Source organism: Arachis hypogaea, chromosome 19 (assembly GCF_003086295.3).
Source record: "Arachis hypogaea cultivar Tifrunner chromosome 19, arahy.Tifrunner.gnm2.J5K5, whole genome shotgun sequence".
NCBI lineage: Eukaryota > Viridiplantae > Streptophyta > Magnoliopsida > Fabales > Fabaceae > Arachis > Arachis hypogaea.
Window position 1 is genome coordinate 133962417 of NC_092054.1, and position 72089 is coordinate 134034505.

General features: G+C 37.4%; 1 protein-coding gene and 3 non-coding genes across 8 annotated transcripts; all 4 read right to left on the minus strand.

Annotated features, from left to right (window-relative positions):
- Nucleotides 1–7616: 7616 nt before the first annotated feature.
- On the minus strand, nt 7617–7724 carry LOC112781115 (small nucleolar RNA R71). The gene has a single exon (XR_003191909.1). It is a non-coding gene; the product is annotated as a small nucleolar RNA R71 (small nucleolar RNA).
- Nucleotides 7725–18939: 11215 nt separating this feature from the next.
- LOC112781013 (small nucleolar RNA R71) lies at nt 18940–19047 on the minus strand. The gene has a single exon (XR_003191814.1). It is a non-coding gene; the product is annotated as a small nucleolar RNA R71 (small nucleolar RNA).
- A 14138-nt stretch (nt 19048–33185) lies between these two features.
- LOC112780354 (small nucleolar RNA R71) lies at nt 33186–33293 on the minus strand. The gene has a single exon (XR_003191197.1). It is a non-coding gene; the product is annotated as a small nucleolar RNA R71 (small nucleolar RNA).
- Nucleotides 33294–44901: 11608 nt separating this feature from the next.
- Nucleotides 44902–59744, minus strand: LOC112776558 (probable ribosome-binding factor A, chloroplastic). 5 transcript variants are annotated; one of them, XM_072226848.1, is made up of 6 exons: nt 59439–59706; nt 58057–58440; nt 57752–57925; nt 57243–57441; nt 56841–56958; nt 44902–45221 (listed from the first exon to the last, which is right to left on the minus strand). In XM_072226848.1, the coding sequence occupies exons 2-4, from the start codon at nt 58417–58419 to the stop codon at nt 57304–57306; spliced, it is 675 nt and encodes a 224-aa protein (XP_072082949.1). In that variant the 5' UTR covers nt 58420–58440; nt 59439–59706; the 3' UTR covers nt 44902–45221; nt 56841–56958; nt 57243–57303. The 5 variants fall into 5 exon arrangements, with proteins under 5 accessions (XP_072082949.1, XP_072082948.1, XP_072082951.1 ...); XM_072226847.1 differs by lacking the exon at nt 44902–45221 and adding an exon at nt 56394–56623; XM_072226850.1 differs by lacking the exon at nt 44902–45221 and adding an exon at nt 56394–56623 and having other exon boundaries at nt 56841–56963.
- Nucleotides 59745–72089: the final 12345 nt, after the last annotated feature.

Sequence of the window (72089 nt, forward strand, 5' to 3'; positions counted from 1 at the left end):
ATGGGTTGGATTGGGCCCAAAATGAGCTGCAAAATCGCTGGGGGCGATTTCATTAAAGTGGGCCACGGACAGCATCGGCGTGCGCGCCCCTGAACGTGAAGCAACATATGGAAAACTTTATACCATTTCGAAGCCCCCGGATGTTAGCTTTCCAACGCAACTAGAACCACCTCATTTGGACCTCTGTAGCTCAAGTTATGATCGTTTGAGTGCGAAGAGGTCAGGCTTGACAACTTTACGGTTCCTTCATTTCTTCATGAGTTCTCCCACTTTGCATGCTTTTATTCTCACTTCTTCCATCCAATACTTGCCTTATGAACCTAAAATCACTCAACAAACATATCAAGGCATCGAATGGAATCAAAGTGAATTAAAATCACCAATTTTAGGGCCTAAAAAGCATGTTTTCACATCTAAGCACAATTCAAGGGAGAATTACAAAACCATGCTAATTCATTGAATAAATGTGAGAAAAGTTGATAAAATCCCCCAAAATAAGCACAAGATAAACCACAAAATCGGGGTTTATCATTGGGCGTGTGACAGACGCAAAAGGATCAATGGATCCTATTCCAACATGATCGAGAACCGACAAATGATTAGCCGTGCGGTGACAGCGCATTTGGAACATTTTCACTGAGAGGACGGGAAGTAGCCATTGACAATGGTGATGCCCAACATAAAGCTTGCCATGGAAGGGAGTATGAATGATTGGAAGAAGGCAATAGGAAAGTAGAGGTTCAAGAGCAACAAAGCATCTTCATATGCTTATCTGAAATTCCTACCAATGAATTACATAAGTATCTCTATCTCTATCTCTATCTTTATTTTATGTTTATCTTTTAATTATCATTTCTCCATAACCATTGGATTCCGCCTGACTGAGATTTACAAGATGACCATAGCTTGCTTCAAGCCGACAGTCTTCGTGGGATCGACCCTTACTCACGTAAGGTATTACTTGGACGACCCAGTGCACTTGCTGGTTAGTTGTTCGGAATTGTTACAAAGTGTGATTCACGTTTGAGAGCTCCAAGTCTTTGGCGCCATTGTTGATGATCACAATTTCGTGCACCAAGAGACCATAGAGATTCCATTGAATTTACTTCTGTCATTCATGAGCTCTGATGAGTATTCTTCCTCTGAAGAGGATGAAGATATTATTGAAGAGCAAGTTGCTAAGTACCTTGGAGCAATCATGAAGCTAAATTCCAAGTTATTTGCTAATGAGACTTGGGAGGATGAACCCCCCTTGCTCACCAAAGAACTGGATGACTTGACTAGGCAGAGATTACCTCAGAAGAGACAGGATCCTGGAAAGTTCTCAATACCTTGTACCATGGGCACCATGACCTTTGAGAAGGCTCTGTGTGACCTGGGGTCAAGTATAAACCTCATGCCACTCTCTGTGATGGAGAAGCTAGGGATCCTTGAGGTACAAGCTGCCAAAATCTCACTAGAGATGGTAGACAATTCGAGAAAACAAGCTTATGGAGTTGTAGAGGATGTTCTGGCAAAGGTTGAAGGCCACTACATCCCTGCTGACTTCATAATCCTGGACAATGGGAAGAGTATGGATGAAACCCTCATCCTTGGCAAACCCTTCCTGGCCACAGCAAAAGCTGTGATTGATGTTGACAGAGGAGAGCTGGTCATTCAAGTGAATGAGTCCTGCCTTGTGTTTAAGGCTCAAGGATCTCCCTCTGTAACCATAGAGAGGAAGCATGAAAAGCTTCTCTCAATGCAGAGTCAAATAGAGCTCCCACATTCAAACTCTAAGTTTGGTGTTGGAAGGCCATCATCATGCTCTGAGTATCTGTGAGGCTCCATGAGAGCCCACTGTCAAGCTATTGACATTAAAGAAGTGCTTGTTAGGAGGCAACCCAATTTTATTTAATCATATCTATTTATTTTCCATTATTATTTTTTGTTTTCTGTAGGTTGATGATCATGTGAAGTCACAAAAACAACTGAAAAAGCAAAAATAGAATGAAAAATAGTATAAAAAATAGCACACCCTGAAGGAGAAGCTTACTGGCGTTTAAACGCCAGTAAGGGTAGTGATGATCGGATAATTTATACGCTTTTTGGCATTGTTTTTAAGTAGTTTTTAGTATGATTTAGTTAGTTTTTAGTATATTTTTATTAGTTTTTAAATAAAAATCACATTTCTGGACTTTACTATGAGTTTGTGTATTTTTCTGTGATTTCAGGTATTTTCTGGCTGAAATTGAGGGACTTGAGCAAAAATTTGATTCAGAGGCTAAAGAAGGACTGCAGATGCTGATGGATTCTGACCTCCCTGCACTCGAAATGGATTTTCTGGAGCTACAGAAGCCCAATTGGCACACTCTTAATTGCGTTGGAAAGTAGACATCCAGGGGTTTCCAGAAATATATAATAGTTCATACTTTACACGAGTTTTGACGACGCAAACTAGCGTTTAAACACCAACTTCCTGCCCTATTCTAGAGTTAAACGCCAGAAACAGGCTACAACCTGGTGTTTAACACCAAAAAGACTCTCTACACATGAAAGCTCAATGCTCAGCCCAAGCACACACCAAGTGGGCCCGAAAGTGGATTTTTGCATCATTTACTTATCTTTGTAAACCTTAGTAACTAGTTTAGTATAAATAGGACTTTTGACTATTGTATTTACATCTTTGGATTATTTTAGATCTTCGGATCATCTTTGGAACGTTTAGTCCTTAGACAATGGAGGCTGGCCTCACGGCCATGCCTGGACCATCATCACTTATGTATTTTCAACGGTAGAGTTTCTACACACCATAGATTAAGGTGTGGAGCTCTGCTGTTGGTGCACGAAATTGTGATCATCAATGGCGTCATCAACAAGGTATGCTCAATTATAATCTCAACTTTTTATTACAACTTTGCACAACTAACCAGCAAGTGCACTGGGTCGTCCAAGTAATAAACCATACGCGAGTAAGGGTCGATCCTACGGAGATTGTTGGTATGAAGCAAGCTATGGTCATCTTGTAAATCTCAGTCAGGCGGATATAGAATGGTTATGGAATTTTTGAAAATAAATAATAAAATAAGGATAGAAATACTTATGTAAATCATTGGTGAGAATTTCAGATAAAGGTATAGAGATGCTTTCGTTCCTCTGAACCTCTGCTTTCCTGCTGTCTTCATCCAATCAGTCTTACTCCTTTCCATGGCTGGCTTTATGTAAGGGCATCACCGTTGTCAATGGCTACATCCCATCCTCTTGTGAAAATGGTCCAAATGCTCTGTCACAGCACGGCTAATCATCTGAGGTTCTCGATCATACTGGAATAGGATTTACCCTCCTTTTGCGTCTGTCACTATGCCCAGCACTCGCGAGTTTGAAGCTCGTCACAGTCATTCAATCCCTGAATCATACTCGGAATACCACAGACAAGGTTTAGACTTTCCGGATTCTCATGAATGCCGCCATCAATCTAGCTTACACCATGAAGATTCTGATTAAGAGATCTAAGAGATACTCATTCAATCTAAGCTAGAACGGAAGTGGTTGTCAGGCACGCGTTCATAGGGAATGATGATGATTGTCACATTCATCACATTCATGTTGAAGTGCGAATGAATATCTTAGAAGCGGAATAAGTTGAATTGAATAGGAAACAGTAGTACTTTGCATTAATCTTTGAGGAACAGCAGAGCTCCACACCTTAATCTATGGAGTGTAGAAACTCTACCGTTGAAAATACATAAGTGAAAGGTCCAAGCATGGCCGAGAGGCCAGCCCCCATGATCTAAGAACCAGACGTCCCAAGATGTCTAATACAATAGTAAACAGTCCTATATATACTAAACTAGTTACTAGGGTTTACAGAAGTAAGTAATTGATGCATAAATCCACTTCCGGGGCCCACTTGGTGTGTGCTTGGGCTGAGTTTGAATGTTACACGTGCAGAGGCTCTTTCTGGAGTTGAACGTCAGGTTGTAACGTATTTCTGGCGTTCAACTCTGGTTTGTGACGTGTTTCTGGCGTTTAACTCCAGACAGCAGCGTAAAACTGGCGTTCAACGCCCTTTTACATAGTCTAACCTCGGCCACAGTATGGACTATTAAACATTTCTGAAAAGCCCTGGATGTCTACTTTCCAACGCAATTGGAATCGCGCCATTTTGAGTTCTGTAGCTCCAGAAAATCCACTTTGAGTGCAGGGAGATCAGAATCCAACAACATCAGCAGTCCTTCTTCTACCTCTGAATCTGATTTTTGCTCAAGTCCCTCAATTTCAGCCAGAAAATACCTGAAATAACAGAAAAACACACAAACTCATAGTAAAGTCCAAAAATGTGAATTTAACATAAAAACTAATGAAAACATCCCTAAAAGTAACCAGATTCTACTAAAAACATACTAAAAACAGTGCCAAAAAGCGTATAAATTATCCGCTCATCAGCTGTTCCTCATGAATTAATGCAAAGTACTATTGTTTTCTTATTCAATTCAAGCTTATTCATATTCTAAGATATTCGCTTGCACTTCAACATGATGAATATGATGATTCGTGATACTCATCACTATTCTCAACCTATGAACGCGTGCCTGACAACCACTTCCGTTCTACCTTGGATTGAGCGTTTATCTCCTAGCCTCCATTCCAAAAGATCGAAGTCTTTGTGGTATAAGCTAGAATTATTGGCAGCATTCTTGAGATCCGGAAAGTCTAAACCTTATCTGTAGTATTCCGAGTAGGATCTGGGATGGGATGACTGTGACGAGCTTCAAACTCGCGAGTGTTGGGCGTGTGATAGACGCAAAAGGATCAATGGATCCTATTCCAATATGATCGAGAACCGACAGATGATTAGCCGTGCGGTGACAGCGCATTTGTACCATTTTCACTGAGAGGATGGGAAGTAGCCATTGACAATGGTGATGCCCAACATACAACTTGCCATGGAAAGGAGTATGAATGATTGGATGAAAGCAGTAGGAAAGCAGAGGTTCAGAAGGAACAAAAGCATCTCCATACGCTTATCTGAAATTCTCACCAATGAATTACATAAGTATTTCTATCTTATTTTATATTTTAATTATATTTTAATTATCAAATCTCCATAACTATTTGAATCCGCCTGACAGAGATTTACAAGGTGACCATAGCTTGCTTCAAGCCAACAATCTCCGTGGGATCAACCCTTACTCACGTAAGGTTTATTACTTGGACGACCCAGTGCACTTGCTGGTTAGTTGTGCGAAGTTGTGAAAAAAAATTGAGATTATGAACGCGTACCAAGTTTTTGGCGCCGTTGCCGGGGATTGTTCGAGTTTGGACGACTGACGATTCATCTTGTTGCTCATATTAGGTAATTTTATTTTAATTTTAAGCTTTTTGTTTTTTTTATTTCTATTTTTGAAAAATCTTCAAAAAAAAATAAATTATTCTATGGCTTCAGAATTTTTAAGAATGAATTCTAGAGTTTCATGATGATCTGTTGAATTCTGGCTGGCTGTGAAGCCATGTCTAATCTTTTGGACCGAGGTTTCAACTTATCATCACAAGAGCTTGTTGATTTCTATCAATCTAGCTGTTGTATGTAATGATCTGCTAAAGTTTGGTTGGCCATTGGCCTTGTCTAGTGTTTTCGACCGAAACTTTCACTGAAAGCTTTGCTGGCTAGTAAGCCATGTCTAGTTCCTGGACTGGAGTTTTAGACTAACATTGCATGACTCCTGGAATTCTCATTAGAAATTTTGAAATCCTTATTTTTATTTTTCCAAACAATTTTCGAAAAATACAAAAAAAAATTTAAAAAATCATAAAACCAAAAATAATTTTGTGTTTCTTGTTTGAGTCTAGTGTCAATTTTTAAGTTTGGTGTCAATTGCATTTTTTTTTAATTTTCTAAAAATTTTCGAAAATTCATGCATGTGTCCTTCATAATCTTCAAGTTGTTCTTGATGATCTTCTTTGTTTGATCCTTGCATTTTTATGTTTTGTCTTTTCTTATTTTTCATATGCATTTTTAATTTGTTAGTGTCTAAAGTTTGAAAATTTCTAAGTTTGGTGTCTTGCATGTTTTTCTTTTCTTAAAAATTTTAAAAAATAAGTTTTGGTGTTCATCATGATCTTCAAAGTGTTCTTGGTGTTCATCTTGACATTCAAAGTGTTCTTACATGCATTGTGTGTTTTGATTCATAATTTTCATGTTTTGAATCTTTTTGTTGTTTTTCTCTCTCTTCTTAAAAATTCAAAAATAAAAAAATATCTTTCCTTTATTCTTCTCATAAATTTTGAAAATTTGAATTGATTTAGTTATAAAATTTTAAAATTTAATTGTTTCTTATGAATCAAATCATATTTTCAATTTAAAAATTCTATCTTTTTCAAATCTTTTTCAAAAATCAAACCTTTTTCATTTTTTCTTTCATATTTTCTAAAATTTCAAATTGATTTTCAAAAATCCTTTTCTTATTTTGTTTCATATTTTTGAATTCTTTGCTAGCATTTAATATTTTGGTTTAAAAATTTCAAATTGTTACTTGCCTATTAAGAAAAGATCAATCTTTAAATTTTAGAATCATATCTTTTAGTTTCTTATTAGTCAAGTAATCAACTTTATTTTCAAAATCAAATCTTTTTAATTTCCTTTTCAAATATTTTTCAAAATAATTTTCAATCACATCTTTTTCAAAATCAATTTCAAAATCTTTTCTAACTTCTTATCTCTTCAAAATTGATTTTCAAATCTTTTTCAATTAACCACTTAACTTTTTGTTTGTTTTGCTATTTCTTATCTTTTTCAAAACTACCTAACTAATTTTCTCTCTCTAATTTTCGAAAACTCCTCACTTTTTTTTTCAAAATTCTTTTTAATTAACCAATTGTTTTAAATTTTAATTTTAATTTTATTTCTCTTTTTAATTTTCGAATACTAACTAATATTTAAAATAAAAACAAAAATATTTTTATTTTCTTCTTAATTATGTTCGAATTCTTCATCTTCTCTTTCCTTCTTCTATTCTTCTCTTCTTCTACTCACATAAAGGAATCTCTATACTGTGACATAGAGGATTCTTCTTCTTTTATATTCTCTTCTTTTTCATATGAGCAGGAACAGGGATAAAGACATTCTTATTGAAGCTGATCCTGAACCGGAAAGGACTCTTAAGAGGAAGCTAAGAGAAGCTAAAGCACAACCCTCTGGAGAGGACCTAACAGAAATTTTTGAAAAAGAGGGAGACATGGCCGAACCCAATAACAATGGTGGAGATGCAAGGAAGTTGCTTGGTAACTTTATTGCACCCTCTTCTGACTTCTATGGAAGAAGCATCTCAATTCCTGCCATTGGAGCAAACAAATTTGAGCTTAAGTCTCAATTGGTTTCTCTAATGCAGCAGAATTGTAAGTTTCATAGACTTCCAATGGAAGATCCTCATCAGTTTTTAGCTGAATTCTTGCAAATCTGTGACACTGTCAAGACCAATGGAGTTGATCCAGAGGTCTACAGGCTTATTCTTCTCCCTTTTGCTGTAAGAGACAGAGCTAGAACATGGTTGGATTCACAACCTAAGGAAAGCCTGAACTCTTGGGAAAAGCTGGTCAGTGCTTTCCTGGCCAAATTCTATCCACCTTAAAAGATGAGCAAGCTTAGAGTGGAAATCCAAACCTTCAGACAGAAGGAAGTTGAGTCCATCTATGAAGCTTGGGAAAGATATAAGCAATTGATCAAAAGGTGTCCTACTGACATGCTTCCAGAATGGAGCATCATATGTATATTCTATGATGGTCTATCTGAGTTGTCAAAAATGTCATTGGACCATTCTGCAGGAGGATCTCTTCATCTGAAAACCCCTGCAGAAGCTCAGGAACTCATTGAAATGGTTGCAAATAACCAGTTCATGAACACCTCTGAGAGGAATTCTGTGAACAATGGGACGCCTCAGAAGAAGGGAGTTCTTGAAATTGATACTCTGAATGCCATATTGGCTCAGAACAAAATATTGACTCAGTAAGTCAATATGATTTCTCAGAGTCTGAATGGATTGCAAGCTGCATCCAACAGTACTAAAGAAGCATCTTCTGAAGAAGAAGCTTATGATCCTGAGAATTCTGCAATGGCAGAGGTGAATTACATGGGAGAACCCTATGGAAACACCTATAATCCTTCATAGAGAAATAATCCAAATTTCTCATGGAAGGACCAACAGAAGCCTCAACAAGGCTTCAATAATAATGGTGGAAGAAATAGATTTAGCAATAGCAAGCCTTTTCCATCATCTTCTCAGCAACAGAAAGAGAATTCTGAACAGAGCCATTCTGGCCTGGCAACCATAGTCTCTGATCTATCCAAGACCACACTAAGTTTCATGAATAAAACAAGGTCCTCCATTAGAAATTTGGAGGCACAGGTGGGTCAGCTGAGTAAGAAGATTACTGAAACTCCTCCCAGTACTCTCCCAAGCAATACAGAAGAGAATCCCAAGAGAGAGTGTAAGGTCATAACCATGACCACATGGCCGAACTTGGAGAGAGTGAGGAGGACATGAGTCCCAGTGAAAAAAGCCTCATGGGACGTCTTCTAGACAAAAAGGACTTTCCCTTTGAGGAACCAAAGGAATCTAAGGCTCATACAGAGACCATAGAGATTCCATTGAACTTTCTTCTGCCATTCATGAGCTCTGATGAATATTCTTCTTCTGAAGAGGATGAAGACATCACTGAAGAGCAAGTTGCTAAATATGTAGGAGCAATCATGAAGATGAATGCCAAGTTATTTGGTAATGAGACTTGGGAGGATGAACCCCCTTGCTCACCAATGAACTGAATGCATTAATGAGGCAGACATTACCTCAGAAGAAACCGGATCCCGGAAATTCTTCATACCTTGTACCATAGGCACCATGATCTTTGAGAAGGCTCTGTGTGACTTGGGGTCAGGGATAAACTTCAGGCCACTCTTTGTAATGGAAAAACTAGGAATCTTTGAGGTACAAGCTGCAAGAATCTCATTAGAGATGGCAGATAAATCCATGAAAAAGGCTTATGGACAGGTAGAAGACATGCTAGTAAAGGGCAAAGGCCTTTACATCCCTGCTGATTTCACAATCCTAGACACTGGAAAGGATGAGGATGAATCCATCATCCTTGGAAGACCCTTCCTAGCCACAGCAAAGGCTGTGATTGATGTTGACAGAGGAGAGTTGGTCCTTCAGTTGAATGAAGACTACCTTGTATTTAAGACTCAAGGTTCTCCTTCTGTAACCGAAGAGAGGAAGCATGAGAAGCTTCTCTCAGAACAGAGTCAACCAAAACCCCCACATTCAAACTCTAAGTTTGGTATTGAGAGGCCATAACCAAACTCTAAGTTTGGTGTTGAGAGGCCCCAACATTGCTCTGATTATCTGTGAGGCTCCATGAGAGCTCACTGTCAAGCTATTGACATCAAAGAAGCGCTTGTTGGGAGGCAACCCAATGTTATTTAATTATACCTATTTATTTTCCATTGCTATTTTATATTTTCTTTAGGTTGATGATCATGTGAAGTAACAAAAACAACTGAAAAATAAAAAAAGAATGAAAAAGAGCATTAAAAATAGCTCACCCTGGAGGAAGAGCTTACTGGCGTTTAAACGCCAGTAAGAAGCATCAAACTGGCGTTTAACGCCAGAACAGAGCCTGGAATTGGCGTTTAACACCAAGAATGGTAGAAAAGCTGGCGTTAAACGCCAGAAACAAGCAGCAAGCTGGTGTTTAACGCCAGACATGCATTCTAAGGGTGTTTTGCACGCCTAAATGGAGCAGGGATGCTAAGTCCTTGACCCCTCAGGATCTGTAGACCCCACAGGATCCCCACCTACCCCACCTCTTCTTCTCTCCTCTTCATACCTTTTCATTCACTCCTCCCCAAATATCCTTCACCAATCTCCTCTATCTCTCTTCCCCAAAATAACCTCCACCAATCACCTCCATTACTCCTCCAAAACCATCATACAAGCCACCTCCACCCACCCACTCAAATTCAAACCATCACTCTTTCCTTTTCACACATCATAACCACCAAAACCCCATGGCCGAACCATTCACACACCTCAATCTCCATCATCTCTTCTTTTTCTCATCCTTTCTTTCTTCTTTTGCTCGAGGACGAGCAAACCTTTTAAGTTTGGTGTGGTAAAAGTGTTGCTTTTTATTTTTCCATAACCATTAATGGTACCTAAGGCCAGAGAAACCTCAAGAAAGAGGAAAGGGAAGGCAATTGCTTCCACCTCTGAGTCATGGGAGATGGAGAGATTCATCTCAAATGTCCATCAAGACCACTTCTATGAAGTTGTGGCCGAGACATCCTCATTGATGAGGACAAGCCCATCACTAAGAAAAGGATGGAGCAAATAAGAGAGCCCACTCATGGACCTCAACAAGAGCATGAGGAAATTTCTCATCATGAAATCCCTGAGATGCCTCAAGGGATGCACTTTCCTCCACAAAACTATTGGGAGCAAATTAACACTCCCTAGGAGATAAGTTCCAACATGGGACAACTAAGGATGGAGCACCAAGAGCACTCCATCATTCTCCATGAAATTAGAGAAGATCAAAGAGCTATGAGGGAGGAGCAACAAAGGCAAGGAAGAGACATAGAGGAGCTCAAGAACACCATTGGTTCTTCATGAGGAAGAAGGCGCCACCCCCACTAAGGTGGACCCATTCCTTAATCTCCTTGTCTATTTATTTTTCTATTTTCATTCTCTATGCTTTATGTTTATGTTTGTGTCTTATTACATGATCATTAGTGTCTAGTGTCTATGCCTTAAAGCTATGAATGTCCTACGAATCCATCACCTTTCTTAAATGAAAAATGTTCTAAAAAAAAGAACAACAGGTACATGGATTTCAAATTCATCTTTAAAATTAGCTTAATTATTTTGATGTGGTGGCAACACTTTTGTTTTCTGAATGAATGCTTGAACAGTGCATATTTCTGAATTTGTTGTTTATGAATGTTAAATATGTTGGCTCTTGAAAGAATAAGGAAAAAGGAGAAATGTTATTGATAATCTGAAAAATCATAAAATTGATTCTTGAAGCAAGAAAAAGCAGTGAAAAACAAAGCTTGCGAAAAAAAATGGCGAAAATAAAAGAAAAAAAAAGAAAGAAAAAGAAAAAGCAAGCAGAAAAAGCCAAAAGCTCTTAAAACCAAAAGGCAAGAGCAAAAAAGCTAGTAACCCTTTAAACCAAAAGGCAAGGGTAAAAAGAATCCAAGGCTTTGAGCATCAGTGGATAGGAGGGCCTAAAGGAATAAAATCCTGGCATAAGCGGCTAAACCAAGTTGTCCCTAACCATGTGCTTGTGGCGTGAAGGTGTCAAGTGAAAAACTTTAGACTGAGCGGTTAAAGTCGAGATCCAAAGCAAAAGAGTGTGCTTAAGAACCCTGGACACCTCTAATTGGGGACTCTAGCAAAGCTGAGTCACAATCTGAAAAGGTTCACCCAGTTATGTGTCTGTGGCATGTATGTATCCGGAGGTAATACTGGAAAACAGAGTGCTTAGGGCCACGGCCAAGACTCATAAAGTAGCTGTGTTCAAGAATCAACATACTGAACTAGGAGAATCAATAACACTATCTAAACTTTAAGTTCCTATAGATGCCAATCATTCTGAACTTCAAAGGATAAAGTGAGATGCCAAAACTGTTCAGAGGCAAAAAGCTACTAATCCCGCTCATCTAATTGGAACTAAGTCTCATTGATATTTTGGAATTTATAGTTTCTTCATTTTATCCTATTTGATTTTTAGTTGCTTGGGGACAAGTAACAATTTAAGTTTGGTGTTGTGATGAGCGGATAATTTATACGCTTTTTGGCATTGTTTTTAAGTAGTTTTTAGTATGATTTAGTTAGTTTTTAGTATATTTTTATTAGTTTTTAAATAAAAATCACATTTCTGGACTTTACTATGAGTTTGTATGTTTTTCTGTGATTTCAGATATTTTCTGGCTGAAATTGAGGGACTTGAGCAAAAATCTGATTCAGAGGCTGAAGAAGGACTGCAGATGCTGTTGGATTCTGACCTCCCTGCACTCGAAATGAATTTTCTGGAGTTACAGAAGCCCAATTGGCGCGCTCTCAATTGCGTTGAAACGTAGACATCTAGGGCTTTCCAGCAATATATAATAGTCCATACTTTGCACGAGTTTTGACGACGCAAACTGGCGTTCAAACGCCAACTTCCTGCCCTATTCTGGAGTTAAACGCCAGAAACAGGTTGCAAATCAGAGTTAAATGCCAGAAATAGGCTACAACCTGGCGTTTAACTCCAAAAAGAGTCTCTACACATGAAAGCTCAATGCTCAGCCCAAGCACACACCAAGTGGGCCCGGAAGTGGATTTCTGTATCATTTACTTATCTCTATAAACCCTAGTAACTAGTTTATTATAAATAGGACTGCTGACTATTGTATTTACATCTTTGGATCATTTTAGATCTTCAGATCATCTTTGGAATGTTTATTCCTTAGACAATGGAGGCTGGCCTCACGGCCATGCCTGGACCATCATCACTTATGTATTTTCAACGGTAGAGTTTCTACACACCATAGATTAAGGTGTGGAGCTCTGCTGTTCCTCATGAATTAATGCAAAGTACCATTTTTTTTATTATTCAATTCAAGCTTATTCCTATTCTAAGATATTCGCTTGCACTTCAACATGATGAATATGATGGTTCGTGATACTCATCACTATTCTCAACCTATGAACGCGTGCCTGACAACCACTTCCGTTCTACCTTGGATTGAGCATTTATCTCCTAGCCTCCATTCCGAAAGATCAGAGTCTTTGTGGTATAAGCTAGAATTATTGGCAGCATTCCTGAGATCCGAAAAGTCTAAACCTTGCCTGTGGTTTTCCGAGTTGGATCTGGGAAGGGATGACTGTGACGAGCTTCAAACTCGCGAGTGTTGGGCGTGTGACAGACGCAAAAGGATCAATGGATCCTATTCCAACATGATCGAGAACCGACAAATGATTAGCCGTGCGGTGACAGCGCATTTGGAACATTTTCACTGAGAGGACGGAAAGTAGCCATTGACAACGGTGATGCCCAACATAAAGCTTGCCATGTAAGGGAGTATGAATGATTGGAAGAAGACAATAGGAAAGCAGAGGTTCAAGAGGAACAAAGCATCTTCATACGCTTATCTGAAATTTCTACCAACGAATTACATAAGTATCTCTATCTCTATCTCTATCTTTATTTTATGTTTATCTTTTAATTATCACATCTCCATAACCATTTGATTCCGCCTGACTGAGATTTACAAGATGACCATAGCTTGCTTCAAGCCGACAGTCTCCGTGGGATCGACCCTTACTCACGTAAGGTATTACTTGGACTACCCAGTGCACTTGCTGGTTAGTTGTGCGGAATTGTGACAAAGTGTGATTCACGTTTGAGAGCTCCAAGTCTTTGGCGCCATTGTTGATGATCACAATTTCGTGCACCAAGAGACCATAGAGATTCCATTGAATTTACTTCTGCCATTCATGAGCTCTGACGAGTATTCTTCCTCTGAAGAGGATGAAGATATTATTGAAGAGCAAGTTGTTAAGTACCTTGGAGCAATCATGAAGCTAAATTCCAAGTTATTTGCTAATGAGACTTGGGAGGATGAACCCCCCTTGCTCACCAAAGAACTAGATGACTTGACTAGGCAGAGATTACCTCAGAAGAGACAGGATCCTGGAAAGTTCTCAATACCTTGTACCATGGGCACCATGACCTTTGAGAAGGCTCTGTGTGACCTGGGGTCAAGTATAAACCTCATGCCACTCTCTGTGATGGAGAAGCTAGGGATCCTTGAGGTACAAGCTGCCAGAATCTCACTAGAGATGTCAGACAATTCGAGAAAACAAGCTTATGGACTTGTAGAGGATGTTCTGGCAAAGGTTGAAGGCCACTACATCCCTGCTGACTTCATAATCCTGGACAATGGGAAGAGTATGGATGAAACCCTCATCCTTGGCAAACCCTTCCTGGCCACAGCAAAAGCTGTGATTGATGTTGACAGAGGAGAGCTGGTCATTCAAGTGAATGAGTCCTGCCTTGTGTTTAAGGCTCAAGGATCTCCCTCTGTAACCATAGAGAGGAAGCATGAAAAGCTTCTCTCAATGCAGAGTCAAATAGAGCCCCCACATTCAAACTCTAAGTTTGGTGTTGGAAGGCCATCATCATGCTCTGAGTATCTGTGAGGCTCCATGAGAGCCCACTGTCAAGCTATTGACATTAAAGAAGCGCTTGTTGGGAGGCAACCCAATTTTATTTAATCATATCTATTTATTTTTCATTGTTATTTTATGTTTTCTGTACGTTGATGATCATGTGAAGCCACAAAAACAACTGAAAAAGAAAAAATAGAATGAAAAATAGTATAAAAAATAGCACACCCTGGAGGAGAAGCTTACTGGCGTTTAAACGCCAGTAAGGGTAGTGATGAGCGGGTAATTTATACGCTTTTTGGCATTGTTTTTAAGTAGTTTTTAGTATGATTTAGTTAGTTTTTAGTATATTTTTATTAGTTTTTAAATAAAAATCACATTTCTGGACTTTACTATGAGTTTGTGTATTTTTCTGTGATTTCAGGTATTTTCTGGCTGAAATTGAGGGACTTGAGCAAAAATCTGATTCAGAGGCTGAAGAAGGACTGCAGATGCTGATGGATTCTGACCTCCCTGCACTCGAAATGGATTTTCTGGAGCTACATAAGCCCAATTGGCGCGCTCTCAATTGCTTTGGAAAGTAGACATCCAGGGCTTTCCAGAAATATATAATAGTCCATACTTTACACGAGTTTTGACGACGCAAACTAGCGTTTAAACGCCAACTTTCTGCCCTATTCTAGAGTTAAACGCCAGAAACAGGTTGCAAATCATAGTTAAATGCCAGAAACAGGCTACAACCTGGTGTTTAACACCAAAAAGAGTCTCTACACATGAAAGCTCAATGCTCAGCCCAAGCACACACCAAGTGGGCCCGGAAGTGGATTTCTGCATCATTTACTTATCTTTGTAAACCCTAGTAACTAGTTTAGTATAAATAGGACTTTTGACTATTGTATTTACATGTTTGGATTATTTTAGATCTTCGGATCATCTTTGGAACGTTTAGTCCTTAGACAATGGAGGCTGGCCTCACGGCCATGCCTGGACCATCATCACTTATGTATTTTCAATGGTAGAGTTTCTACACACCATAGATTAAGGTGTGGAGCTTTGCTGTTCCTCATGAATTAATGCAAAGTACTATTGTTTTCTTATTCAATTCAAGCTTATTCATATTCTAAGATATTCGCTTGCACTTCAACATGATGAATATGATGATTCGTGATACTCATCACTATTCTCAACCTATGAACACGTGCCTGACAACCACTTCCGTTCTACCTTGGATTGAGCGTTTATCTCCTAGCCTCCATTCAAAATGATCGGAGTCTTTGTGGTATAAGCTAGAATTATTGGCAGCATTCTTGAGATCCAAAAAGTCTAAACCTTGTCTGTAGTATTCCGAGTAGGATCTGGGATGGGATGACTGTGACGAGCTTCAAACTCGCGAGTGTTAGGCATGTGACACACGCAAAAGGATCAATGGATCCTATTCCAATATGATTGAGAACCGACAGATGATTAGCCGTGCAGTGACAGCGCATTTGTACCATTTTCACTGAGAGGATGGGAAGTAGCCATTGACAACGGTGATGCCCAACATACAGCTTGCCATGGAAAGGAGTATGAATGATTGGATGAAAGCAGTAGGAAAGCAGAGGTTCAGAAGGAACAAAAGCATCTCCATAAGCTTATCTGAAATTCTCACCAATGAATTACATAAGTATTTCTATCTTATTTTATATTTTAATTATATTTTAATTATCAAATCTCCATAACCATTTGAATCCGCCTGACTGAGATTTACAAGGTGACCATAGCTTGCTTCAAGCCGACAATCTCCGTGGGATCGACCCTTACTCACGTAAGGTTTATTACTTGGACGACCCAGTGCACTTGCTGGTTAGTTGTGCGAAGTTGTGAAAAAGAATTGAGATTATGAACGTGCGTACCAAGTTTTTGGCGCCGTTACCAGGGAATGAACAATCACAATTTCGTGCACCAAGTTTTTGGCGTCGTTGCCGGGGATTGTTCGAGTTTGGACAACTGACAGTTCATCTTGTTGCTCATATTAGGTAATTTTATTTTAATTTTAAGCTTTTTGTTTTTTTTATTTCTATTTTTGAAAAATCTTCAAAAAAAATAAATTATTCTATGGCTTCAGAATTTTTAAGAATGAATTCTAGAGTTTCCTGATGATCTGTTGAATTCTGGCTGGCTGTGAAGCCATGTCTAATCTTTTGGACCGAGGTTTTAACTTATCATCACAAGAGCTTGTTGATTTCTATCAATCTAGTTGTTGTATGTAATGATCTGCTAAAGCATGGTTGGCCATTGGCCATGTCTAGTGTTTTGGACCGAAGCTTTCCCTGAAAGCTCGGCTGGCTAGTAAGCCATGTCTAGTTCCTGGACCGGAGTTTTAGACTAACATTGCATGACTCTTGGAATTCTTATTAGAAATTTTGAAATCCTTATTTTCTTTTTCCAAACAATTTTCGAAAAATACAAAAAAAATTTTAAAAAAATCATAAAACCAAAAATAATTTTGTGTTTCTTGTTTGAGTCTAGTGTCAATTTTTAAGTTTGGTGTCAATTGCATTTTTTTTTTAAATTTTCTAAAAATTTTCGAAAATTCATGCATGTGTCCTTCATAATCTTCAAGTTGTTCTTGATGATCTTCTTTGTTTGATCCTTGCATTTTTATGTTTTGTGTCTTTTCTTATTTTTCATATGCATTTTTAATTTGTTAGTGTCTAAAGTTTAAAAATTTCTAAGTTTGGTGTCTTGCATATTTTTCTTTTCTTAAAAATTTTAAAAAATAAGTTTTGTTGTTCATCATGATCTTCAAGATTGTAAGGCCCACATCGGTTGGAGAGGGGAACGAAGCATGCCTTATAAGGGTGTGGATACCTCTCCCTAGCATGACGCGTTTTGACGAGTGAGTGTGGGGGGCTTCGGCTAGCATCCCTATCGTCAAAGGCAAAACCGTGAGGCCTTGTGTGCCAAAGCGGACAATATCCTGCTAGCGGGTGGTCTGGGATGTTACAGATGGTATCAAAGCCGGAACCCGGATCGATGTGCCAGCGAGGGCGCTGGGCTCCCTTAGGGGGGTGGATTGTAAGACCCACATCGGTTGGAGAGGGGAACGAAGCATGCCTTATAAGGGTGTGGATACCTCTCCCTAGCATGACGTGTTTTGACGAGTGAGTGTGGGGGGCTTCGGCTAGCATCCCTATCGTCAAAGGCAAAACCGTGAGGCCTTGTGTGCCAAAGCGGACAATATCGTGCTAGCGGGTGATCTGGGCTGTTACAGAATCTTGACATTCAAAGTGTTCTTGCATGCATTGTGTGTTTTGATTCATAATTTTCATGTTTTGAATCTTTTTGTTGTTTTTCTCTCTCTTCTTAAAAATTCAAAAATAAAAAAATATCTTTCCTTTATTCTTCTCATAAATTTTGAAAATTTGAATTGATTTAGTTATAAAATTTTAAAATTTAATTGTTTCTTATGAATCAAATCATATTTTCAATTTAAAAATTCTATCTTTTTCAAATCTTTTTCAAAAATCAAACCTTTTTCATTTTTTCTTTCATATTTTCGAAAATTTCAAATTGATTTTCAAAAATCCTTTTCTTATTTTGTTTCATATTTTCGAATTCTTTGCTAGCATTTAATATTTTGGTTTAAAATTTTCAAATTGTTACTTGCCTATTAAGAAAGGATCAATCTTTAAATTTTAGAATCATATCTTTTAGTTTCTTGTTAGTCAAGTAATCAACTTTATTTTCAAAATCAAATCTTTTTAATTTCCTTTTCAAATCTTTTTCAAAATAATTTTCAATCACATCTTTTTCAAAATCAATTTCAAAATCTTTTCTAACTTCTTATCTCTTCAAAATTGATTTTCAAATCTTTTTCAATTAACCACTTAACTTTTTGTTTGTTTTGCTATTTCTTATCTTTTTCAAAACTACCTAACTAATTTTCTCTCTCTAATTTTCGAAAACTCCTCACTTTTTTTTTTCAAAATTCGTTTTAATTAACCAATTGTTTCAAATTTTAATTTTAATTTTATTTCTCTTTTTAATTTTCGAATACTAACTAATATTTAAAATAAAAACAAAAATATTTTTGTTTTCTTTTTAATTATGTTCGAATTCTTCATCTTCTCTTTCCTTCTTCTATTCTTCTCTTCTTCTACTCACATAAAGGAATCTCTATACTGTGACATAGAGGATTCTTCTTCTTTTCTGTTCTCTTCTTTTTCATATGAGCAGGAACAGGGATAAAGACATTCTTATTGAAGCTGATCCTGAACCGGAAAGGACTCTTAAGAGGAAGCTAAGAGAAGCTAAAGCACAACCCTCTGGAGAGGACCTAACAGAAATTTTTGAAAAAGAGGGAGACATGGCCGAACCCAATAACAATGGTGGAGATGCAAGGAAGTTGCTTGGTGACTTTATTGCACCCTCTTCTGACTTCTATGGAAGAAGCATCTCAATTCCTGCCATTGGAGCAAACAACTTTGAGCATAAGTCTCAATTGGTTTCTCTAATGCAGCAGAATTGCAAGTTTCATGGACTTCCAATGGAAGATCCTCATCAGTTTTTAGCTGAATTCTTGCAAATCTGTGACACTGTCAAGACCAATGGAGTTGATCCAGAGGTCTACAGGCTTATTCTTCTCCCTTTTGCTGTAAGAGACAGAGCTAGAACATGGTTGGATTCACAACCTAAGGAAAGCCTGAACTCTTGGGAAAAGCTGGTCAGTGCTTTCCTGGCCAAATTTTATCCACCTCAAAAGATGAGCAAGCTTAGAGTGGAAATTCAAACCTTCAGACAGAAGGAAGTTGAGTCCATCTATGAAGCTTGGGAAAGATATAAGCAATTGATCAAAAGGTGTCCTACTGACATGCTTCCAGAATGGAGCATCATATGTATATTCTATGATGGTCTATCTGAGTTGTCAAAAATATCATTGGACCATTCTGCAGGAAGGTCTCTTCATCTGAAAACCCCTGCAGAAGCTCAGGAACTCATTGAAATGGTTGCAAATAACCAGTTCATGAACACCTCTGATAGGAATTCTGTGAACAATGGGACGCCTCAGAAGAAGGGAGTTCTTGAAATTGATACTCTGAATGCCATATTGGCTCAGAACAAAATATTGACTCAATAAGTCAATATGATTTCTCAGAGTCTGAATGGATTGCAAGCTGCATCCAACAGTACTAAAGAAGCATCTTCTGAAGAAGAAGCTTATGATCCTGAGAATTCTGCAATGGCAGAGGTGAATTACATGGGAGAACCCTATGGAAACACCTATAATCCTTCATGGAGAAATCATCCAAATTTCTCATGGAAGGACCAACAGAAGCCTCAACAAGGCTTCAATATTAATGGTGGAAGAAATAGATTTAGCAATAGCAAGCCTTTTCCATCATCTTCTCAGCAACAGAAAGAGAATTCTGAACAGAGCCATTCTGGCCTGGCAACCATAGTCTTTGATCTATCCAAGACCACACTAAGTTTCATGAATGAAACAAGGTCCTCCATTAGAAATTTGGAGGCACAGGTGGGTCAGCTGAGTAAAAAGATTACTGAAACTCCTCCCAGTACTCTCCCAAGCAATACAGAAGAAAATCCCAAGAAAGAGTGCAAGGTCAAAACCATGACCACATGGCCGAACTTGGAGAGAGTGAGGAGGACGTGAGTCCCAGTGAGAAAAGCCTCATGGGACGTCTTCTAGACAGAAAGGACTTTTCCTTTGAGGAACCAAAGGAATCTAAGGCTCATACAGAGACCATAGAGATTCCATTGAACTTCCTTCTGCCATTCATGAGCTCTGATGAATATTCTTCTTCTGAAGAGGATGAAGACATCACTGAAGAGCAAGTTGCTAAATATCTAGGAGTAATCATGAAGCTGAATATCAAGTTATTTGGTAATAAGACTTGGGAGGATGAACCCCCCTTGCTCACCAATGAACTGAATGCATTAATGAGGCAGACATTACCTCAGAAGAAACCGGATCCCGGAAGTTCTTCATACCTTGTACCATAGGCACCATGACCTTTGAGAAGGCTCTGTGTGACCTGGGGTCAGGGATAAACCTCATGCCACTCTCTGTAATGGAGAAACTGGGAATATTTGAGGTATAAGCTGCAAGAATCTCATTAGAGATGGCAGATAAATCCATGAAAAAGGCTTATGGACAGGTAGAAGACATGCTAGTAAATGTCAAAGGCCTTTACATCCCTGCTGATTTCATAATCCTAGACACTGGAAAGGATGAGGATGAATCCATCATCCTTGGAAGACCCTTCCTAGCCACAGCAAAGGCTGTGATTGATGTTGACAGAGGAGAGTTGGTCCTTCAGTTGAATGAAGACTACCTTGTATTTAAGACTCAAGGTTCTCCTTCTGTAACCATAGAGAGGAAGCATGAGAAGCTTCTCTCAGAATAGAGTCAACCAAAACCCCCACATTCAAACTCTAAGTTTGGTGTTGGGAGGCCATAACCAAACTCTATGTTTGGTGTTGAGAGGCCCCAACATTGCTCTGATTATCTATGAGGCTCCATGAGAGCTCACTGTCAAGCTATTGACATTAAAGAAGCGCTTGTTGAGAGGCAACCCAATGTTATTTAATTATATCTATTTATTTTCCATTGCTATTTTATGTTTTCTTTAGGTTGATGATCATGTGAAGTCACAAAAACAACTGAAAAATAAAAAACAGAATGAAAAAGAGCATTAAAAATAGCTCACCCCGGAGGAAGAGCTTACTGGCGTTTAAACGCCAGTAAGAAGCATCAAACTGGCGTTTAACGCCAGAACAGAGCATGGAATTGGCGTTTAACGCCAAGAATGGTAGAAAAGCTGGCGTTAAACGCCAGAAACAAGCAGCAAGCTGGTGTTTAACGCTAAACATGCATTCTAAGGGTGTTTTGCACGCCTAAATGGAGCAGGGATGCTAAATCCTTAACCCCTCAGGATCTGTAGACCCCACAGGATCCCCACCTACCCCTCCTCTTCTTCTCTCCTCTTCATACCTTTTCATTCACTCCTCCCCAAATATCCTTCACCAATATCCTCTATCTCTCTTCCCCAAAATAACCTCCACCAATCACCTCCATTACTCCTCCAAAACCATCATACAACCAACCTCCACCCACCCACTCAAATTCAAACCATCACTTTTTCCTTTTCACACATCATAACCACCAAAACCCCCCTAGCCGAACCATTCACACACCTCAATCTCCACCATCTCTTCTTTTTCTCATCCTTTCATTCTTCTTTTGCTCGAGAACGAGCAAACCTTTTAAGTTTGGTGTGGTAAAAGTGTTGCTTTTTATTTTTCCATAACCATTAATGGTACCTAAGGCCAGAGAAACCTCAAGAAAGAGGAAAGGGAAGGCAATTGCTTCCACCTCTGAGTCATGGGAGATGGAGAGATTCATCTCAAATGTCCATCAAGACCACTTCTATGAAGTTGTGGCCGAGACATCCTCATTGATAAGGACAAGCCCATCACTAAGAAAAGGATGGAGCAAACAAGAGAGCCCACTCATGGACCTCAACAAAAGCATGAGAAAATTCCTCATCATGAAATTCCTGAGATGCCTCAAGAGATGCACTTTCCTCCACAAAACTATTGGGAGCAAATTAACACCTCCCTAGGAGAATTAAGTTCCAACATGGGACAACTAAGGATGGAGCACCAAGAGCACTCCATCATTCTCCATGAAATTAGAGAAGATCAAAGAGCTCTGAGGGAGGAGCAACAAAGGCAAGGAAGAGACATAGAGGAGCTCAAGAACACCATTGGTTCTTCATGAGGAAGAAGGCGCCACCCCCACTAAGGTGGACCCATTCCTTAATCTCCTTGTCTATTTATTTTTCTATTTTCATTCTCTATGCTTTATGTTTATGTTTGTGTCTTATTACATGATCATTAGTGTCTAGTGTCTATGCCTTAAAGCTATGAATGTCCTACGAATCCATCACCTTTCTTAAATGAAAAATGTTCTAAAAAAAAAGAACAACAGGTACATGGATTTCAAATTCATCTTTAAAATTAGCTTAATTATTTTGATGTGGTGGCAACACTTTTGTTTTCTGAATGAATGCTTGAACAGTGCATATTTCTGAATTTGTTGTTTATGAATGTTAAATATGTTGGCTCTTGAAAGAATAAGGAAAAAGGAGAAATGTTATTGATAATCTGAAAAATCATAAAATTGATTCTTGAAGCAAGAAAAAGTAGTGAAAAACAAAGCTTGCGAAAAAAAATGGCGAAAATAAAAGAAAAAAAAGAAAGAAAAAGAAAAAGCAAGCAGAAAAAGCCAAAAGCTCTTAAAACCAAAAGGCAAGAGCAAAAAAGCTAGTAACCCTTTAAACCAAAAGGCAAGGGTAAAAAGAATCCAAGGCTTTGAGCATCAGTGGATAGGAGGGCCCAAAGGAATAAAATCCTGGCATAAGCGGCTAAACCAAGTTGTCCCTAACCATGTGATTGTGGCGTGAAGGTGTCAAGTGAAAAACTTGAGACTGAGCGGTTAAAGTCGAGATCCAAAGCAAAAGAGTGTGATTAAGAACCTTGGACACCTCTAATTGGGGACTCTAGCAAAGCTGAGTCACAATCTGAAAAGGTTCACCCAGTTATGTGTCTGTGCCATGTATGTATCCGGTGGTAATACTGGAAAACAGAGTGCTTAGGGCCACGGCCAAGACTCATAAAGTAGTTGTGTTCAAGAATCAACATACTGAACTAGGAGAATCAATAACACTATCTAAACTCTAAGTTCCTATAGATGCCAATCATTCTGAACTTCAAAGGATAAAGTGAGATGCCAAAACTGTTCAGAGGCAAAAAGCTACTAATCCTGCTCATCTAATTGGAACTAAGTCTCATTGATATTTTGGAATTTATAATATACTCTCTTCATTTTATCCTATTTGATTTTCAGTTGCTTGGGGATAAGCAACAATTTAAGTTTGGTGTTGTGATGAGCGGATAATTTATACGCTTTTTGGCATTGTTTTTAAGTAGTTTTTAGTATGATTTAGTTAGTTTTTAGTATATTTTTATTATTTTTTAAATAAAAATCACATTTCTGGACTTTACTATGAGTTTGTATGTTTTTCTGTGATTTCAGGTATTTTCTGGCTGAAATTGAGGGACTTGAGCAAAAATCTGATTCAGAGGCTGAAGAAGGACTGCAGATGCTGTTGGATTCTGACCTCCCTGAACTCAAAATGAATTTTCTGGAGCTACAGAAACCCAATTGGCGCGCTCTCAATTGCGTTGGAACGTAGACATCTAGGGCTTTCCAGCAATATATAATAGTCTATACTTTGCACGAGTTTTGACGACGCAAACTGGCGTTCAAATGCCAACTTCCTGCCCTATTCTGGAGTTAAACGCCAGAAACAGGTTGCAAATGAGAGTTAAACGCCAGAAACAGGCTACAACCTGGAATTTAACTCCAAAAAGAGTCTCTACACATGAAAGCTCAATGCTCAACCCAAGCACACACCAAGTGGGCCCGGAAGTGGATTTCTGCATCATTTACTTATCTCTGTAAACCCTAGTAACTAGTTTAGTATAAATAGGACTTCTGACTATTGTATTTACATCTTTGGATCATTTTAGATCTTCGGATCATCTTTGGAATGTTTAGTCCTTAGACAATGGAGGCTGGCCTCACGGCCATGCCTGGACCATCATCACTTATGTATTTTCAACGATAGAGTTCCTACACACCATATATTAAGGTGTGGAGCTCTGCTGTTCCTCATGAATTAATGCGAAGTACTATTTTTTTCTTATTCAATTCAAGCTTATTCCTATTCTAAGATATTCGCTTGCACTTCAACATGATGAATATGATGATTCGTGAGACTCATCACTATTCTCAACCTATGAACGCGTGCCTGACAACCACTTCCGTTCTACCTTGGATTGAGTGTTTATCTCCTAGCCTCCATTCCGAAAGATCGGAGTCTTTGTGGTATAAGCTAGAATTATTGGCAGCATTCTTGAGATTCGGAAAGTCTAAACCTTGTCTGTGGTATTCCGAGTAGGATCTGGGATGGGATGACTGTGACGAGCTTCAAACTCGTGAGTGTTGGGCGTGTGACAGACGCAAGAAGTTAAATGGATCATATTCCAATATGATCGAGAACCGAGAGACGATTAGCCATGCGGTGACAGCGCATTTGGACCATTTTCACTGAGAGGACGGGAAGTAGCCATTGACAACGGTGATGCCCAACATACAGCTTGCCATGGAAAGGAGTATGAATGATTGGATGAAAGCAGTAGGAAAGCAGATGTTCAGAAGGAACAAAAGCATCTCGATACGCTTATCTGAAATTCTCACCAATGAATTACATAAGTATTTCTATCTTATTTTATATTTTAGTTATATTTTAATTATCAAATCTCCATAACCATTTGAATCCGCCTGACTGAGATTTACAAGGTGACCATAGCTTGCTTCAAGCTGACAATCTCCGTGGGATCGACCCTTACTCACGTAAGTTTTATTACTTGGGCGACCCAGTGCACTTGCTGGTTAGTTGTGCGAAGTTGTGAAAAAGAATTGAGATTATAAACATGCGTACCAAGTTTTTGGCGCCGTTACTAGGGAATGACCAATCACGATTTCGTGCACCAGGTAGCAGAATGGGCATTAAACGCCCAGTCTGGCACCATTCTGGGAGTTTAATGCCAGAAATGGGCACCAGACTGGCGTTTAACGCCAGAAAAAGGGCAAAAAGCTGGCGTTTAACGCCAAAAAGGGAAGATAAGCTGGCGTTAAACACCAGAAATGGGCAGCAACCTGGTGTTTAACGCCAGGATTGGCAATCAAGGGGGCGTTTACATGCCACATGATGCAGGGATGAGAAATATTTGACACCTCAGTATCTGTGGACCCCACAGGATCCCCACCTACCTCATCTCTCTCTCTCTCTTCTTCACACCTTCCCATAACACCCTTCCGCAAAAACCCCTCACCTATCAAATCCTACTCTCTTCTCCATAATCTCTTCACCAATCCACATCCATCCATCATAAAACCCCACCTACCTCACCATTCAAATTCAAACCACTTTCCCTCCCAAACCCACCCATACATGGCCGAACCCTACCCTTCTCTCCACTCCTATATAAACCAATCTTCACTCCTTCATTTTCACACATCATACACAATACTTCTCCCCCTTGGCTGAACTACTAAACCCCCTCCATCTCCTCCATTTTCTTCTTCTACTCTTTTCTTTCTTCATTTGCTCGAGGACGAGCAAACCTTCTAAGTTTGGTGTGGTAAAAACGTTGCTTTTTGTTTTTCCATAACCATTTATGGCACCAAAGGCCGGAAAAACCTCTAGAAAGAGGAAAGGAAAGGCAATTGCTTCCTCTTCTGAGTCATGGGAGATGGAGAGATTCATCTCAAGGGTGCATCAAGACCACTTCTATGAAGTTGTGGCCAAGAAGAAGGTGATCCCCGAGGTCCCCTTTAAGCTCAGAAAGGGTGAATATCCGGAGATCCGACATGATATTCGAAGAAGAGGTTGAGAAATTCTCACCAACTCTATTCAACAAGTTAGGATCTTAATGGTTCAAGAGTTCTATGCCAATGCATGGATCACCAAGAACCATGATCAAAGTGTAAACCCGGATCCAAAGAATTGGCTTACAATGGTCCGGGAGAAATGCTTAGATTTCAGTCCGGAAAATGTAAGGTTGGCATTCAACTTGCCCATGATGCAAGGAGATGCACGCCCAAACACTAGAAGGGTCAACTTTGATCAAAGGTTGGACCAAGTCCTCATAGACATTTGTGAAGAGGGCGCTCAATGGAAGAGAGATTCAAGAGGGAAGCCAGTTCAACTAAGAAGGCATGACCTCAAGCCTGTGGCTAGGGGATGGTTGGAGTTCATCCAACGCTCAATCATTCCCACTAGCAACCGGGCTGAAGTTACTATAGACCAGGCTATCATGATCCATAGAATCATGATTGAAGAGGAAGTAGAATTTCATGAGGTTATATCCTAGAACTCTACAAGGTGGCGGACAAGTCCTCTACTTTGGCAAGGTTAGCCTTCCCTCATTTCATTTGTCACCTCTGTAATTTAGCTGGAATTGACATAAAGGAAGACATCCTCATTGATGAGGACAAGCCCATCACTAAGAAAAGGATGGAGCAAACAAGAGAGCCCACTCATGAACCTCACCAAGAGCATGAGGAAATTCCTCATCATGAAATCCCTGAGATGCCTCAAGGGATGCACTTTCCTCCACAAAACTATTGGGAGCAAATCAACACCTCCATAAGAGAATTAAGTTCCAATATGGGACAACTAAGGATGGAGCACCAAGAGCATTCCATCCTCCTCCATGAAATTAGAGAAGACCAAAGAGTCATGAGGGAGGAGCAACAGAGGCAAGGAAGAGACATTGAGGAGCTCAAGTACTCCATAAGATCTTTAAGAGGAATAACAAGCCGCCATCACTAAGGTGGACCCGTTCTTTAATTTCCTTGGTCTTATTTTTCTATTTTTCGAAAATTATGCTTTATGTTTTATTTATGTTTGTGTCTTATTACATGATCACTAGTGTCTAAGTGTCTATGCCTTAAAGCTATGAATGTCCTATGAATCCATCACCTTTCTTAAAAAGAAAAATGATCTAAAAACAAAAGAACAAGAAGTACATGATTTCGAATTCATCCTTGAAACTAGTTTAATTATTTTGATGTGGTGACAATACTTTTTGTTTTCTGAATGAATGCTTGAACAGTGCATATTTTTGATATTGTTGTTAATGAATGTTAAAATTGTTGGCTCTTGAAAGAATAATGAAAAAGGAGAAATGTTATTGATGATCTGAAAAATCATAAAATTGATTCTTGAAGCAAGAAAAAGCAATGAAAAATAAGAAGCTTGTGAAAAAAATGGCGAAAAGAAAAAGAAAGAAAAAGAAAAAGCCAGTAAACCTTTAAACCAAAAGGCAAGGGTAAAAAAGATCCAAGGCTTTGAGCATTAATGGATAGGAGGGCCCAAAGGAATAAAATCCTGGCCTAAGCGGCTAAACTAAGCTGTCCTTAACCATGTGCTTGTGGCGTGAAGGTGTCAAGCCAAAAGCTTGAGACTGAGCGGTTAAAGTCGTGATCCAAAGTAAAAAGAGTGAGCTTAAGAACCCTGGACACCTCTAATTGGGGACTCTAGCAAAGCTGAGTCACAATCTGAAAAGGTTCACCCAGTTATGTGTCTGTGACATTTATGTATCCGGTGGTAATACTGGAAAATAAAGTGCTTAGGGCCACGGCCAAGACTCATAAAGTAGCTGTGTTCAAGAATCAACATACTGAACTAGGAGAATCAATAACACTATCTAAATTCTGAGTTCCTATAGATGCCAATCATTCTAAACTTCAAAGGATAAAGTGAAATGCCAAAACTGTTCAGAGGTAAAAAGCTACTAGTCCCGCTCATCTAATTGGAGCTAAGTTTCATTGATATTTTGGAATTTATAGTATATTCTCTTCTTTTTATCCTATTTGATTTTCAGTTGCTTGGGGACAAGCAACAATTTAAGTTTGGTGTTGTGATGAGCGGATAATTTATACGCTTTTTGGCATTGTTTTTAGGTAGTTTTCAGTATGTTTTAATTACTTTTTAGTATATTTTTATTAGTTTTTATTCAAAATTCACATTTCTGGACTTTACTATGAGTTTGTGTGTTTTTCTGTGATTTCAGGTATTTTCTGGCTGAAATTGAGGGACCTGAGCAAAAATCTGATTCAGAGGCTGAAAAAGGACTGCAGATGCTGTTGGATTCTGACCTCTCTGCACTCGAAGTAGATTTTCTGGAGCTAGAGAAGCCCAATTAGCACGCTCTCAATTGCGTTGGAAAGTAGACATCCTGGGCTTTTGAGCAATATATAATAGTTTATACTTTCCCCGAGATTTGATGGCCCAAACTGGCGTTTCAAGTCAGCATAAAAATTTTGGCATCAAAACGCCAGAACTGGCATAAAAGCTGGAGTTAAACGCCCAAACTGGCACCAAAGCTGGCGTTTAACTCCAAGAAAAGTCTATATATGTGAAAGCTTCAATGCTCAGCCGAAGCACACACCAAGTGGGCCCCGGAAGTGGATTTCTGCATCATTTGCTCATTTCTGTAAACCCTAGGTTACTAGTTCTCTATAAATAGGACCTTTTGCTATTGTATTTTCATCTTTTGATCAATCTTTGATAGGTCTTATGCTATCTTAGATCTTTATGGGGGCTGGCCATTCGGCCATGCCTGGACCTTCATCACTTATGTATTTTCAACGATGGAGTTTCTACACACCATAAATTAAAGTGTGGAGCTCTGCTGTTCTTCATGAATTAATGCAAAGTACTATTGTTTCTCTATTCAACTCAAGCCTATTTCTTCTCTAAGATATTCATTCGCATACAAGAACATGATGAATGTGATGATTATGTGACACTCATCACCATTCTCACCTATGAACGCGTGCCTGATAACCACTTCCGTTCTACATGCAAACAAGCTTGAATGTGTATCTCTTGGGTTTCTAATCTAAGATTAAAACCTTCATGATATAGGCTAGAATTATTGGCGGCCATTATTGAGATCCGAAAAGTCTAAACCTTGTCTGTGGTATTCCGAGTAGGATCTGGGATGGGATGACTGTGACGAGCTTCAAACTCGCTAGTGTTAGGCGTAGTGACAGACACAAAAGGATCAATGGGTCCTATTCCAACATGATCGAGAACCAACAGCTGATTAGTCGTCGGTGACAGCGCATTTGGACCATTTTCACTGAGAGGACGGGAGGTAGCCATTGACAACGGTGATACCCAACATACAGCTTGCCATAGAAAGGAGTATGAATGATTGGATGAAGACAATAGAAAAGCAGAAGTTCAGGAGGAACAAAGCATCTTCATATGCTTATCTGAAATTCTCACCAATGAAGTGCATAAGTGATGAGCGGATAATTTATACGCTTTTTGGCATTGTTTTTAGTATGTTTTTAGTAGGATCTAGTTACTTTTAGGGATGTTTTTATTAGTTTTTATGTTAAATTCACATTTCTGGACTTTACTATGAGTTTGTGTATTTTTCTGTGACTTTAGGTATTTTCTGGCTGAAATTGAGGGACTTGAGCAAAAATCAGATTCAGAGGTTGAAGAAGGACTGCTGATGCTGTTGGATTCTGACCTCCCTGCACTCAAAGTAGATTTTCTGGAGCTACAGAACTCAAAATGGCGCGCTTCTAATTGCGTTGGAAAGTAGACATCCAGGGCTTTCTAGCAATATATAATAGTTCATACTTTGGCCGAGTTTAGATGACGTAAAAGGGCGTTGAATACCAGTTCTACGCTGCTGTCTGGAGTTAAACGCCAGAAACACGTCACAAGCCAGAGTTGAACGCCAAAAATACGTTACAAGCTGGCGTTCAACTCCAAGATTGACCTCTACACGTGTAACATTCAAGCTCAGCCCAAGCACACACCAAGTGGGCCCCGTTAGTGGATTTATGCATCAATTACTTACTTCTGTAAACCCTAGTAACTAGTTTAGTATAAATAGGACTTTTTACTATTGTATTAGACATCTTTGGATCATCTTTGGACGCCTGGTTCTTAGATTATGAGGGCTGGCCATTCGGCCATGCCTGAACCTTTCACTTATGTATTTTCAACGGTAGAGTTTCTACACTCCATAGATTAAAGTGTGGAGCTCTGCTGTTCCTCATGAATTAATGCAAAGTACTACTGTTTTTCTATTCAATTCAACTTATTCCGCTTCTATGATATTCATTCGCACTTCAACATGAATGTGATGAACATGACAATCATCATCATTCCCCCACGAATGCGTGCCTGACAACCACTTCTGTTCCACATTAGATTGGATGATTATCTCTTGGATATCTAATACAGGGGACCGAGTCCGAGTTATTAGTGTCTTCGTGGTATAAGTTAGAACCCATGGATGGCCATTCCTGAGATCTGGAAAGTCTAAACCTTGTCTGTGGTATTCCGAGTAGGATCTGGGAAGGGATGGCTGTGACGATCTTCAAACTCGCGAGTGCTGGGCGTAGTGATAGACGCAAAAGGAGGGTAAATCCTATTCCTGTATGATCGAGAACCTCAGATGATTAGCTGTGCCGTGACAGAGCATTTGGACCATTTTCACAAGAGGATGGGATGTAGCCATTGACAACGGTGATGCCCTTACAGAAAGCTTGCCATGGAAAGGAGTAAGACTGATTGGATGAAGACAGTAGGAAAGCAGAGGTTCAGAGGAACGAAAGCATCTCTATACGCTTATCTGAAATTCTCACCAATGATTTACATAAGTATTTCTATCTTTACTTTCTATTTATTATTATTTATGTTCGAAAACTCCATAACTATTTTATATCCGCCTGACTGAGATTTACAAGGTGACCATAGCTTGCTTCATACCAACAATCTCCGTGGGATCGACCCTTACTCACGTAAGGTTTATTACTTGGACGACCCAATGCACTTGCTGGTTAGTTGTGCGAAGTTGTGATAAAAATTTGAGATTACAATTGATCGTACCATGTTGATGGCGCCATTGATGATCACAATTTCGTGCACCAAGTTTTTGGCGCCGTTGCTGGGGATTGTTCGAGTTTGGACAACTGACGGTTCATTTTGTTGCTCAGATTGGGTAACTTTCTTCTCGTTTTCTTTTCAAAAAAAAAATTTTCAAAAACCTTTCAAAAATTTCTCATCTGTTTTCGAAAAAAAATAAAAAATAAAAAATTTGTTTTTAAAAATATATTTTTCTTCAGAATTTTTAAGAATGAATTCTAGTGTTTCATGAAGCATGTTGAAGCCTGGCTGGCTGTAGAGCCATGTCTAAATTCTTTTGGACTGAGGTTTTGGCTTAAAATTGAATGAATTACACTCATATTCATGCTAAAGCTTGGCTGGCTATTAAGCCATGCCTGACCCTTTGATTGGAGCTTTAGACTAAAGAGCATAAGATTCCTGGAATTCATATTAAAAATTTTGGAATCCTTATTTTTCTTTTTCAATCAATTTTCAAAAAAAAATTTAGAAAATCATAAAAATCAAAAAAATATTTTCTGTGTTTCTTGTTTGAGTCATGTGTCATGTTATAAGTTTGGTGTCAATTGCATATTCATCTTGCATTTTTCGAAAATTCATGCATTCATAGTGTTCTTCATGATCTTCAAGTTGTTCTTGGTAAGTCTTCTTGTTTGATCTTGATGTTTTCATGTTTTGTGTCTTTTCTTATTTTTCATATGCATTCTTGCATTCATAGTGTCTAAACATGAAAGATTTCTAAGTTTGGTGTCTTGCATGTTTTCTTTGCATATAAAAAATTTTCCAAAAAATAAGTTCTTGATGTTCATCTTGACATTCAAAGTGTTCTTGGTGTTCATCTTGACATTCATAGCATTCTTGCATGCATTCATTGTTTTGATCCAAAATTTTCATGCATTGAGTCTTTTTCATGTTTTTCCCTCTCATCATTAAAAATTCAAAAATCAAAAAAATATCTTTCCCTTTTTCACTCATAAATTTCGAAAATTTGAGTTGACTTTTTCAAAACTTTTTAAAATCTAGTTGTTTCTTATGAGTCAAATCAAATTTTCAATTTAAAAATCTTATCTTTTTCAAAATCTTTTTCAAAAATCAAATCTTTTTCATTTTTCTTATTCATTTTCGAAAATTTTAAAAATATTTTTCAAAAAATCTTTTTCTTATATTTATCTCCTAATTTTCGAAAATAACATCATCAATTAATGTTTTGATTCAAAAATTTCAAGTTTGTTACTTGCTTGTTAAGAAAGATTCAAACTTTGAGTTCTAGAATCATATCTTGTGATTTCTTGTGAATCAAGTCATTAATTGTGATTTTAAAAATCAAATCTTTTTCAAGACTAATCATATCTTTTCAAAAATATCTTCTTATCTTATCTTTTTTCAAAAAATTTAATTTTAAAATATCTTTTCTAACTTCTTATACTCTTATCTCTTCAAAATTGATTTTCAAATTTGTTTCAACTAACTAACTAACTTTTTGTTTATTTCTTATCTTTTTCAAAACTACCTAACTAACTCCCTCTCTCTCTCTCTAATTTTCGAAAATATCTTCCCTCTTTTTCAAAATTTCTTTTTAATTAACTAATTATTTTAATTTTTGATTTTAAAAATTTCGAAAATTACTAACCTTTTTCAAAACTATTTTCGAAAACCACTAACTCTTTTTCAAAAATTATTTTCGAAAATTCACTTCCCCCTCTCATCTTCTTCTATTTGTTTATTTATTTACTAACATCTCTTCCTCACTCACCAAAAATCCGAACCCCCTCTCTCTTTCTGAGTTCAAATTTTTTCTTCTTCTTTTCTTCTATTCACACAGGGACCTCTATACTATGGTAAAAAGGATCCCTATTATTATTATTATTTTTCTGTCCCTCTTTTTCATATGAGCAGGAGCAAAGACAAGAATATTCTTGTTGAAGCAGATCAAGAACCTGAAAGGACTCTGAAAAGGAAACTAAGAAAAGCTAAAATACAACAGTCCAGAGACAACCTTTCAAGAATTTTCGAACAAGAAGAGGAGATGGCAGCCAAAAATAATAATAATGCAAGGAGAATACTTGGTGACTTTACTGCACCTAATTCCAATTTACATGGAAGAAGCATCTCCATTCCTACCATTGGAGCAAATAATTTTGAGCTGAAACCTCAATTAGTTTCTTTGATGCAGCAGAACTGCAAGTTTCATGGACTTCCATCTGAAGATCCTTTTCAGTTCTTAACTGAATTCTTACAGATATGTGATACTGTTAAGACTAATGGAGTAGATCCTGAAGTCTACAGGCTCATGCTTTTCCCTTTTGCTGTAAGAGACAGAGCTAGAGTATGGTTGGACTCTCAACCTAAGGATAGCCTGAACTCTTGGGATAAGCTGGTCAAGGCTTTCTTAGCCAAGTTCTTTCCTCCTCAAAAGCTGAGTAAGCTTAGAGTGGATGTTCAGACCTTCAGACAGAAAGAAAGTGAATCCCTCTATGAAGCTTGGGAGAGATACAAAGGACTGACCAAAAAGTGTCCTTCTGACATGCTTTCAGAATGGACCATCCTGGATATATTCTATGATGGTCTGTCTGAATTAGCTAAGATGTCATTGGATACTTCTGCAGGTGGATCCATTCACCTAAAGAAAACGCCTGCAGAAGCTCAAGAACTCATTGACATGGTTGCTAATAACCAGTTCATGTACACTTCTGAGAGGAATCCTGTGAGTAATGGGACGCCTATGAAGAAAGGAGTTCTTGAAATTGATACTCTGAATGCCATACTGGCTCAGAATAAAATATTGACTCAGCAAGTCAATATGATTTCTCAGAGTCTGAATGGAATGCAAGCTGCATCCAACAGTACTCAAGAGGCATCTTCTGAAGAAGAAGCTTATGATCCTGAGAACCCTGCAATAGCAGAGGTAAATTACTTAGGTGAACCTTATGGAAACACCTATAACTCATCCTGGAGAAATCATCCAAATTTCTCATGGAAGGATCAACAAAAGCCTCAACAAGGCTTTAATAATGGTGGAAGAAACAGGTTTAACAATAGTAAACCTTTTCCATCATCCACTCAGCAACAGACAGAGAACTTTGAACAAAATACCTCTAATTTAGCAAACTTAGTCTCTGATCTATCTAAGGCCACTGTAAGTTTCATGAATGAAACAAGGTCCTCCATTAGAAATTTGGAGGCACAAGTGGGCCAGCTGAGTAAAAGGATCACTGAAATCCCTCCTAGTACTCTCCCAAGCAATACAGAAGAAAATCCAAAAGGAGAGTGCAAGGCCATTGACATGATCACCATGGCCGAACCTGTAAGGGAAGGAGAGGACGTAAATTCCAGTGAGGAAGACCTCCTGGGACGTCCAGTGATCAATAAGGAGTTTTCCTTTGAGGAACCAAAGGAATCTGAGACTCATCTAGAGACCATAGAGATTCCATTAAATCTCCTTATGCCATTCATAAGCTCTGATGAGTATTCCTCTTCTGAAGAGAATGAGGATGTTACTGAAGAGCAAGTTACTAAGTACCTTGGTGCAATCATGAAGCTGAATGCCAAACTATTTGGTATTGAGACTTGGGAAGATGAACCTCCCTTATTCACTAATGAACTAAGTGATCTGGATCAACTGACATTGCCTCAGAAGAAACAGGATCCTGGAAAGTTCGTAATACCTTGTACCATAGCCAACATGATCTTTGAAAAGGCTCTGTGTGACCTTGGTTCAGGGATAAACCTCATGCCCCTCTCTGTAATAGAGAAACCGGGAATCTATGGGGTGCAAGCCACTAAAATCTCATTAGAGATGGCAGACAATTCAAGAAAATAGGCTTATGGACAAGTAGAGGACGTGTTAGTAAAGGTTGAAGGCCTTTACATCCCTGCTGATTTCATAGTCCTTGATACTGGGAAGGATGAGGATGAATTCATCATCCTTGGAAGACTCTTCCTAGCCACAGCAAGAGCTGTGATTGATGTGGACAGAGGAGAATTGATCCTTCAATTAAATGAGGACAACCTTGTGTTTAAAACTCAAGGATCTCTCTCTGTACCCATGGAGAGGAAGCACAGTAAGCTTCTCTCATTACAGAGTTAACCAGAGCCCCCACAGTCAAACTCTAAGTTTGGTGTTGGGAGGCCACAACCAAACTCTAAGTTTGGTGTTGAACTCCCATATCCAAACTCTAAGTTTGGTGTTGGGGAGTCTCAACAATGCTCTGAACATCTGTGAGGCTCCATGAGAGCCCACTGTCAAGCTATTGACATTAAAGAAGCGCTTGTTGGGAGGCAACCCAATTTTTATTTTCTTGTTCTTTCATGTTTTATTAGGTTCATGATCATGTGGAGTCACAAAATAAATATAAAAATTGAAAACGGAATCAAAAACAGCAGAAGAAAAATCACACCCTGGAGGAAGACCTTACTGGCGTTTAAACACCAGTAAGAAGCACCTGGCTGGCATTAAACGCCAGCACAGAGCATGGTTCTGGCGCTGAACGCCCAAATGGGCCGCATCTGGGCGTTTGAATGCCAGAATTGCACCCTGGAGAAGAGCTGGCGCTGAACGCCCAGAACAAGCATGGTTCTGGCGTTCAACGCCAGAAATGGGCAACAAATGGGCGTTCAACGCCCAGAACAAGCACCAATCTGGCGCTGAACGCCCAGAGTTATGTGCAAAGGCATTTTACATGCCTAATTTGGTGCAAGGTTGTAAATCCTTGAACACCTCAGGATCTGTGGACCCCACAGGATCACCTCAGGATCTGTGGACCCCACAGGATCCCCACCTACCTCCACTCACTTCTTCTCACCCTTCTTTCACACAATCCCATAAACACTCTTTCCCAAAATTCTTCACCAATCACCTCAATCTCTCTTCCCTATCACCACTTCACCACTCACATCCATCCACTCTTCCCCATAAACCTACCTCATAAACTCCACCTACCTTCAAAATTCAAAATCAATTTCCCACCCAACCCACCCTAAATGGCCGAACCTAACCCCCCCTCTCTTCCCTATATAAAGCCCTCCATTCTTCCTCATTTTCACACAACACAACCCTCTCTTCTCTTCTTGGCCGAATACACCTCTCCCCCTCTTCTCCATATTTTCTTCTTCTTCTTCATCCTTTCTTTCTTCTCTTGCTCGAGGGCGAGCAATATTCTAAGTTTGGTGTGGTAAAAGCATAAGCTTTTTGTTTTTCCATTACCATTGATGGCACCTAAGACCGGAGAATCCTCTAGAAAAGGGAAAGGGAAGACAAAAGCTTCCACCTCTAAGTCATGGGAGATGGAAAGATTCATCTCCAAAGCTCATCAAGACCACTTCTATGATGTTGTGGCCAAGAAGAAGGTGATCCCTGAGGTCCCTTTCAAGCTCAAGAAGAATGAGTATCCGGAGATCCGACATGAAATCCAAGAAGAGGTTGGGAAGTTCTAACAAAACCCATCCAACAAGTCGGCATCCTAATGGTTCAAGAGTTCTATGCCAATGCATGGATCACTAGGAACCATGATCAAAGTAAGAACCCGGACCCAAAGAATTATCTCACCATGGTTCGGGGGAAATACTTAGATTTTAGTCCGGAAAATGTGAGGTTGGCATTTAACTTGCCTATGATGCAAGGAGATGCACGCCCCTACACTAGAAGGGTCAACTTTAATCAAAGGTTGGACCAAGTCCTCATGGACATATGTATGGAAGGAGCTCAATGGAAGATTGACTCCAAAGGCAAGCCGGTTCAACTAAGAAGACTGGACCTCAAGCCTGTAGCTAGAGGATGGTTAGAGTTCATACAACGCTCCATCATCCCCACTAGCAACCGATCCGAAGTTACTGTGGATCGGGCCATCATGATTCATAGCATAATGATTGGAGAAGAAGTAGAAGTTCATGAAGTCATCTCCCTTGAACTCTACAAAATAGCCGAAAAGTCCTCCCCCATGGCAAGGCTAGCTTTTTCTCATCTTATTTGCCATCTATGTTACTCAGCTGGAGCTTTCATAGAAGGAGACATTCCCATTGAGGAAGAGAAGCCCATCACTAAGAAAAGGATGGAGCAAGCAAGAGAGCCCATTCATGGAGCTCAAGAGGCACATGAAGCTCATCACCATGAGATCCCGAAGATGCCTCAAATGCATTTTCCTCCACAAAACTATTGGGAGCAAATCAACACCTCCCTAGGAGAATTAAGTTCCAACATGGGACAATTAAGGGTGGAACATCAAGAGCACTCCATCATCCTTCATGAAATAAGAGAAGATCAAAAAGCAATGAGGGAGGAGCAACGAAGACAAGGAAGAGACATAGAAGAGCTCAAGGACATCATTGGTTCCTCAAGAAGGAAACGCACCCATCACTAAGGTGGACTCATTCCTTGTTCTTACTTTCTCTGTTTTTCGTTTTCTCTATGTTAAGTGCTTATCTATTTGTGTCTTCATTACATGATCATTAGTATTTAGTAACTTTGTCTTAAAGTTATGAATGTCCTATGAATCCATCACCTCTCTTAAATGAAAACTGTTTTAATTCAAAAGAACAAGAAGTACATGAGTTTCGAACTTATCATTCAACTTAGTTTAATTATATTGATGTGGTGACAATGCTTCTTGTTTTCTGAATGTATGCTTGAACAGTGCATATGTCTTTTGAAGTTGTTGTTTAAGAATGTTAAATATGTTGGCTCTTGAAAGAATGATGATAAGGAGACATGTTATTTGATAATCTGAAAAATCATAAAAATAATTCTTGAAGCAAGAAAAAGCAGCAAAGAACAAAGCTTGCAGAAAAAAATAGCGAGAAAAAAAAATAGAAAAAAAAAGAGAGAAAAAGCAAGCAGAAAAAGCCAAAGCTCTTAAAACCAAAAGGTAAGAGCAAAAAGCCAATAGCCCTTAAAACCAAAAGGCAAGGGTAATAAAAAGGATCCCAAGGCTTTGAGCATCAGTGGATAGGAGGGCCTAAAGGAATAAAATCCGGGCCTAAGCGGCTAAACCAAGCTGTCCCTAACCACGTGCTTGTGGCGTGTAGGTGTCAAGTGAAAACTTGAGACTGAGCGGTTAAAGTCATGGTCCAAAGCAAAAAGAAGAGTGTGCTTAAGAACCCTGGACACCTCTAATTGGGGACTTTGGCAAAGCTGAGTCACAATCTGAAAAGGTTCACCCAATTATGTGTCTGTGGCATTTATGTATCCGGTGGTAATACTGGAAAACAAAGTGCTTAGGGCCACAGCCAAGACTCATAAAATAGCTGTGTTCAAGAATCATCATACTGAACTAGGAGAATCAATAACACTATCTGAACTCTGAGTTCCTATAGATGCCAATCATTCTGAACCTCAATGGATAAAGTGAGATGCCAAAACTATTCAAGAGGCAAAAAGCTACAAGTCCCGCTCATCTAATTGGAGCTATGTTTCATTGATAGTTTGGAATTTATAGTATATTCTCTTCTTTTTATCCTATTTGATTTTCAGTTGCTTGGGGACAAGCAACAATTTAAGTTTGGTGTTGTGATGAGCGGATAATTTATACGCTTTTTGGCATTGTTTTTAGTATGTTTTTAGTAGGATCTAGTTACTTTTAGGGATGTTTTTATTAGTTTTTATGTTAAATTTATATTTCTGGACTTTACTATGAGTTTGTGTGTTTTTTTGTGATTTCAGGTATTTTCTGGCTGAAATTGAGGGATTTGAGCAAAAATCAGATTCAGAGGTTGAAGAAGGACTGCTGATGCTGTTGGATTCTGACCTCCCTGCACTCAAAGTTGCTTTTCTGGAGCTACAGAACTCAAAATGGTGCGCTTCCAATTGCGTTGGAAAGTAGACATCCAGGGCTTTCCAGCAATATATAATAATCTATACTTTGGCCGAGTTTAGACGATGTAAAAGGGCGTTTAACGCCAGTTCTACGCTGCTGTCTGGAGTTAAACGCCAGAAACACGTCACAAGCCAGAGTTGAACGCCAGAAATACGTTACAAGCTAGCGTTCAACTCCAAGATTGACCTCTACATGTGTAACATTCAAGCTCAGCCCAAGCACACACCAAGTGGGCCCCGGAAGTGGATTTATGCATCAATTACTTACTTCTGTAAACCCTAGTAACTAGTTTAGTATAAATAGGACTTTTTACTATTGTATTAGACATCTTTGGATCATCTTTGGATCATCTTTGGACGCCTGGTTCTTAGATTATGAGGGCTGGCCATTCGGCCATGCCTGAACCTTTCACTTATGTATTTTCAACGGTAGAGTTTCTACACTCCATAGATTAAGGTGTGGAGCTCTGCTGTTCCTCATGAATTAATGCAAAGTACTACTGTTTTTCTATTCAATTCAACTTATTCCGCTTCTATGATATTCATTCGCACTTCAACATGAATGTGATGAACGTGACAATCATCATCATTCCCCCACGAACGCGTGCCTGACAACCACTTCCGTTCCACATTAGATTGGATGATTATCTCTTGGATATCTAATACAGGGGACCGAGTCCAAGTTATTAGTGTCTTCGTGGTATAAGTTAGAACCCATGGATGGCCATTCCTGAGATCCGAAAAGTCTAAACCTTGTCTGTGGTATTCCGAGTAGGATCTCGGAAGGGATGGCTGTGACGATCTTCAAACTCGCGAGTGCTGGGTGTAGTGACAGACGCAAAAGGAGGGTGAATCCTATTCCAGTATGATCGAGAACCTCAGATGATTAGCCGTGCCGTGACAGAGCATTTGGACCATTTTCACAAGAGGATGGGATGTAGCCATTGACAACGGTGATGCCCTTACAGAAAGCTTGCCATGGAAAGGAGTAAGACTGATTGGATGAAGACAGCAGGAAAGCAGAGGTTTAGAGGAATGAAAGCATCTCTATACGCTTATCTGAAATTCTCACCAATGATTTACATAAGTATTTCTATCTTTACTTTCTATTTATTATTATTTATGTTCGAAAACTCCATAACTATTTTATATCCGCCTGACTGAGATTTACAAGGTGACCATAGCTTGCTTCATACCAACAATCTCCGTGGGATCGACCCTTACTCACGTAAGGTTTATTACTTGGACGACCCAGTGCACTTGCTGGTTAGTTGTGCGAAGTTGTGATAAAAAGTTGAGATTACAATTGAGCGTACCATGTTGATGGCGCCATTGATGATCACAATTTCGTGCACCAATAAGTATCTCTATCTTATTTTATATTTTATTCATCTTTTAATTATCAATTCTCCATAACCATTTGAATCCGCCTGACTGAGATTTACAAGATGACCATAGCTTGCTTCAAGCCCACAATCTCCGTGGGATCGACCCTTACTCACGTAAGGTTTATTACTTGGACGACCCAGTGCACTTGCTGGTTAGTTGTGCGGAGTAGTGACAAAGAGTTGAGATTACATTCGTGCGTACCAAGTTTTTGGCGCCGTTTTAGAGATCACAATTTCGTGAACCAGAAACCATACCTTGACTGATTCCCGTTCCACCCGAAACACTTCAATTTTCACTTTTTTCTCAACTTCTAATGTTTCAAAGCTCCCAAAATCAGATTTCCAAGCACAAAGCTCCTTCCCAAACTTCTCAAATACACACACACACACACACACACACACACACACACACACACACACACACACACACACACACATATAACACACATATATATATAATACCTAAGCCACAATATCACACCAAAACACAATAACTCAGTACCCAACACCTTAAATTCAACATTTTCACTAGGGTTTGAGATCTCTTACCTTACGTAAGGATCAAGGGAGCAAGAACAAGCCTTTCCTTCAAGTTAATTTGATCCTATAACACAAAGAAGCTCACAATTTCAACATTGTTGCCCAATAAATTTGAAATCTAGGGCTGTGAGTTCGAAGATGAAACTATGGCTTACCTCAAAATTGATTGTGTGGGTTTTGTAGAGCTCAACACCACGGTCGCGTGACCGTAAACAGTGTGTCAATCGGAGCTCCGGATCAAAATTTGTGATCAATGGAAGTTGGAACAAGGGTTTATGTTTCTTCTCCCCCTCTCCCTTTATGTTCAGCGTGTGTGTTTGTTTGAGGGAGAGAGAGAGTTGAACTCTCTTTAATGAATGAGGGCTTGGCTAGGCCCTTGGGCCCAACTTGGGTCTGGTTGGCCTGGTTCGGCCCATTCGGCCCAATCTTGGGCCGATTTCTTTAAAATTGATGTCAAAATTCTCATTTTAAATTTCTCTATCACATTAAACCAAAAAACTTCATTTTCTCATTTTCTAGAATATATTTTAATTTGCGGATTAATTAGTCATTAATTAACTGGGTTTTACAGGAAATAGGGAAATCAAGACAATAGAACAAGAAATTATAAAGAAAACAAGATAAGACATGAAATTAAACTTAGATCTAAGAGAATTTAACCTAATCCTAACCTAATTCTAGAGAGAAGAGGGAGCTTCTCTCTCTAGAAAACTAACTAAAGGCTCATCATAACTAATCTAAGTGCTCTCACCTTGTCCAATCTTCAATTCTGCATGAAATAGTCTCTAGAATCAGTTGGATTTGGGCCTGGGAAGCTCAGAAATTTCCCCCAGTGTTTTCACTTTAATGAGGTCACGTGCCTGCTGTGACGCGTACGCATGGGTCACGCGTACACGTCATGTCACGCATATGCATCGCCTGGCGACCTCATCTCCACGCGTGCGCATCTATCACGCGTGCACGTCTGTCACGTGTGCGCGTCGATATATGCACTCCAAATCCTTATTTTTCCATGAATTTTTCACTTTGCATGCTTTTCTCTTCCCTCCTTTGATCCATTCCTAGCCTTTTCAACCTGAATTCACTAACAAACACATTAAGGCATCTAGTGGAATCAAAGGTGAATTAAAATTAGCAAATTAATGGCCTAAAAAGTATATTTTTACACTTAAGCACAAATTAAGGGAGAATTACAAAATCATGCTATTTCATTGAATAAATGGGAGAAAAGTCGATAAAATTCCCTAAATTAAGCACAAGATAAACCACAAAATTGGGGTTTATCACCTCCCTTTCCCTTCCTTCCCTACTCTCCGCTATCTAGATTCACTATCACCACCACCACGCAGCTCCACAGTCACTACCATCACAGGTAAATTAAGATTCAAGTTCCTAATTCCTGTTCTTATACATCACAATCCCTAATTTTCAAATTCATTACAATCCCTAATTTTCAAATTCATCACAAATCCTGCAACGGTTTCCGTCGAGGCTGAAGGAGATCGTTGCCGAGCTGCTCCCCTCCCTACGTCGCTGCTGCTATTGCAACCACCTTCTCTAATCATTGTTCTTGTTTTTGTTATGTTCTTGTTTCCGGATTGCTGTTGCTTTTTTCATTTTCTGTTTTTATTTTTTTAATCCGAATTTGTTGTTGTTGTTGTTGTTATTGTTGTTGTTATTGGATTTGAAAAATAATTTTTGTTCTTATTTTTATTCTGTTGTTGTTTCTGGATTGCTTCTAGATGCTGTTGTTTTTCTCATTCTTTTTGTTTTTGTTTTTAAATCTGAACATATTGTTGTTGTTGTTGTTGAATTTGAGAATTTGATATTGTTCATCACAATTTCTAATTTCTTAATTTTTGTTCTTATTTTTTTCATCACAATCTTGAGTTTTGTTAATTATATTTAAGGATTTATAATTTTAAATTTTGTTAATAGAAGAAGAAGGATTTGTAGTTTTAATTTTGTTAATAGAATAAGAAGAAGAGGAGTAGTGAACCGGTGAAAAATGGGAATTTTTGTCATTTAAAAAAAATTAAAAAGAACGATTTTAATACCGTTTTAAAACGTTGGGGACGATTTTAAATCCAAAATAACGCTGGGACAAATTTAATTCCGACTCTAAACGTTAGGGACCAAAATAATACTTACCCCTAAAAATATGATTCAGCTGACAAATATTCACATAAGGTAAATTTATTAATTTAAAAAATAAAAAATTAAATTTTTAATATATTTATTAGATATTTCTTAAATAAAAATTAAAAAATTTTATTAATAACTATCTTAATTTATGTCTAAAGAGTAAAGATATAACATAGTTAAGTCCTAAAAAATAAAAATAAAAATTTACATACAATTATCTTTATATAAAATTAATATTTAATAACCGTCAAATAATTTAATAAATTTAACTGAATTATCATATAACGATTTTTAACTATCAATTTTTTATAAACACAACTGTACACTTTTTTAATTTTGATATGGAGGTAAGCATGGTGTATAGCTGCGTTATTGGGGTCGGCGTGTTTCACAGAGGTGTAGTGACTGCGATGAAGAAATCGGACAGTCTGATTTGAGGGAGAGTAATCGGATGGTCCGATTACAGGATTTGGAGTACACAAATCGGACCATCTGATTTGCATACCAACAGCCACGCATCTTGTATGTAGGCCCAAGTCCGTAGACCCACTTTGAAACCAACTAACCCCACCCACTCATCTCTTCACTCTCCAGCAACCCAATCCCACATTTCTCCCTTCTCTTCTTTCATTGAACCTAAAAAAATTCAACAAGAAGCAGCTGCAAGAAAAACCAAAAATCAACAATTAACAATGTCAAGGAGACCAAAAATAAAAAAAAAAGTTAATAATCCAAAATTTTACATTATTAATTATTTTAGTCATCTTAATTATATAAATTTTTTATTACCAAATAATTTGATTTAATATAAATAATAATGATAACATTAAAGATTAGTTTATTGTAGTAATTATTATTAAATAGATTGTAGGTATGTATTAATATTAATATTAATATTGTTATTAATTGTTAGAAGCCAACAGCAAAATAAAATAAATTTTAAAGATTTTTGAATAATAATTAAATTAATTTTTATTATAAATATATTATTTAGATATTTAATTATTAATTAGTGTGTATTGTTATTAGATAGATGTGTAATTAATATTTATTTTATTGCATTGGACTGAAAGTTAGTTAAAATTTTGAAGTTGTTTAAATATAATAATTTAGTTAGTGAAGTGAGTAAGTATTAATTAACTGCGGTATATTATTATTATTATTATTATTATTATTATTATTATTATTATTATTATTATTATTATTGTGACAGTTAGTTTAGTCTAGTTTAGGTAGTAAATTAATTATGTTAATAACAGTAAATTATAAATATGAATTTAATAAATTATTTATGATTATAAACAAATTTTTTTGCGGTACATAATATATATATATATATATATATATATATATATATATATATATAACAATAATATTGAGGAGTTTAATCTTATATTCTAGTTATATAAATATAAAATAATGAATAATTATTATTATAAAATAAATAGGATTTAGATATTAGAAAATATAGTTTTAATGGATGTAATAATAATAATTAGATTTATATTTTAGATTTATTTTAGTTTTATTAATTATTGTTAGAAGCTAATAAGTAGAATGTGAAATTTTTGAAATATAAATGTAATATATTTTGAGTAGTTAATAATATAATTGTTAATATAATTATATTTTATTGTTTATGTGATAATGAGAATGAGATGTTAAATATTATTAATTAATTAATTATGGTTATATTTGATTAATGTGATATATGTCTACATTTGTAGAGTTTACGGATGTTAATATGTGATCATTTAATGCTACCGGATCCGTACAATCAAATTGTGGAGGGGCATTTTACGGGAGACTGATTTTTATCATGTTTTTCATATTGAAGTAATCCAATGTCAGTCGGCATTGGTTAATGCTCTGATTGAGAGATGGCGACGCGAGACTCACACGTTTCATTTTCCAATTGGTGAGTGTGTTGTGACATTGGAGATATAAAGTTGAATTGGTCCCTGTTCACACTAAACAAGTGATATCAAGTTAATCAGTTTCAATATCATAAGTCTAGTACTTCAAAGTCCCAAGTACATGCTCATGAACATTCATGCCACATATATCAGTTAGATAACCTAATTTAGCATGTATAAACACCCAGAGTATGTTCAGAAATATAGTCAGTCCGTCCCTCAAGCTCTACAGGAACGAACTGCTCTGATACCATAATGTAACACCCTACCACATAAAGCTTTTGAAAGTTGGTTTAAGCAAATCGTGAAAAATAAAAGCACAACGCTCAAGACAATGATTACTTGCATACAAAGAAAGTTTAGATACATACATATATAATAGGATCGGAGTGTCAAGGATACAAAATAGTCAAGCTCCAGGCTCAACCTGCGAAACTACGGTTGGCCGGAGAATATATATATATATAATCCCAAGATACAAAATGCTCAAAACATACCCTATGTCTCCATCAAACCTTTATGAGGCATAAAAGTAAAACATATATATACGGAGAGTTCTATGCATATAGATATATTTAAACATAACAAGATACAACATCCAAGAGCCCCACTTCGCTGCAGAGTAAGTCCAGACGCCTAGTGAGGTGGTTCTCGACCTGCATCTGAAAAAGACGCATGAGATGAGAACCGGGGTTCTCAGCATGGTAATGGTGCCAGCATGCATAATATATAAGGTCCCGCAAAAGTTAAAGGCGATCCTAGAACTCCGACACTCAGATATAAAGCTTAGAGTTAAAGTTTAAAACCTTAATACAAGGTGAGCTATTTAAGGTTCCTAAGTCTAACTCAATTCTACTTATTCCCTCAACTTCTCGCCTTCCTCCAATTCTCCAAAACTCCGGTACATAGACAAGCAACACAGACAAAGCAAATACAAGTAGGATACAGATACGGCAAGTAGCAAATATAGCAGGTAAGCATAATAATCACAAAGGCAAGCCCAATTAATGCACAATCAAACAAAACACACATACATATGATGTATGCCTACCCTATGGCTGATGAGTCTCATCTATCAGTTATAAAGCCAGCCCGACATGTCCGGTAGCTAACCTTGGACAGTCCCTCATGCGCGCATCCCCAAGAATCTATATATAGCTTTTTCTCAATCATAATCAAATTCAGCTCATTGGAAAAATTTTCGGAGAGTTAAAATGTCCAACCACATCTTGCGACGTAGGGTCAACAGAGTATCGAGTCTTGACCTGGAGCAAGTGGTGGCAAGCCACTGCATCTATCAAGGAAACTTGTATCTCAGATAATAAGAAGTGCACAAGCCAATATATCATTCATATTCATTCATTCAATATCATTGTGGCCAATATTTATCAATTATATAACATTTATGCACTTCTCAATCATAATTCATCATATCTCAAACTTTCTTCACTTCCAAGTTACCACCCCTTCATAGTTCAACCCCCTTTATTATCATCACAAATAAGTTTTAGGATCTTGTAGAGTAAAAAATAGAGGTTAAGAAGTTTGAGATCATGTTAAAATCACAAAATACAATGTTGCCGAAAAACAAGGTCCTGCGTACGCATGAATGGTCTTGCGTACGAGGGGGTGTATTTTAACCCTACTTGCATACGCATGTACACTCCTGCGTACGCAGGTTATTAAAACAGAATAAAATGCCCGCATCGCGTGCGAGTGTCTGCGTACGCAACCCCTTACATTTATATTCTGGCGTACGCATGCACCTTCTCGCGTACGCAGGACATCAAAACAGAATAAAATGCCCACGTCACGTCTGTGTTTGCGTACGCGAGTTCTGCACAATGGCAAAAATTTGTTAAGTGCTGCAGAATCAACCTTTACACATCAAACTTTCGACGCGCATAACTTTTTTGTTAGAAATCTTTTTAGTCCGTTCTTCGAATGGCGTAAACTTTACGGATCCAATTTTCATTTAAGACAAGTTTGGAAAAGTTTGGGAGTCCGTGAGCCGAGTTATAGCTTGCGGAAATTAGGTGAAAAATCAATTTTTCTCAACAAATCTCAAACCTCTATTTTTACCAATTCCATAGCTCAAAACCAGCACTCCAAGCTTTTAAACAGCATCAAAATATACCAAACCACATACCAATACTCACATTCATTTCATAGCACCCCAATACACAACTTCAACAAGTTTAACCTCAACAATTCACATTCAATAAAACCTTATACTCAATCATCAGTATATCATTCTTGTTCATTAAAATCATCATTTCATCAACCATCCACCACATTCATATCATTCACCAACCTAACGAATATCCACATCAAACAACACATATTACATTAACTAAAACCACTAAATATGCACCAAACACACAATTCAACCTATCCTAAGTTTTCACAAAACATTATATATTACATACGAGAAACCAAAATCATACCTTGACCAATTTCTCCGTAAACCAGAGACACCTTAAATTGGAACTAAAACCCAGCCTCTAAAGTTCCCAACCTCCAAGATTTCAGCACTCAAGGTTCAACCAAGCTTCCAACCTCCACAATTGTGTTCCAAAATTACATATATACTTCCTAATACATATTATTACATCCATATATAAAATTTCAATACTCAACCACAAATAATCAAGGAATTTACTAAGGTTTGAGAACCCTTAACTTACCCATGCTTCAATTGAACAAAATCCGCTAATCCCTCAAGCTTAATTTGAGCCTAAATACCAAGACATCAAATTTCAATAACTAAACTCCCAAATTTTTTAAAATTAGGGGGGGATGAGAGGCTGAGATGAAACAAGGTTCTTTACCGAAATTAGTTACCGGGCTTTGTAGAGCTTGATGCAGTGAATGTGTGGCCGCAGACGGTGCAGCGATCGGAGCTCAGAATTAAGAGTTATGTGGATTTGAATTCAATTCAAGGGTTTGTAATTTGGGAGTGTTCTTCCCCTCTTTTGCTGAGCGTTTTAGCATTTCTCATATGAAGAAGAAGGCAAATGAGCTGAAGCTCATATGCATAAGTGGATTGGTTGGGCCCTTGGGCTCGGTTTGGACTCGATTCGGCCTAATTTTGGACTAAAATCTTTAAAATTATTGTCAAAATTTATATTTTAATTAAATCTACCTCATTAAATTATAAAATTTAATTTTTTAATTTCTTTGTTTAATAATTAATAGCTAATTATTCACTAATTACGCGGGGTTTACATCCTACCCACCTAAATAAGAATTTTGCTCACAAAATCAAATTTAGTTACCTGAAAATAAATATGGATAATCCTTCCGCATTTCGGATTCGAATTCCCAAGTATGTTTCTCAATTCCATCCTGACTCCAAGCGACTTTAACCAATGAAACCTCTTTTCTGCGTAATCGTTTGATGCTGGTGTCGTCAATTCTAACCGGAATTACTTGAAGTGTCAAATCTTCTCTTACTTGAACCGATTCAGGTTCCAGGACATGACTGGCATCAGGAGTATACTTCCGAAGCTGCGACACGTGAAACACGTTGTGCAGGTTCGAAAGATGCGGGGGTAAGGCTATTCAGAAAGCTACCGGTCCAATTCTCTTTAGAATCTGAAACGAACCGATATAACGAGGGTTTAGCTTCTTGGTTTTTATCGCTCTACCCAATCCGGTTGTTGGTGTGACCTTTAGGAAAACATGCTCTCCTTCCTCAAACTCTAAAGGCTTTTGCCTTTGATTGGCGTAGCTTTTCTAGCGGCTCTGAGCAGTAAGCATTCAGTTTCATAATTTCTTGATTTGTTCGATAGTTTCAGCTACATACTCAGGCCCTAACAAGCTTGTTTTCCCAGCTTCATACCAGCTTAGCAGAGATTGGGACTTTTTTCCATACAGCGCCTCATACGGAGTCATTCCGATGCTCGCATGGTAACTGTTGTTATACGCAAACTCCACTAGCGGCATATACCGATCCTAGCTCGCCAGCTGGTCCAAAACACAAGCCCTCAATATATCCTCTAACGTTTGGATTGTCCTTTCTGATAGGCCATCAGTTTGAGAATGGTACGCCGTACTTAAGCTCAACTGAGTCCCAAACGCCCGTTGGAAAGCTCCCCAGAATCTAGAATTGAAACCAGGATCTATCTCGGAGATTATGATGGTAGGCACGCCATGCAACCTTACAATTTTCTTGATGTACAAACATGCTAGCTCTTCTAAGGTACAATTCATTCAAACGGGTAAAAAGTGAGCCGACTTTGTCAGTCGATCCACAATCACCCAAACAGTGTCAAATCCAGCTCGAGTTCTTGGCAAACCTGACGAAAAATCTATTGCGATGCTCTCCCATTTCCATTGTGAAATTTCTAAAGGTTGAAGGGTTCCATATGGTTTCTGGTGTCCAATTTTGACTTTCTGACAGGTTAAGCACTTAGAAACGTGCGACGCTACATCACCCTTCATTCCTGGCCACCAAAACATCGCCTTCAGATCATGGTACATCTTGGTACTTCCCAGGTGGATAGAGAACCCGCTCCTTTGTGCCTCCTTCAAGATATCTTGCCTCAAATTCCCAACATTCGGCACGCAAATCCAACCCTTGTACCTCCATATTCCGTCTCCATCCCACGAAACTCCCCATCACTTTCCTTTCTCAATTGCTGACAACATTTTCTGTAACTCCTAATCGTCTTGTTAAGCTTTTAAGATTTCAGACTTAAAATCACTTGAAACTTGCAATTGACTTAAACACATAGTTTCAGACACTTCTCTGGCACCCAAGTTCAGATTCTCAAACGCTTTTAGCAACTATTCTTCTCGAAGTATCATCCAAGCAACACATAACGACTTTCGGCTCAAAGCGTCTGCCACGATATTATCTTTTCCTGGGTGGTAGTTTAACTCGAAATCATAATTCTTTAGCAACTCCATTCGCCTCCTCTAACCCATATTTAGTTCTTTCTGATCGAAAAGATACTTTAAACTCTTGTGGTCCAAGAAGACTTGAAACTTGATGCCATATAGATAATGTCTCCAAGCTTTCAGAGCAAACACAACCGCAGTAAGTTCTAGATCGTGAGTCAAATAATTCGTTTCGTGCGGTCTCAACTGCCGTGAAGCGTATGCCACGACATTATGGTGTTGCATCAGCACACACCCCAGACCCTTCAATGATGCGTTACAGTATACCTTAAAAGGTTCGTTAGGCTCAGGCAACACCAACACAGGCGATGTAGTTAATTTCTGCTTCAATGCTTGAAAAATTTTCTCGTATTCAGAGGTGCAAACGACGCGTCTTTCCTGGTCAGCTTAGTTAAAGGCAACGCAAGTTGTGAAAAACCTTTGATAAACCTTTGGTAATAACCCGCCAAACCTAAGAAACTCCTGATTTTCATCACAGAAGTTGGTCACCCCCAGTCCATTACCGCCTCAACTTTAGTAGGATCCACAACAATTCCTTGTTGACTTACCACATGACCAAGAAACTTCACCTTATCCTTCCAAAATTCGTATTTAGATAGCTTCAAGTACAATTTTCTTTCCTTCAGAATCTGTAGCACAATTCGCAAGTGCTCTGCATATTCTTCTTCGATTTTGGAATAGATGAGGATGTCATCAATGAAGACGACGACGAATTTGTCCAAGAACGGACAATAAATCCGGTTCATGTAGTCCATAAACACCAACGGGGCATTGGTTAACCCGAAAGACATTACCGTATATTCATAGTGGCTGTAACGAGTTCTAAAAGCAGTCTTCGGAATGTCTTCGTCTCTTACCCTTATCTGGTGATAACCAGATCTAAGGTCAATCTTAGAAAATACTCCAGCACCCTGCAGTTGGTCCATCAGATCGTCGATTCTTGGTAATAGATATTTATTTTTCACAGTGACCTTGTTCAGTTGTCAATAATCCACACACGAACTCATACTCCCATCCTTCTTTTTCACTAGTAATACTGGCACTCCCCACGGAGAAACACTCGATCAGATGGAATTTTACTCATCAGTTCTTCCAGCTAAGATTTAAGTTCAGTCAATTCCAACGGCGACATTCGATAAGGAGCAATTGAGATTGGCCCAGCTCCAAGCACCAACTCAATCGCAAATTCAATTTCTCGAGAAGGAGGAAATTCGGGAATGTCGTCTGAAAATATTTCAGGAAATTCGTTCACAATCAGAATCCGATCTAAACTTTACTCCTTTCCCGACACATTTGCAGCTAATAGCATAACACCCTGACATTCACACCCACTATAGTTTATTATAACGGATTTCAGATAGTAACCCTTCGCCATAACCGATCCTTCCGACCCTTCCGAAATAAATTGCAACGACCGTTCAAAATAATCAAGCAGAACACGATTCTTAGATAACCAATCCAATCATAAAATGAGATCAAGACCAGTCATCGGCAGACAAATCAGATCATAGACAAAATCTCGTTGTTTAACTCAGAACGGAACTTGGGGACAGCCTAATCTAGTCACAATAGCTTTAGAAGTAGCATTATGCACTCTCAATTCATAGGCTAATACAACTATCTTCAGTCCTAACTCACTAGCCTTCTCGAATGCTATAAACAAGTGTGATGCTCCAGTATCAAATAAGGCATTTAAAGTTTTACCAGTCATTTTACAATTACCTCTAATCAGTGTCTCAGATCTCTCAGCATAGTAATGGTGTCAGCATACATAATATATAAAGTCCCGAAAAAGCTAGAGGCGATCCTAGAACTCCGACTTTCAGATATAAAGCTTAGAGTTAAAGTTTAAAACCTTAATACAAGGTGAGCTATCTAAGGTTCCTAAGTCTAACTCAATTTTATTTATTCCCTCAACTTCTCGCCTTCTTCCAATCCTCCAAAACTCCGGTACACAGACAAGCAATACAGACAAAGCAAACACAAGTAGGATATAGATACGGCAAGTAGCAAATATAGTAGGTAAGCATAATAATCACATAGGCAAGCCCAATTAATGCACAATCAAACAAAACACACATATGCATATGATGTAGGCCTGTCATATAGCTGATGAGTCTCATCTGTCGGTTATAAAGCCAGCCCGACATGTCCGATAGCTAACCCTGGACAGTCCCTAGTGCGCGCATCCCCAAGAGTCTATGCATAGTTTTTTCTCAATCATAATCAAATTCAGCTCATTGGGAGAATTTCCGGGGAGTTAAAGTTTCCAGCCACATCTTGCGACGTAGGATCAACAGAGTGTCGAGTCTCGACCTAGAGCAAGTACGGGCAAGCCACTGCATCTACCCAGAAAAACTCGTATCTCAGATAATAAGAAGTGCACAAGCCAATATATCATTCATATTCATTTATTCAATATCATTGTGGCCAATATTCATCAATTATATAACATTTTCGCACTTTTCAATCATAATTCATCATATCTCAAACTTTCTTCACTTCCAAGTTACCACCCTCTTCATAGTTCAACACCCTTCATTATCATTACAATTAAGTTTTAGGGTCTTGGAGAGTAAAAAATAAGAGTTTAGAAGTTTGAAATCATGTTAAAATCACAATATAAAATGTTGCTGAAAAACAGGGTCCTGCGTACGCATGGATGGTCTCGCGTACGCGGGGTGCATTTTTACCCTGCTTGCATACGCATATACACTCCCGCGTACGCGGGACATTAAAACAGAATAAAATGCCCGCGTCGCGTGCAAGTGTTCGCATAAACAACCCCTTACATTTACATTCTCGCATACGCATGCACCCTCTCGCGTACGCGGGACATTAAACAGAATAAAATGCCCACGTCGCGTGTGTGCTCGCGTATAACTTGTTAAGTGCTGCAGAATCCGCCTTTACACACCAAACTTCCAACGCATATAACTTTTCCATTAGAAACCATTTTTAGTTCATTCTTCGAACGGCGTCAACTTCACGGACCCAATTTTCATTTATGACAAGTTTGAAAAAGTCTGGGAGTCCGTGAGCCGAGTTATAGCTCGCCGAAGTTCGGTCAAAAATCAGCTTTTCTCAACAAATCTCAAACCTCTATTTTTAACAATTCCATAGCTCAAAACCAGCACTCCAAGCTTTTAAACAGCATCAAAATATACCAAACCACATCCCAATACTCACATTCATTTCATAGCACCCCAATACACAACTTCAACAAGTTTAACCTCAACAAATTCACATTCAATACAACCTTGTGCTAAATCATCAATATATCATTCTTGTGCATTAAAATCATCATTTCATCAACCATCCACCACATTCATATCATTCACCAACCTAACGAATATCCACATCAAATCAACACATATTACATTAACTAAAAGCACTAAATATGCACAAAACACACAATTCAACCCATCCGGTCGTCTAGCCTAAGTTTTCACAAAACATTATATATTACATACGGAAAACCAAAACCATACATTGAACAATTTCTCCCTAAACCAAAGACACCTCAAATTGGCACCAAAACTCAGCCTCCAAGATTTCAACACTCACGGTTCAACCTCCAAGATTTCAACACTCACGGTTCAACCAATCTTCCAACCTCCACAATTGTGTTCCAAAATCACATATACACTTTCTAATACATTTTATTACATCCATATATAAAATTTCAATACTCAAACACAAATAATTATGGAATTTACTAGGGTTTGAGAATTCTTACCTTACCCGTGCCTCAATTGAACAAAACCCGCTAATCCCTCAAGCTTAATTTGAGCCTAAATACCAAACATCAAATTTCAATAACCAAACTCCTAAATTTTTGAAAATTAGGGAGGATGAGAGGCTGAGATGAAAACAAGTTTTCTTACCGAAATTAGTTACTGGGCTTTGTAGAGCTCGACGCGGTGAATGCGTGGCTGCAAACGGTGCGGCAATCGAAACTCGAAGTTGAGAGTTATGTGGATTTGAATTCAATTCAAGGGTTTGTAACTTGGGAGTGTTCTTCCCCCCCCCCCTTTTGCTGAGCGTTCCAGTGCTTCTCATATGAAGAAAAAGGCAAATGAGCTCAAGCTTATATGCATAAGTGGATTGCTTTGGCCCTTGGACCCAGTTTGGATCTAATTCGGCCTGCTCGGCCTAATTTTAGGCCAAAATCTTTAAAATTAGTGTCAAAATTCATATTCTAATTAATTCTACTTCATTAAATTGTAAAATTCAATTTTCTAATTTCTTTTATTAATAATTAATTTATTATCTAATTATTCACTAATTATGTGGGATTTATAATAAGTGGGAAGGGAAGTAGGATTGGAGTGGGAAGCATTGTGATCAGAGGAGGGATGTTCGATGGGAGGCCTTTGAATTCATCCTTGTCCCAGAAATCGAAGGTGGTGGGCAGCAGTTTCGGGAGATCGGAGGGTGCGGGTTTGGGATTGTGTTGGGGATCGATGGGGGTAGGAAGAGTGAGGTCAGTTGTGAGAGATTGGGAAGGTAGAGAGTGGAGAATGGTGGGATCGATAGAAGCGTTTTCGAGTTTGTCGTTTTCAGCTTCGAATCCCTCGACATGGCACGCGGCGCTGTGACGTGTTCTGTGAAGGGAGAGGCGGCGCTTGTGGTGGCTGCTGGCTTTCGACGGACATCGACGGTGGGTGGCGGTTGGAAGGAAGCAGAAGAAGAAAAAAAGGAGGGTAGAACCAGCGCATTAAGGGCGGCAGCGGCCAGAGGTTGATGGCTTCTGTTTCTTCTGCTTTTGATTTTGATTCTACTTTTATTGTTGCTATGCTTCTGATTCTGATTCTATTTCTTTGAATTTGTTGTTGTGTTTCTAATTTTATTGTTCTTCTGATTTCATTGTTCTTTGATTTCTTGTGTTTTTTTGATATGTTCTTATTGTGCTATTAATGATGAAAAAGAAGAAAAAAAAAGAGATGCTGCTGTGATGGAAAGAAAAAATTGGGAAATTTAGTGTAGAAGAAGAAGGATATTTTGGTTCGAATGACGATTTTAAAATTAAGTTAAATCTTAAAGACGATTTTGTATGCAAAAAAATATTGAGAACGAAAAAATTTTTTAACCTATACCTTAGAAATCAAAATCGTACTTAACCCTAAATATTACTTTTAAATTTTTCTCAACGAGTTTGCTCAACGTGTGTGTACATTTGTGAAACCAGGTGTGGACTGCTTATTTTGAAGGAAAGAATCATATTGATTCTTTTATTGGAGACATGGGCTCACGGGGAGCTAGTGCAGTAAGAATACATGGAAGGTCACGTCAAGAACTGCATGTCCTGAACTTTCTCAAATAATGTTATTGGTATTACTATTGTTGACTGGAGATGCTTTGCAATAAACCCAAAAAGAATCTCAACTAATGTTAAAGCGATAAGAATCTTTGGATAAAGAGGTCTTGCCATTTAGTGATCCGAGAGAGTCCCAAATAGGAAAAGTGGGCAGCAATCATAAGGACCATAGGAGATAGAGGATAGACAATAAAGATAGGAACATATATCCGTAAGGGTATCTTTCATAATCGTTTATTTTGTTAGTATTGGTAATACAACAACAACAACAAAACTTTATTCCACTAAATTAGATTGGTTACATTAATTAAATGACATTATTAAACTCTATCATATATCATGTCTACAGAGAAATCATTTACATATAGATCCCGTTTACCATCTCATTGATGATCTTCCTCTATCTTTCACCTCTTGTCTATTTTCCATCTCATCCACTCTCCTGACTAAGTACACTCTATCGGTCTTCTTCTCACATGTCTAAATTACCTGAGACGCGGTTCTACCATCTTTTCCACAATAGGTGCTACTCTGACTCTCTTTCTTATATCTTCGTTCTTTATTCTATCCTATCGCATATGATCACTCATTCATCTCAACATTTTCATCTCTGTCACGTTTATGTTTGTACTCCTCTTTAACCACCCAACACTCTGTACCATAAAACATAGTCAGTCTGATAGCAGTGCGATAGAATTTACCTTTATGTTTTAAAGACATTTTTTTGTCACATATAAAACCAAACACACTCCATTAATTTGACTGGATCCTATTATTTACATCATGTTCAATCTCTCCATTATCCTGTATGATGCACTTAAGATACTTAAAATTTTTAACTATTCGTATGATGTTTTCTCCAATCTACACCTCTGTATGAGTTTTTCCTTTGGCGGCCGAACTTACATTCCATATATTTTGTCTTACTACGGCTTATGCGCAGACCATACACTTCTATAGTTTCTCTTCATAAATCCAACTTCTTATTTAGGTCTTCCCTTGACTCTTCCCTTGACTCTTACTACGGCTTATGCGCAGATCATACACTTCTACAGCTTCTCTCCATAAATCCAACTTCTTATTTAGGTCTTCCCTTGACTCTTCCATAAAAACGATATCATCAGCAAAAAATATACACCATAGCACAAGCTCTTCGATATGCTCTGTGAGTACTCTCAAGACTAATGTAAAAAAGTAAAGACTTAAAGATAATCCCTGATGTAATCTTATATCAATAAAAAATCTCTCTATTACACCACATTGAGTCTTCACACTAGTTATAGCTCATTATACATGTCTTTAATTATAAGATATATGCAATCCTTATTCTCTTCCTTTCTAAAACCTTTCATAAAATATTTTTATATGGTGATTGTTTATTATTTTATGTTGACAAACAATGTTATTTTGATATAAATATTATTCACAAAAGCAAAGTTGTGTTAGTATATTTTCAAAGCAAGAGATGTAACCAAATATTTATCACTATTCACAATTATTAGGAACTAGTAACATGCTTACCGATTTTCGTATTTATGCAATTAAAACGATTAAATATAAATTTTAAAATTTATACTTAAGAGTTAAGTTTTAAAATGCAAGCAGAATATTTTCTAATTTTAGTTCGAATGAGAAATTGCTTCTTCAAGAGACAAGTTCCGGTGGTCAGAAAGAGGTCTTGCTGTCTCGGGAGTTTTTAAGTTACAATTCTTTAACGCTATTTATCGATGGTGATCTCATTCCCTAGTGTTCTTCACATTTGATCATATACCCTCTTCCGATTTTCTGCTACTATCTGTATCCCATAAGCCGCCATCGAAAAGTAACAAGTGGCTAATCCTGAGAACTCAAGACCAAATCACAACCAAATAAACTCTAGAATTACAATTTACATGCAATATTGTTAGACACCTAAATCTGGTCAGCAATATTAACCATAAAGTTCTTGGGAAATGCAAATATTATCATTTCCAGTTTCCACTTACCAAAGAAAAACTATTTGTATACTGACATCCCAAACCTGGGTAACAGTTACATAAGGAGAAGAAAACCTTACGATATGATTCTTAGCGAGGGTGGGCAACTGTGTTGACATTGGGTTGGCTTCATGATCGGGTAATGGCATGGCATCAATCTCTACCAAACTTATAGCCCCACTCTATAGCCAACTTTCCCTGCACTTCAAATAAGTAATGAATTCAGTACTGAACATATGACGAAATCTCTTGCACTAAATTCTGGTTATGCAGAGACCTCTACAGTTGTAGGAAAACTTCAATAGCAACAGCAACGACACTATTGGGGTGCCATAATCGGACATTCTAAAGCTAAGCAAACTCGTACGTCGCACAACGCCCCTCCCCTCCCCTCCAACCCCAAAAGAAAGTCTAGTCTAGTTAATAAAAGTAAACTAAAACTAGCCATCAGAAATTAATCATGAATGCTTGATTAAACATACCTATCAACTCTGAATGGTTTGTCTATCAACAGCCAAAATAATGACGCACCGTGAGAGGCAGCTAGTCCACGTAAATGATACCTTCATCAGGATCTACATCATCCCAATTATCATCATCATGCGCTGATGAATCCAAGAGCTCCCCGTTTTGATTCTCCAAACTCTTCTCATTTTTTATTTTATCTAATATTGCAATCACCTGAAATTTTGAAATGGTGGATGCATCAAATCAGTAATCGCTCACAGAAAAGAAAACAAAAGTGTCCTAAAAGTTGCTCAAACTTGGGGCAAAAAAATGCCATGCATAAGTGAGCACTTGCTACAGAAGCATGCTGGTGAATGATGACATATATGTTTATACCAGAATACAAGAAAGAGTAACAAGCAAGTTTATTATGAGCTATGTTACATATATTCTAAAGAAAATTGCAAAATTTGGGATCTTGATAAAGAAGAGAGGAGGAAGAGAATGTGGAAGGAGCAACAGATGTGTAACCATATAATCTTACCCTGCTTCCTCTCTCAAAAGACTCATCCTCTATAAAGCGTATCTCAGGAGTCAAGCGAAGCTTCATACGCCTGCCGAGCACACTGCGGACGTATTTGGCCTTAGACTTCAATCCAGCCATCGCAACTTCCTTCCCTCTTTCATCTCCAAAAACGGACACATACACCTTAACCACCTATCATTGTTGAGCAATCAAATTACACGTAAACAAAGCACAGAAATTGATGCTGTTCCAAATCAATTAGGTGAGCAAGGAATCATCCAAATATAAGTTGTTGATGATGGAAAAGACACAAAACAGTATACCTGCAAGTCGGAAGAGACTTCAACATCACTTATGGTGGTCAGAGATGAGAGGTAGCGGTCAGCGCCCAAGGAAGCTTCTGGAAGAACCGCGAACTGCAAGACTTTGTCTGTGAGGAGCATATCAGAAAGCTCCCTCTGAATCTGCTTCGCCACCATCTTCACTCTCCTAGGATTGGCCATGCACCTCACGCTCCTACTCCTACTCCTACCAACAAAATCCTCCCCTGGCTGCCCACTTCCACTAAGACCACGCCTCTGAACAGGGTTCATTGTTGTTGCGGTTGAGCTTGGTGGTGCAAGGATGTGATTCCACCATCCACATGGGCATGGTAATATCAGTGGTGGAGGAAGCAGGTATGTCATTGCTCTCTCAGATTCACCAAACTGCCAAGGTAATAAACTCTCAGTTTTTACATCAACTTCGAAGGAAGATAAAGCATAATTCGTTTTATTGAAAAATCTAGGAAGGAAAATGAGCAAAGGCAATACAAAGAAGGGGAATTCAGGGCAAAACAGAAGAGAAAACAACCTAAAGTTACTATCAAAACCAAACTAATCTACATCCAAAATTATTCAATCATGGTAATAAAATCGCAACTATCAGTATCCGCTGGGCACTCCTTTAATCAAGACACACCTTTAACACCTTCATATGTCGCTCACACAATTGCCAAACTGCCAAGGTAGTAAACTCATAGTTTTTACATCAACTCCGAAGGAAGATAAAAAAGAATAATTCGTTTTACTGAAAAATCTAGGAAGGAAAATGAGAAAAGCCAATACAAAGAAGGGGAATTCAAGGTAAACCAGATGAGGAAACAACATAAAGTTACTATCAAAACCAAACTAATCTACATCCAAACATTATTCAATCATGGTAATAAAATCGCAACTATGAGCACCCTTTAATCAAGACACACCTTTAACACCGTCATATGTTGCTTTAGGGATGTCAACATGGCCGGGCGAGGGCGGGGGAGGCCTCCCTGCTCCCCGTCCCAGAACCCCAAAACCCTCCCCATTCCGGCCCAATCCCCGCCGCGGGAGATAATTGAACCCTATCCCCATTCCCCGTCTCCCTGCAGTCCCCACACGGATCCCATTTCCCATTCCCCAATTCTCTCCATAATTCTTATTAATTGGGTATATATACAATATATAATATTACAATTTACACAATCTAATTAAATAAAAATGAAGAAAGATGTTTAACTGAAAGTATAATTAGCAAAAGAGAGATGAAGCACTCCAATAAATTACAAGTACAAACTATAAGGTGTAGTCTAGTTATTATTGTCTGCCGTGGATGTTCTAAGAGACCACAAATAAATCTATTAAAATCCAACACAAATCAGAGGAGGGAGAGAGGGGAGAGAGATTACCGGATGTAAGCACGGCGGTTATGGAGGAAGTTAAGTTTAGAGGGCGAAGAGAAGGGGACTGACGACAAGGAAGACGAGCAAGCAAGGCAGAGCACGGTGGAGCAGACGCGAGCGGCGGCACCCAAAGAACCAGGGGCAGTGTGTGTGAGTACTGAGGAGTGGTTGGGTCGTGGGTGAGGGCAAGACACCGCAACCAGTGAGGGAGACGACGAGGGGCTGGGAGTGAGTGAATCTGTCAAGAGATTAGTAGGCTAGGCTATATTTCTTGGGAATATTCACAGCATGATATCTTTATATAAAGATGACAATTATAAATTTTTAGATAATTAATTAAATATATTTATTTAAATATATCAATTAATTTAATTATTTATAATATTATTTTTATGTAAAAATATTATTATAAGAGTATCTATTATATTTTTTTTAATAAAAATTTAGGAGGTCAGTAATTTTTGTGTTTTCTGACCAACACTTAACTATTAAAATAAAATTGAGTAATTTTTTATTATTAAATATAATCTCACACCATTAAAAATACTATTAATAACCAATTAATAGTTACAAAACACTAAAATTATTGTCCCCTAGCATTCTTCTTTCTTTTATGTATTGGAATTTAGAATGACCTAGCCTTGCTTCGATTTTATTAAAAGATTAGTAGTACTATTGTATTTTTAAACAGGTTTTTTTTGTCTATTATATATATATATATATATATATATATATATATATATATATATATATATATATATATATATATATAATTTGTGTTCATATTTTTAATATTTATATTTTTGTGTCTCTATTTCAAAAAATACATAAATTAAACATTATTTTAGATAATCACCAAAAAAAACATTATTTTAGATATTTTATTACCGTTGTTTTGCTCTAAAATAAGAGAAATTATCCAAAACGGATATTTAAAATTAGATATTTTAATATCTTAAATTTTAAATATATAAAACGGTTTCTAATATTTATTTATGATAGATAATATATTTTTTTTTCATTAGTTATTATCGGTGACAACTGATATAAGACATTAATTTGCAACGTAATTATTAAGTGTATATATGTACGATCTGAATAAATTAATCACAAAAATAAAACTCTACTACACATATAAGTCTTTTTGAGTTACAAGTTCTACAAGTTGCCCTAAACCTAACAAAAACGACGCGAACCACACTCCTCACACTCGAACGTAAAAATCACGCGTCTTACTCAACCGTTTCATTTTCTAAAGCGTGTTAATAATGAAAGACTCTTCCTCTTCTTCCTCAATCAATACCCAAACCGTCGAGATTCAATCCACATTCGAAACAAAACAAAGCTCTTAAGAAACCGTCCAACTTCTCGCGAAAAGTAGAAGAAATCAAGAAGGAAACATTCAAATCTCCATCAAAAAACACCAAAAAGAACGAACAAATATTATTCAAGGTATTGTTTCATTTTTCTTCTAGTTTTTTCACATTTCTGTTTCTGATTTCGAAATCGAAGCACTATATCGTCGTATTTCTCTCTCTGTTTCACTGTTCTTGGTTTAGATCTCATATTACCGTTCTGATGAAACACTTCAAGTCGTTTATGCTATTTTACTTACTTCTAGTGAAATAATTTTTTGGTGTTTACATATAAACTCTGTTTTGTGAATGTTTGGATATTTTTTAAGTAGGTTTGTATACATATAAATTCTGTATGGCGCATTTTTGGTGTATATATTAGTATTGAATGTAACTGTGCTTCTAGTGGCATTTTGAACTTAAATATCATTCTGAACTCGTTTAATTTATGATTTTGCTTGTTTGGTTGAGTTAAATATGATTTGAACTCATTTAATTTCGTTTAATTGAAAAAACAAAATGTTTATAGGACTGGGTTTGGGTGTATGTGGCAGGTATTTAGGTGTACGTGACTGGTTTTTGGGTGTATATCTCTGGTATTTGGGTGCATTTTTTACCTATTGACAGTATTTTTTTTCCTTGCAGTAAAAATGACAACCAAAAACCAAGCTGAAAAAAAATACAACATAAGCGAATATATATATATATATATATATATATATATATATATATATATCTTAGAACAAGTCAATTTTTCCTAATATAAATATAGGTTATTTAAATGACTCTAATTTTGCTTTGTTTATAGCAAACCAAATACTTGAAGTGTGCCACCAGACTACTGAGCGAAAAATTTGAAAAGATGAGCGAGCCAAAGAAAGCGATCATTCATGAATTAGGTTTTGGTGGACTCATGCACATCCCACCAATGAATGTGCCTCACAAACTATTAAGGAGTTGGCTAACTCCTTTAAATTGGGTAAAAACACACTGGAAACAAACTATGGTTCCTTTAAGGTTAAACCCAAAACAATAGAGACTGCCTTTGGCCTCAATGCATCAGGTAACTTATTACAAAAAATTTCTATAGTTCTATTCTCTGTAATATATTCTTCGTAATATCTTATTCTGATTTCATGTAATCAAGTAATAAATTTAGGTGCATATGAGTGATATTTGGTGCACATGAGTGATATTTGGATGCATATGAGTGATATTTGGGTGCATATAAGAGATATTTGGGTGCATATGAATCATATTTGGGTGCATTTCAAATAATAAATTATTTTCTTTTTTGTAGGAGATCTATTTCCTGATAAAGTGAGTTATAAGAATCTTTCTGAAGAGAACAAACTCATTTTTAGAAGGTTCCAAGGCAACACTCTAAAGAAGCTGACCGATGACATGATGAGTATCGGTGTTGAAAACGAACAAGATCGGCTGATGTTCAAGAGGATTTTCATCCTCTATATTCAGATGGCGTTCTTGTTACCAAGTACAATAACCAAAGTATCTCCCGTGCATATAGCTCTAATTTTTGAGATGGAGAAAATAACAGAGGGCAACTGGGGAGCCCATGTGCTGAATTTCATCATTAAAGGCATAACAAATTACCGTCTGAAAAAGAAAAAATCAATTGAAGGGTGCCTCTATGCCTTAATGATAATTTATTTCCATCTCGCAAAAAACAAGGACAAGAAAGGAGAGGAAAAACCTGGACTGCCCTGGGTTAGCAAATGGAACAAAGAGCAGCTGGTTGAAAGGATTAGAGCAGAGATAGATGGCCATATGGTAAGCAAACAGAATACCTTCTCTAATTTGGGTGTGTTTTATTTTTGTAGATGTTGTAAACTAACATTTCTACTGTTTTAGGGCATCGTCAAGATGGCAGAAACAAAAAAAAATTGAAAGAAATGAAAAAAAAAAGAAAAGAAATAAAAAAGAAAAAACATAAAAAAAAAAAGAAACCAAGTTCTTCGTTTGAGAGTGATTCATCAGAGACTACCGTTGATTTTTCCTCTGAGTCTGAGTCGGAAGAAGACTCAGAGGAACCTAGAAGGAAACAACCCAAAAGAGCGGCCAAAAAGTAAGTAATATTTTTGGGTGCATTTTGTCAGTTTTAGGGTGTTTTTTTCTTAATGATTGTTTGCTTTGTAGAATGGAATCCAGAAAGAGGAAGCAGATTTTAGAGGATTCCGGTTCAGAAAGCAAAAGTGAATCCAATGATGAGTAAGATTTTCAAATTATCATCACTTTCTTTCCTGTTTCTATCAAAATTTAATGTATTAACAGAGGGTTTCTCATTTAATTTCAGGAGTGAAGAATCCTTGCCAATTAAAAAACAAAAATCAAACAAAAAAATTCACACTGCCGCCAAAAAGTATGCACTGCTTTCGAGAGTATCTCATCATCAATATTGTTGTATTTGTTTGATTCATAATTTTTTGATTTTTAGGACGCAATCTAAAAAAAGAAAGCACATAATTGAGGATTCATCTTCAGAAGAAGAAATTCATTCCTATGATGGGTAAGATACTTTCTAAACCTATCTTACACTCTATTATCAAAACTATATTTTGTTAACATGTACTTTTGAATGTACTATCAGAACTGAAATTGGAACAGAAATAATAGAAGGATTTTTAAGACAACATCAGCAAGGGTATGTTGAATTTGGGTGTATATTACCTTTTTTAAGGTGTTTTGGTTGCTGATTATTATTCTTCCTTTAATTGATAGAATTTTGATATCCTGATTTAACTAAATAGTATTATTTACTAAATGATATTTATTCTATACTTAGAATGCCAGAGGTGAGCCTAGCAACCGATACTGATCCTTTGTTTCAAGGACAAACAGAGCAAAGCAGTGTAAACAAATCTTCAGATTCTATGTAATTTCTTTTTCTTATACCATTTTCTAAATTCTTTTTTTACCATATTCTTCTAATTTTGTATATATTTTTTTTAGAACAAAAAGCCCTTTAATATTTTATTCAAGAAAAAAAAGGCAGGAAAAAAAAATCTGCAACTACGTAAGTTCTCAAAAAAAGAGCCTTTCCAGGTGTATTTGGTTATTATTTGGGTGCATTGTTATCTTATTTGGGTGTATTTCAGGTTCAGTCGGGAAGAAGAATCATTGAGTGACCCAGCTCAACAACAAATCATCGTTTTTTGACCATCCTCTCAATCGCTTAATATGTAAGTTTTATAACTAAATTTCAACCTTCTAATAATCTATTTTAAAAGGGCTTTCTTAACATTTTATTTTTGTCTTGTTTAGAGTTCTAATTCAACTATGTCTGCCTTCATCCCAGACAACATCAGCAAACCCTGTGCCACCATTTGTACCATCACCCCCCAACAGAGAGGTGCGCAAAAATATTTGGGTGCATTTCATTATTGTTTGGGTATATTGTTATCTTATTTGGGTATATATCTTGAAAATTGAGCTGTAATTAATTTTTTATAATCTGATTCATTTTCTCTAACCCCGCAGCACTCCACAATCCCATAAAGTTGATGAAAGCACACGAACGGTGCCACCAGCTCCATCTAAAATGTAAGTTCATCACAATAGAACTTGATTTTCGATATTATTCATTTATTCTTATTCTTATAGTACGATATATGTCAACATGCAGTGATCCAGACCCTGAAGCCACTGCTGCTGCACTATTGATGATGGCCCGGACAACATCCTATGTACCTAGAGAATTACCGTTTTCATCATTCAGCCTTGGGTTGACTGATTCAAGCCAAGAAGAAACACAGACCCAAGAGGGGGTAGGGAAACTAGAACCTCAAGTGGAAAAAAGTCCGGAAACCACAATACTAATAGAAGAATTAGATATGCTGGTGGAAGAAATTGCAAAGAGTGGAGAAAAGACAACATCAGATTTTTCAGAAGGTAAAAATCCCCCAACTGAAAAGCAGATTGCGGGCCAGATTTGACAAGTTTGAAACTCCTGCAAGGAGAAATTTAATGTCGGCCGAAATGAAAGAGAAATGTTACCTCTGGGCCACACGTATAAGGACATACGCGGACGACAGTACTCATGAGTATGATCCACTTTGCACACTGAACGCCCAACAACCGTTGGTGTTGTCAAGAGTCCACTTTGCATCTCTAAAAGCTACTTCACATATCGAAGCTAACGTAAGATTAGAATAAGATTAATGATTATGTTATGACATGTGACTGCAATATTGATTGATGTAATTAATTTGGCTATTTTATTTTTCTAGATTGTTACTGCTATGTACCTGATCCTCAACCAAGAAAATATGAAAAGATTCCAGGACGAAATTTACTGTCTCCCACCTAATATTGTGGTAAGGTGTAATGTATTAAAATTTGGGTGCATTTTGTTATCTTTTGGGTGTATTAAAAGATTTTTTTTTGTGTTTCACAAATGCTGCAGAACATGGCCATTGGAAATCATCCAGGTGGGGAGTTCTTACAGCCAAAATCCAAAAAGCCATTTAATGTCGAAGACTACCCAATGTTTATACCCTTTTTGGACCGGAAAAAATTAGCATCACATCCATATGTAAGTTTTCATTTCTAAAACTTCTAATCACAATTCTTTGGTTATCTATGAATTAAACTAAAACACTGTTCAATGTGGAGATGTTTCAGATTTTTGCACCTATTTGCTATTCAGAGCATTGGTGGATGTGGGTAGCTGACATAAGAAAGAAAAAATTTTATATACTTGACCCCTATCACAAGACGTGTTCCTCTAAACCCAGAATGAAGCTAAATAAATTTATTGTAAGTTGATTATGTTTTTTGCATTTTGAAATTTGAGTGCATTTCAATTTAAAGTAAGGTGTATATTGTGATCCTTTGGGTGTATTAATTTATTAGACTTATTCCTTCTTATATTCGGCTTTGTTTTTTGTTTTTAGGGGTACGTGATTTCGAGAATTAGGGTATATGCCGGGGGGCACCTCTCAAGATAAAAGATCGTGAAATTGAGCCTCCTTACATTGACATTTCAGGCCAAAAAATACCGTACAAATCTTTTACTCTGAAAATTGTGTTTTCACTTACTGTCCTATTTTAATTTGCTAAATTATTTTTGGTTTTCAGCTATGATTGTGCTGTTTATGTCATGAAATGGCTTGAAATAATCGAACCTCAAAACGTTAAAAAGGGGAAATATGAGTGGGACAATTGGACTCAAGTAATTGTATTTAAAACTATATAACTCTCTATTACATTTCTAAATTAACAGAGTTGATTAAAAAAATATTCTTTCAAACTGTAGGCGGAGGTGGACCACTTTAGAGTCGAATTTGCTTTCCGAATTGTTTTTCATGAGATGAATGCCGATAGAGATACAGCAATAAGGGGAAGTGAAGCAATGAGATTGTCAAAGCCATCTGCAGCTTTGTTGAGTCCATATTGTCAAGTAGATTCGTATGATATTAACAGTGATAGTGATTGATTTCAGTTTTATCTAGTCTTGAAATATTTGAACACTTGTAAATTTTGTGAATATTTAATGCAGTTGTATTATAAAATTTGTTTGCATAAATAAACTGTCTGTGCTGTATTCAAAAGCTGTAAATTACAGGTACATAGAAAATAAAGAAAAACAACATCAAACCAACTAATACACCCAATTACTTTAATTATGCACCCAAATATATACCCTAAACCCCAAAAACCCTAAAACCCTAAACCCTAAACTCCGAAACCATAAATATACACCCTAAATAGAACCCGTATACACCCAAATATATACCCTAAACACCTAAACCCCTAAACCCTAAACCGTAAAACCCTAAACCCTAAAACCCTAAACCTTAAAACCCTAAACCCTAAACCATAACCCTAAACCATAACCCTAAACCATAAAACCCTAAACCCTAAACCCTAAACTATAAAACTCTAAACCTTAAACCCTAAACCCTAAAATCGTAAATCCTAAACCTTAAACCCTAAAACCTAAAACCAAAGCCCTAAACCCTAAAACCTAAAACCCTACACCCTAAACCCCTAAATCCATAAAGTCTAACCCTAAACCCTAAACCCTAAATATGCACCCTAAATATAACCCGCATACACCCAAATATATACCCTAAACACCTAAACCTCTAAACCCTAAACCCTAAACACCTAAACCCTAAACCCTAAACCCACTAAACCCTAAACCCCTAAACCCCTAAACCCTAAAGCCTAACCCTAAATATGCACCCTAAATATAACCCGTATACACCCAAATATGTACCCTAAACACCTAAACCCTAAACCACTAAACCACTAAACCTAAACCCATAAACCCTAAACCCTAAAACCCTAAACCCTAAACCTCTAAACTCTAAACCATAAACCATAAACCCTAAACCCAATACCCAATACCCTAAACCCTAAACCCTAAACATCTAAACCCTAAAACCCTAAACCCTAAAACCCTAAAACTCAAACCTTAAACCTTAATTATGCACCCAAATATAACCAGTATACACCCAAATATATACCCTAAACCCTAAACCCTAAACTCTAAACCCTAAAACCCTAAAATCCTAAACCATAAAAACTAAAAAGAACACTAATTTCTAACATAAACAGCAGCATCTGAAAAATATAAAATTAAAATGTCAAACACAAAAATATTCAGAAATGCACCCAAAAAGCTGAGCGTTACACCAATATCCTATAACTATACACCCAAAAACCTATCCGCTGCTGCTGGATCTCTGAACTGATAATTCATAACATGTCTGTGATATTGGCTGGAATTTGCTTAGACCACTGATGCAGCATCAAAAAGGTTTAACTAGAAATAATAAACTCACATATTAGCAAAACTATTAACAAAATAATTAAACTCAATTACCACCTATTTAAAGAACATCACTTTTACCTCGCTTAGAGCTTTTGTTTTCTTCTTCTTTGAGGCATTTGCAATCTGTTTGTCAAACTTTGAACCTAGCCTATTTTTTGGACGTCCTCTTGTTCGAACCCTTGGAGGGCTTTGAAGCTCATTAACGGATTCCAAGTTTGCATCTTCGTGAGATAATGAACATGTCCCCTTCCTTTTGGCTTTTAGTTCTTCCATCTCAACCATCACGTTATCGTATGCACGGTGCAGAATGGCAGTAAGCTCCTCAGATTCTGATGCAAATTCGCATATATTTTGCGAACAAAACACCAATTCATCAAACCTCTTGCTTCTTGGCTCCAACAGTGGCTCGTCTAGCTGCTCTTGATGTGAGTGTGTCGCCTCTTTACCTTCTTACTCCATCGTTCCAATATATATCTCGGTGACACTTGGGTTACTCGTTCAAAGCATAACACGCTTAGGGCGTGACGGCACAATATCCCTCTTGACTCGAATAATAAGTATTGGCATTTCACTTGGGCTGCTACTAAGTCGTAAGTAACCGCAAACTTGTTGAATATTGAGCTGGAAACTTGTTCTCCAACTTCGTATACTGAATAGCCTAGAGCGAAATTCATTAATCTTGTGATGTAATTCGCCTTCCCTCTGAATTATGCTTGGACTTTCCTAAACTTTTGGTGAGTGTACACATGTTGAAACTGAGCTTCAATGGAGGATTTTGTTGCACACGGTATGACCGTGTGAAAATCTACAGCATCCAATTCTCTCTTTGTTTGCTCCCTGCTTCCAAGGCAATTATCGTATTGTTTGACAAATTGGATAAGTGGGCTGTTCCGGGTAATGAACTTGTTGAAAAATGAATGCATGCTCTCGCTCCTTTGTATGCTTCTCATCCCAATCCAGAAGTGGTGATCCAGATAAATTGGAACCCATATATGACGGTCTTCATAAAGATCTGTAAAATACACCCAAATCAGACTATAATGCACCCAAAAACATGCAATTTGCACCTCTGCTGCAGATTTTAAACGTCATTACCTGAAAGCCACTTGTTGTCCACAAGACCATACTTCAGTAGAAAATCATCCCAATTCCTATCAAATGATTCTTTGGTATGAGAGTTCCAAACAACTTGACTCATTTCTTGTTCGATTTTTGTGTGTCCCTTGTAGCTGTTTAATGTGCTTGGAATCTTCTTCATGATGTGCCAAATACACCAACGGTGAATTGTTGTGGGCATACAAGTCTCGATAGCCCTTTGCATCGATGCACATTGATCGGTGAGAATCCCTTTCGGAGCATTTTCTCCCATGCAACGAAGCCAACATTGAAACAACCATTTGAATGATTCAATATCTTCGTTTTTCATCAAAGCGCATCCAGGAAGTGTTGACTGACCGTGGTGATTCACCCTGACAAAAGAACCACAAACCAGATTATACCTGAAACAGATTACGACAAAACAGAATTAAAATTAAAAAATTCACCCAAATAATGATCCTATGCACCCAAAAACCTCCAATATACACCTCTACAGTAGAATCATAAAACAACATTAATTCAACATCATAAACCAGAACAGCATGTTACCTGTTTGTATTGTAGGTGGTGTCAAATGAAATAACATCTCCGAAATACTCATAAGCAGCTATGCTCCTTGCATCTACCCAAAAAGCAAGCTTAATGGACTGATCGTCCTTGAGTTTAGCTCGAAAAAAAATTCTGATTCTTCACTTTCATTCTTAATAAGTATTTCCCGAATTCTTTTGCATCCTCTTGTTTCGAAACATTCCGCACTTCTCTAGTGATGTAATTCCTCACGTCTTTTTCGATAAAATTTAATTTGCGGTGAACTCCGGCTGCTGCAACAAATGATTGGAAAGTTTTGCTAGGTCTGATACTGGCTTCCTCATTATTCTCTATTGTACGACACACGGACATGCTTAGTTCCCTGTGCTGTTTGAGCATATGTGCTTGATCTGGACAGCAAGGATGTGAATGATGCAACACGACCTTCGAAATGATCCAAATACCAACATCCTTCAATACGTGTATATAAATTCTTGCAAGATAATTTAAACCAGTTGAGGGATTTGTCTTTTCGGTCGGAGATATTTTTTATTTTCATTTTCCCTCTCTGCTACATGTAATCAATTGATTCTTAATTTCTTTTCCCTTCTTATTTGTGCAACGAACTGTTGTAGAAAAACCTGCAACTTTTGAATAATCCTTGTAGAATTTTGCAGCATCTTCAAAGGTGTTAAAAGTCATCCCAACCTTGGGGATAAACTGGTCATCAACACCACAAAAGGTATGCAAAAATACACTCAAAATACACTATATTAAAACAGAAACTAAAACAATTCAACTAAAATAAAAAGACAACTCACTCTCCGTCAGATGAAAAGTCATAAACTGTAAATGCACCCACACTTTCTTTAAATGCACCCAATTATTACTGATCTACACCTGAATGTCTGATATAAAATGGACAAAATTATTTTAATTCTAATGAGAACTAGTGTATTAGATTCAATTCAAATAAGTAAGAACAAACAGCAAATATCAAAGGCAAGGTTCATGGATTATTCAGCTACACAATCAAAAACTACTAATCAGATTCAAATTCAGATTCAATTACTAACTAAAATTAAATCACACCTCAAGAACTTCATTTGATTCAATTTCAAAATCCACTTCGCTCTGGTTCAGCTGAGAATCTGAAGTTGAATGATCCATTATCTTCAAAAACGATTTCATAGCTTGATGTCAAGAAACAATGGATAAACGCAAAACAAAACAAAAAATTTGAAGCACGTAAATGAAGAAGAAGAAGGCAGAGAGAAATGCACGTAAAACACGAAGGAGAAGGCAGAGAGAAACGCTAAAAAAAGATCGAAGAGAGAAGGCAAGAAAATGTTGAAGAAATTCGAAAAAGGAAACGAAATTCTTTCAAAAAAGGAAGTTATATATTCGCGCGTTGAGTGATTGAAAAATCAGTTAAGGAGGCGCGTGAAACATACGTGCCATAAGAAGCGCGTTTTAGGGATAAGGGATGTTGAGGACTTGTAAGACTTGTATAATAAAAAAACTTGTATGTGGAGATTTTCTGAAATAAAATATAAAACAATCTCTAGAGTGAAGTACAATTAATTCCATTTAAAAAATTTTAAAATAATTCTTAAAATATTTTAACATAGTCTTTTTGAACTATTTATATATAATTATTTCTAAAGTAATACATTTTAATTTTTAAAATTTTTAGTCTATTTATCTCAAATTTAATTATTTATATATAAAATTATTTTATGTATTTTTTAAATTAATTATAAATTAATTTAAAAAAGGTACTATTTTTCAAACAAAAATTAAAATAAATGAATCTATATTTATTGTTGATCATTCAAAATATTAATTTAATTTAATTTATATGTATTATATTCTATTATCATTCTTTAACGATGAAGAAAAGAATGAGCTAATGTTATTTGAAAAGATAAGAGATCTCTCATTTAACATAAATTTTTTTACATAAGCAATTGGAAATATTGTGTAAATTCAAATTTATAAGTTTTGGTCAACCACAAGATCAATGTAGATAATTTACAATATTTCAATGTGAAACTCCTAATACTTTACAACACTTCAAAAAAAATGTCTTGACAAATCCAATTGTTCTATTCATGTTTATTAGAAAAATTTTGAGATTCACTAGTTGTAATGTTACACACAACAGATTTGCAGTTAAAATTTTGTGCTATCACAGTTAATAATTAGGTAAAAAAATAATTTTTTATTTAAAAATATTTTTTAAATTTAATTGGTGTCAATATTTTGGGAGTAGGTATATAAATAATGACCTTCGTAATTCAATGATCTCTTATATTTAGTTTTTTTTTTTTAAACAAACGTGCTCAACACAATAAAGTAGAGCAAAAAGAAGAATTAAAGACACAAAATAACGACAACTAAGTTAAAAAAAAAAAGAAATATCTCCAATGTCTCTCCGACATTACCATCAACAACAAAAGGGATCCGGAAAAACTACCATTTGTACCTATGAATTTTGCGAACGTTGACAAAAGTACCCATCAAACAAGAAAACTAACGTTGTACCCATGAAAGATGGGTTCCGTGTGACAATAGTACCCAAACCGTGATTTTTGGTTGACTTTTTAATAAAATTCCTAAATTACCCCTTCTATCTTCTTCCCTAAATTCCAAATTTCACAATCCTCATCCTTCGTCTTCCTCTGCTGCTGCCAGCCACCAAAAAATTAAAAAGATTAAAAACTGTGGATTATTAATTATCTGAGGTTATTGTTCAAATATTATGGATTTGTAGATCTGGTGTAGAAAAAGAAAAAGAAGTTTGTTGTAGAGGAAAAGTTTCGCTGGGAACTCACCGGAGGAGCAGCACTTGCTGATGATGTTGTCGTCGAAGGT

Excerpts from the sequence above, each read along its gene's own strand:
- LOC112776558 (XM_072226848.1), bottom strand. The coding sequence starts at position 58,419 with ATGACATACCTGCTTCCTCCACCACTGATATTACCATGCCCATGTGGA. Across the intron at positions 57,926-58,056 it reads AAGTCTCTTCCGACTTGCAG|GTGGTTAAGGTGTATGTGTC; the intron begins GTATACTGTTTT and ends CAACAATGATAG. Across the intron at positions 57,442-57,751 it reads CTTTTGAGAGAGGAAGCAGG|GTGATTGCAATATTAGATAA; the intron begins GTAAGATTATAT and ends TCAAAATTTCAG.